Source organism: Solanum stenotomum, chromosome 12 (genome assembly GCF_019186545.1).
Source record: "Solanum stenotomum isolate F172 chromosome 12, ASM1918654v1, whole genome shotgun sequence".
NCBI classification, from domain to species: Eukaryota; Viridiplantae; Streptophyta; class Magnoliopsida; order Solanales; family Solanaceae; genus Solanum; species Solanum stenotomum.
The window spans coordinates 35,160,436-35,232,524 of NC_064293.1; the positions used below are offsets into that span (position 1 = coordinate 35,160,436).

The 72,089-nt window shown below is 32.2% G+C and overlaps 6 protein-coding genes across 8 annotated transcripts; 2 read left to right on the plus strand and 4 right to left on the minus strand.

Moving 5' to 3' along the window:
• Nucleotides 1-4,175: 4,175 nt before the first annotated feature.
• On the minus strand, nt 4,176-7,801 carry LOC125847857 (GDSL esterase/lipase At1g28580-like). Its single transcript, XM_049527569.1, has 5 exons — nt 7,538-7,801; nt 7,146-7,370; nt 5,551-5,699; nt 5,188-5,464; nt 4,176-4,474 (listed from the first exon to the last, which is right to left on the minus strand). The coding sequence occupies exons 1-5, from the start codon at nt 7,782-7,784 to the stop codon at nt 4,182-4,184; spliced, it is 1,191 nt and encodes a 396-aa protein (XP_049383526.1). The 5' UTR covers nt 7,785-7,801; the 3' UTR covers nt 4,176-4,181.
• Nucleotides 7,802-23,113: 15,312 nt separating this feature from the next.
• LOC125847855 (phospholipase A1-II 1-like) lies at nt 23,114-38,115 on the minus strand. 2 transcript variants are annotated; one of them, XM_049527568.1, is made up of 2 exons: nt 37,342-38,115; nt 23,114-24,033 (listed from the first exon to the last, which is right to left on the minus strand). In XM_049527568.1, exons 1-2 carry the CDS (start codon nt 37,954-37,956, stop codon nt 23,434-23,436), a joined length of 1,215 nt encoding a protein of 404 aa, XP_049383525.1. In that variant the 5' UTR covers nt 37,957-38,115; the 3' UTR covers nt 23,114-23,433. The 2 variants fall into 2 exon arrangements, with proteins under 2 accessions (XP_049383525.1, XP_049383524.1); XM_049527567.1 differs by lacking the exon at nt 23,114-24,033 and adding an exon at nt 36,599-37,256.
• Nucleotides 29,716-31,050, minus strand: LOC125847854 (phospholipase A1-II 1-like). The gene is made up of 2 exons (XM_049527566.1): nt 30,394-31,050; nt 29,716-30,320 (listed from the first exon to the last, which is right to left on the minus strand). Exons 1-2 carry the CDS (start codon nt 31,048-31,050, stop codon nt 29,727-29,729), a joined length of 1,251 nt encoding a protein of 416 aa, XP_049383523.1. The 3' UTR covers nt 29,716-29,726.
• An 889-nt stretch (nt 38,116-39,004) lies between the features above and the next one.
• On the minus strand, nt 39,005-45,957 carry LOC125848453 (factor of DNA methylation 1-like). The gene is made up of 6 exons (XM_049528315.1): nt 45,897-45,957; nt 43,620-44,815; nt 42,043-42,258; nt 41,382-41,610; nt 39,641-39,850; nt 39,005-39,441 (listed from the first exon to the last, which is right to left on the minus strand). The coding sequence occupies exons 2-6, from the start codon at nt 44,601-44,603 to the stop codon at nt 39,251-39,253; spliced, it is 1,830 nt and encodes a 609-aa protein (XP_049384272.1). The 5' UTR covers nt 44,604-44,815; nt 45,897-45,957; the 3' UTR covers nt 39,005-39,250.
• Nucleotides 45,958-47,982: 2,025 nt separating this feature from the next.
• Nucleotides 47,983-54,311, plus strand: LOC125849486 (uncharacterized protein At4g18490). Of its 2 annotated transcripts, XR_007444645.1 has the most exons (14): nt 47,983-48,110; nt 48,576-48,702; nt 49,015-49,200; nt 49,338-50,297; nt 50,463-50,651; nt 50,713-50,841; nt 50,986-51,087; nt 51,578-51,760; nt 51,850-52,024; nt 52,135-52,199; nt 52,280-52,319; nt 52,417-52,593; nt 53,481-53,765; nt 53,976-54,311. XR_007444645.1 is itself a non-coding variant. In XM_049529574.1 (13 exons), exons 1-13 carry the CDS (start codon nt 48,047-48,049, stop codon nt 53,652-53,654), a joined length of 2,571 nt encoding a protein of 856 aa, XP_049385531.1. In that variant the 5' UTR covers nt 47,983-48,046; the 3' UTR covers nt 53,655-53,892. The 2 variants fall into 2 exon arrangements, 1 of the variants encoding a protein (XP_049385531.1); XM_049529574.1 differs by lacking the exon at nt 53,976-54,311 and having other exon boundaries at nt 53,481-53,892.
• Nucleotides 54,312-56,987: 2,676 nt separating this feature from the next.
• Nucleotides 56,988-57,279, plus strand: LOC125849088 (CLAVATA3/ESR (CLE)-related protein 2). Its single transcript, XM_049529095.1, has one exon. The coding sequence runs from the start codon at nt 56,993-56,995 to the stop codon at nt 57,212-57,214; it is 222 nt and encodes a 73-aa protein (XP_049385052.1). The 5' UTR covers nt 56,988-56,992; the 3' UTR covers nt 57,215-57,279.
• Nucleotides 57,280-72,089: the final 14,810 nt, after the last annotated feature.

Below are 72,089 nucleotides of genomic sequence, written 5' to 3' on the forward strand. Positions count from 1 at the left end.
CAGTGTTTATATATTTTATTTCAAATTTGGGCTTGTAAAATTTTGTAAATAATATAATTTTATTTTATTTATAGATAAAAATATTATTTATATTCTAATTTGTTAATATATTTTTAGTTAGTTTATAGCTTTCAATGTTTATATATTTTATTTCAAATTTGGGCTTGTAAATTTTTGTAAATAATATAATTTTATTTTATATATAGATAAAAGTATTATTTATAATTTACTTTGTTAATATATTTTTAATTAGTTTATAGCTTTCAATGTTTATATATTTTATTTCAAATTTGGGATTGTAAAATTTTGTAACTATTATATATATAATTTTATTTTTATTATTTATAATCAACTTTGTTAATATATTTTTAGTTAGTTTATAGTTTTTAATGTTTATATATTTTATTTCAAATTTGGGCTTGTAAACTTTTGGAAATATTATATATATAATTTTATTTTATTTATAGATAAAAAAATATTACTTATAATCTACTTTGTTAATATATTTTTAGTCAGTTTATAGTTTTCAATGTTTATATATTTTATTTCAAATTTGGGCTTACAAAATTTGTAAATATTTTATTTTGTATTTAGATCCGAAGTTACAATTATATTGTTATAGTTTTTCAAATTCGAAGTTAACAATTTGTTTTGTAAATATTTTGTTTTGTATTCAGTTTGACTGTATCCTTTAATCTTATTAATTTAACATAATGAACGTTGATATTTCAAAAAAATATATTTTGTACTCATGTGAATTTTACCGTCTTTACGAAAATTTCTATTCATTTAACATTTCTTAAGTTTAGCTTATCACACAGGTAGTTGAAAATATATTTGATCTCTTTTTTCAAACACCGTTAAGTTGTAAAAAACCGAAAAAAACTTACAGAACCGACTAAATTGAAATCGAAAAAACCGACTTTACGTGGTTTGATTTGGTATTTAGATTTAATAAACCGACATAATTGGTTTAGATTTTTTTTAATGAAAAATCAAACCAAACTGACCTATGTACACCCCTAGACTCACAGAGGTGTAATTACACATGTCTTATTTGGATGTCACATTGTAATTACACATGTTGTGTTTGGATGCACAATTGATATCATAAAATTATATTAAATTTTAAAAATAAAAATTAATTATTTAAAATTTATACAAGACAAATAAGAAACTGTATAAATATATTAAATTAAATATTTAAGAGATATATTATTTTTTGAAAATATATTAATTAATAAACATATGTTCTTAACTAATATTATGAAAAAATAATTGATATATTTTCTCAAATTAATATATTTCAATTGAATTGATCCTAAAAACTAAAAGTATGAAGTTTCTATGAATATCGTGAAATGCATGTTTGATAAAAAGATTAATATATAAAATGTCATAAATTATTAAAATATTTGACAAAAAGATAATCTATCAAGTCTAATTTAAAAATAACTTGCAATGTGAATTCAATATGACTAAAACAAATGAAACTGAAAATATAACATAAGTTATACATTCAAAACAAAAAAATTATAACATAATACTCTTATCACAAATTTCAACATGGCATACACAAATATGATTTATTTTTATTTTTAAAAAAATAAAAACGTAAGTCTATAACCTTACTTAACAATAAATTCTATTTTAATTTAAAAATTAGATTACCAATAAAATTATGCTAATGAGAAAATAAGCATGTCTTAAAGAAATAGATAATACGAAAAAATTGCATAGAATCACATGAAGTAAGAAGAAAATGAAATATAATAATATAAAATATAAAATAAACTTTTAGAAATTTTTAGAATAATAAAATGACAAAATGGTCTGGTAGATCCTTATACTTGTACACGTTTGTATTATGGACCCTTCTACTTAACTATTTATCAACGGAACCCTTAAATTCAATCAAAAGAAGATTTTTAAACCTCTCCTACCATGTGTATAGTTCACTCTCCCTTAAATAGATGACATGTCAAATCCATGTCATATAAATAAATCACATGTCATATTAATTTTCATTAATTATTTTTTAAAAAAATTAACCAAAATTATTAAATAAAAGGTACTAATATAATAAAATTTTAATTTTTTTTCTTCAAACTAAAATTTGGGAGCCCACATGACCGTACATCTTCCTCCATTCCCATGCTGAAATGGCCAAATTTCACCGGAGAAAGTTGTCGCCGTCGCCGCCACTCCTCTTCCGGCAAAATCACATATTCTCTTTCCCTCACTTGTCTCCATCTCCGACAGACCCTCACCATTTTCCTTTCCTCCTTCTCCAACTCCACAAATCCAGCAACCCGCTGCTGCACCATCAACTCCGGTAGGTAAACCTCCTCGTCGCCTCCCGTTTTGTAGAAAAAGGAACCAGCGCCACCTCTCTCCCGCTGTCACTACACTCCGAATCAATGAACTCCGACAAACATTGTCACTCTCTCCTTCATCGGTGAATCAGTAGACTGAAGGATGTGTTGATGCCAATTTTGAGATCTGAATTAGATGAAAAAGGGTTGGGCAGGGTTGATAATGGTTGAAAAAGGGTTGAGTGGGTGAAGAAGAATGTTTTTTATATTATTTAGTTTTATTCTTGTATGATTTTAATATTTTTTTTAACTGAAATATGGTATTCACTTGCCTTCAACACGGGAATAGATACACTCTCATCAACTCAACTATCTTAATGCCATATTAGCATGGTCAATAGTCCAAAACTAAAGGGTGGTTTTTTTTCTTCAAAAAACATAAACGGTATATTAATTTTTTTAATCAAAATGAAAAATCGCTACTAAGGAAGCGATACCTTTGTAACTCCATTGACGGCGGTAAAATCTTCAATTAAAATAGCTACTCCAACAATGATTTTATCAAAAAAAAAAAAATTCTTTTGTAAAATCGCTGCCTCAATAGCGATTTCAGGTTTTTCAAAAAATTCTTTTTTTGACAAAATCACTGCTAGAGCAGCGATTTTAATTTTAAAAAAAAATTGATAAAAAAAAATTATATGATAATCATGTTGCTGAGACAGTGATTTTATAATTATTATTTTTTTTAAAAACGCTGCTGATCAGTAGTGATTTCAGGTTTTAAAAAAAAAAGACATAATCGCTGCAAGAAGCAGCGATTTTTTTTTTTTTTTTTAAACTGATAAAAAAAATGTATATGATAATCATGTTGCTGAGATAGTGATTTATATAAAAAGAAGATTTTTCTTTTAAAAACGCGGCTGAGCCAGCGATATTACAATTTTTTTTAATCTTTAAATAAACCTGAAATAGCTGCTGAGCCAGCGATTTTACAAAAAAAAAAGTTTTTTTTTACTCGCTGCTGGAGCAGCGATTTTAATCGGACTTACAAGATATCCTCCTTCAGTAGCGATTTTGCCTTTTTGATTAATTTTTTTATATATATATTGTTTATGTTTTTTTGGAGGAAAAAAGTTATCCTTTTGACTCTGGACTCCACATGAATATCTAAAAAATGTTTAGACAATAAATTTATCTTTTTTTAATGGCGGATTGAGAAGAATAAAGGAATGGTTCAACAACAAAATGGATCCTGGATTCTCGTGGATCACGAAGATGATAATTTTTAGTTCAAGCAAAACTGTTTCCCCTCAATCACATAAATAAAAAAATGTTTCATCTCATTTGCGTGAAAGGATAATAATGTGTTTGGACTTCATATAAAAGTAGAATGGAAACACAACCCTTCTATGTGTTTCTTTAATTTATTTTTGGTAACATTATAATTATGTTTTATTTCTTTAAGAGAAAAGGGTCAAATATGCCTCTAAACTATGCGAAAATGTCTAGATACACCCCCGTTTGAAGTTTGGCTCATTCGGGCCCTCGCTGTTCAACTTTTTACATATATATGCCCTTGTAGACGTTAGTTGTTTTGTTGGAAATAACCAACTCATTTTTCCTTTCATGAAATAACAAGTGAAATTGCCACCTCCCCTTTTAATTACCACATGCCATTTATTTATATTAAAAAAATGAATACACTCTTTTAAATAGAATATCCGACCTGTAAATTTATATTAAAAATGAATACACTATTTATTGCTGCTAATAGTTGTTTTTGTTGTAGTGTAAATAATTTCAAAATTGTCTAATAACTTCAACCAAACACAAGATAAAATATCATGCATTTTATTTTTAAAATTATTATACTTTATATCTCACACCAAACGAGTCAGAATCATAAAATTGGTTTACATTTGGATTGAAACGATCAGTGCATATTTTAGGGAGGGGAGGAAAAGTGAAAGTGCCTTTTAAAAGTCCAGTGGCAATCCATTTATATGCAACTTCTGTAAAATGCATTCCATCCCAACTAGCATACACTGAAGTGTCACTGCAAATATTTCTGGCAGCTGGATCCCCACATATTATAGAAAACATAAAGTTGTATGGCCCTCCCGCCCCACAACATGCAACTAAAGCTCCTTTTCTAAAACCTGTAATAATTCATTGATTTTTAAAAATGAATCATAAGATTAGCGCTTCATTCAATTTCAATATCATAAGGCATAAAACATAAAACATAACATGAGTATATATAATTGTTAGTATTATTATATGACAAATAACCCTTTGATTTTTAACAATATATATAGAAAGCTATGCCATTATATTTTCTCTTGATTTAATTTAGAGGTGGAAATTTTAGCTGTTTTACTTTAATATGTGGATTTGTGTGTATAGTTAATTTAGAGAGAGATACGTGAAAAATCCTTGAATATATGAAGACAATTATGTACACTCCAAAGTGAAAATACACCACTAAAAAATCACTATTTTCCTTCTGAAAAATGTTCAGCCACTGATATTCTGATTGAATTGATGAGAAAAAAAAAAAATAGTAAATGTTTCATACGGAAAAATTAGGAAGCTTTTCACTAGTTTGATGAGAATCTATTTCATATCATGCATTTTTTTTAGTGAACTTGTTCGATGGAAAATGAGTGGGAAAATCATATTTATCTATCACACAAATTTTGCACGAATTCATGGTGGGAAAAACATTTTTTTCTAGTAGTGACACAACTTTTAGGCATTTCAAGCTCAACTAATATTTAAGAGTAAAAAATTTACACGCATTTTTAATTAAAGATTCAAATGAAAAAATATAAATTGAAACGGAGGAGTGATAAATGCAATTAATAATTACCATGGCTCTTTGGAGAGGCATAAAATTGCATGGCTGCATTGTAGTAGTCAGCATAGATTATTGTAGCAGTAGGATAAAGGTCTCTTAGAAGATGAAGTTCCTTCTGAAGAAGCTCATTGTATTGCTGTGAGAATTTGTTAAGCCAATTTAAACAACCAGTTTTGGGATCATACTGTCCCTTATCTGAGTGCATAAATTTTGTGAGATAAGCTGTTGAACATCCAATCGGCAAATCCCCTGGAACTAACAGTGTGCTTGCGCCTAACTCGATTAATTCCTGCGTGCGCGCATCATCAATTAATAATTAAATTACGTACTATGGTTTATTATTTTGAAGTAAAGCAATATGAAGATTGTTTTGACCTGTATAGCTGAACTAATAGTCTTGATGACTGCTGGAACATATGATTCAACCTCTTCCTTGGTGCTATTTCCAAGAAAACCATAGTTGAAATCATTGCCTCCAATTTCTCCCATAAGTATCAATGAGTTTTGAAGAAATTCCTTGCATTCTTTGTGACAATCAAAAAGAGTTGGTGATAGACAAATGTTGAAGAAAAACTTGTCCAAATATATTCTATAACTTTTTTTTTTTTTTAAAAAAGGCTATAAATATTTCTGAACTATTCAATAGGTTAATTTATATTATCCTTCGTATTTTTTAAAAACAATTAATATGCCCTACTCGTTAGTCAGCTAGCTAAAAGATACCCACCAACTAACCATGCTCTGTTTATTTCTAAGATGTTTAACTTGACACGAAGCTTAAAAAAGTAATTTTTTGAAAATTTGTAATCTAAAAGAAGTTGTAGATATTTTGTGTGACTATAGATCATAGAATGACATTTTCAAGCATTATTATATATAGAAAATTGTGTTACTCTTTTTGGGACATACTAAAAAAAGTGTCATTTGAATAACGAAAAATGGTCAAAATTGTGTTGAAATATGCGATAGACCACTTATACTCTCCATTACATTTTGGGATAAAAAAATGCCCCCATCGTTCTCACAAGAGATAACAAATACCCTCAAGAGTTAACAATCCAAATTTTTAATGATGTCTCCGCCTAAGCAGTGCCAACCAGAATTCTGACTAAATTATGAGCCATTAATTTTGACCCGATGTATAACTCAAACTCTAACCACGATTATTTGCCTTCAGCTCTTTTGCTTCTTCTGACTGAAAAAACCAGATGCGAGAAAGTGCCCTCTGCTTGATATATGATCAAATGGCTCATAGAAACAGTTTATTAGTAGCTGTAGTTGTTCAACTTTAGTTATGTATTTAAGGCAAAAGCAAGTGCGGTTGTTGAATATGGGACCTATTGAATTGTGGACATGACATGACTACTTGACTTATTCTATTTTCTGTCACCTTATCTTTAAATCAAGTGATCTACCACTAAGTCATCCATTCTTGCGGTTCTTTATTTTAAAGGTGTTTTATGTTTCAAATCATCAGAACCAGAGGGACCTTGGTGTTGTTCTTCAACAAATTTATGGCCTCAATATTTGACTAATTGGTACCGCTTAGGTGGATTATAAATCGGGTCAGAATTAATGACTCATAATTTAATGAGAATCCTAGTTGACAGTTTAACAAAGGGTATAGATTAACTAGTCTATTTCACATAGTTCAAAAGCAATTTTGATTCTTTTGCCGTTTAAATTAAGACGGAGAGAGCAGTAGCCTTCCAACTAATGATTGCTCCAACTTGATGACAAGAGCAACAGAATGCTGGGTCTTGTTCACACCTTCTTCAGTGCAATTACACTTCAGGCAGCTAACATTTTCTAATTTCATTGCAGTTCAACTTAATTCTATTTTCTTTCTTAAATGTCAAGTCAAAATATACGTAAGGCGCAGAAGCATGGATGAGTCCGGGTCCAGGGCTTGTTATATTTTCTTAATTATTAAAGCAGGCTAATAAGAGGAAAATTCTAATATTACTAACCTGAAGGAAATTTGCAAAATGAAGACATCATATCTTTGAACCAATCCAGTTGAGTCCCCAAAGACACATTGTTACTGGACGTTACTCCCTTGTCCAACAAGTAGGCAGAATCAAGTGCTGTTGCCCCTCCCACTGCAAAATTCACACCTTGCCTGAATTTTACATTATTCCTTTCATCTTCTCCTTCCAAATATGGTGGCACTAATGGGAGCCCAAAACTCTCAGCTACAAATACAACAAGTGATCATAAAAAATAATATGGGACATTTAACATCTTTGCATATGTGTTTAGACTTATCAATTGAAGCCTGAATAATATAATATGAGAGCGCAATTAACAATGGACAAAAACTAGTATTTATCATACATGTAACAAATTTGTAGATACGTACCAATAAAATCTATAACAAGACGTCCATCAGAAAAGCGACCGGTAGGATGATGAAAGAAGGTTTCACCATAAGGTGGCAAGGAGAAATGGGAAGGAGGGATTTTGTTTAGAGTGATATGAAGTTTATTTCCAGTGTCAGCAAGCGAATCGCCGAAACTAATAATGGAGTCGAAACACCCCTCAATGTTTTGAAAATTATGGTTTAAGACCAAAAACAAGAAACTCCATTTAACCAATTTTAGAGCCATGACAAAGACAAACAAACGGTTTTTAATTTGCAACAAGAGAAAAAAACACATTCTTATAAGCGAAAATGTGACACAAATGACCCCTTATATTTAGTGCTACGTTTAAAGTAGTTCCTTAAATATCATCCAAGTGACTTTGGTCTTTTAATTTCAGTTTATTAAATATGAGCATTTTTTTGGTCTCTGTTAAATATTTATCAAATTTTTATTTATAAATTTACTTAACGTAAACTCATATTTGATGGTAAATTGTTTGCAATTAATTAGTGTTATTTTTTCTATGTTTGATCTTTGTTTTTTTATGTTCTGGTTTTAGAATAATTTATTTAAAAAATACAAAAAAGTTTTGATAAATCTTGTGGTTGTTTTGTTAAAATAAATGAATTTGAATTCATGATTTTTTTTTTATATATATATATATATATATTTTGTAACGACCCTATTAGTCGTTTTATGAATTTTAATCATTATTTTTATATTAACCCTTTTTAGTAACTTTTATAAATAATTTATGACTTATAAGAATGGGCGATATGATTTTCAGATTTAATAAAAGATTATTTTATTGCTAATAATAATAGAAAAGGAAAATAAATAAATAAAAAAATTAAAAGAGAAATAAAAGGGCAAATATTGCTGGCTGTTGTGAACACCGGCAGTTCGGGAAGAGGAAAAAAAAAAGAAAAAAAAAAGAAAGGGTTGGAATACTACCTGCGGTGGCCGACAACGAATTCAGGTGAGAAGTTCAAAATTTCGATTCTTTGAGTACGCAATATATTGCTAAATATATTAAGTTGTCCATTGTTCTTGAAGGAAAGGTAGTATTATATATTATTATATGTTGGTATTTAATGAATTGGATTTCTTTTTGTTTGCTGTAATATTGATTTTTCAAATTAATGTTAAGTATTATTATATGGGTTACTATTGACAGGTTATAGTAAGTAATCGTGAAGTAATTATAACCAATGATTGGAGGATGTTATATTATAAGATAAATGCCCTAACAACGTCTGCCTATTAGTTTCACGTTTAAGTATTGCTTCTCAAGTGAGTTTCGATTTCAGATTTTATATAATTACCATATTATGATTAAAGTTTTGATATATTGAGATATGTAATTAAGTAGTGGGTGTATTGTAGTATATGAAGATCATTAAGGAGATATTGAGACTAAACCCTAGGCTTGAAATTTGGAAAAGAACTTGAAAGAGTTGACATATTAGTTGGTATCAAGATTAGGATAACTTGATTATAAAATCGATGTGAGTTTTTGGGTCTAGGCTAGACCTGTAGTGATATGGGTGTTGTTAGTTTTGAAATCTTGTCGTGGTCATTTATTTGAATAAATTGCTTTGATTTGGAAGTTCAATGAAAGGGGAAGACTCAAGTCCCGGAGTGATTGTTCGACTATTTGAGGCAAGTGAATTTCTAAACCCTTGTTAAGTGTATGAAATTTGTGTATTTCCTTGTAATATGTGTTTGGGGGTAATGAGACTTAGTGATGGGTTGACTTGTCCACATTGATTAATTCTAATGATGAAAAATAGGTAATAAAAGGCAATGTGATTAATTATTTGTGTGTGATGTGTTGAGAATGGTTTAAAAGGCTTATTGAATCATTGTTGATGTTGTATCATTATTGTGTTGTGAATTATGCAATGTTATGAAAATAGTCATCTCCTCATTATTTGTGTGAACATGTCATTTGCATGGTTCTGAGACATGGTTGTGACAAGTGTTATGTGAATTGAGAAAAAATAAGAAATTAAAGAGGATGTATCATTTCGAAGGACGTATCGCGCGCCGTGGTTAATACTATATTTCGAGGAACGTATCACTCACCGCGATGATTACTATTATCGAGGGTCGTATCGCGCGTTGCGATGGATGCATGGACAGATATGTCCCCCATGGATCTTGACTGAGAGATAGCGGGGTGTGTATCACTAGGACAGACATACATCATTATACTTGACATTGCATTTCATTACATTGCACATCTTTATCATTGATGAACTTGATCATGTGTGTTGCTAATCTTGTGAGTGCCTTTTTGTGAAGTTGTGATTGATGAATAGTGAGTTTATTGTTGAGGATATATAATTGTTAAAGTGTTGTTGTTGAGCTGTGTGTTATGTAAACTGCGAACTGTTAGGTTGGGCTGGTTTTATGTATGTGATTGTTGTGATTGATGAATATTGAGCTTGTTGTTGAGGATATGTAATTGTTAGAGTGTTGTTGTTGAGTTGTGTGCTATATAAATTGTGAACTGTTAGGTTGGACTGGTTTTATGTAGGTTGTAGTTGTGGAAGTTCGGTTGGGGTGTAAGGAGTACCCATATTTTATCCCCTTAACTTGTGTTTAGAGGTTTACTTGTTGAGTACCGTGTGGTTTGGTACTCACTCCTTGCTACTACATTTGTTTTGTAGGTTATTAGCCCGAACCTTTGTGATATTTTCTCTTCTCCTTGTCCGAGGCTTCTTGGAGATTTGTGTTAGGGTTTTGCCCTGATTTTCTTACCATAATTTAAGATTTATTTTTTCTTAAAGAAAAAAAAAACATTACCATAAATGTTTTTACTTTTTTGAAAGGAAAATATAATATTATTTTATATTTGGTTTATTCTCTCCTTTTAGGACTCCTTTTCTAGTAGGAAAGGTTTTAGGACTCTATAAATATAGGTTTGTTTCTTCTAACACAAAAAACAATAACATCCACAATGTAGTCGTTTAAAACTTTTGTTTATGGGGAGATTTATTCTCTCTAAAGTTTTAATGTTTTCCTTTATATTAGTTTTGATATAATCATATTTTGATTTTTAGTATAAGTTGATTTATCAACCATATGATTTGCAAATTGCAAGCTTTCGCATGACGCCCTAATCACTCCTTCAGAACCTAACAAGTGGTATCAGAGCACATGGTTCAATGATCCAATGGTTCAACAAGATTGAAGAAATGTTCAAGTGGTTTCAAATCAATTTGCAACAAATTTGATGATAATGAAGATTTTTGTGTTATTACATGTGGAGAAAAATTTCAAATATATTTTCAACATATCCTGCTGCTTTATCCTTAAAAACAAAATCAACTTTCAACCCCAGCAAACTTATAATGCTCGGGCACCACTTTTAACTCATGTATTTACTTTTAACGCATGAGCTCCACTTTTAACTCATGCATATTACTTTTAACGCATTAACTCCACTTTTAACCCTGTTCATAACTTTTAACACAGGGCTTCAATTTTTAACCCATATCAATTTTAAATCATGGTAAGCAGCAGCGATACATGAAGATTTTGAAGAACAAGATTATCATGCAATGAAGAAGACAAATCAAGCTTTGTCAAGAAAATCCAGCCAAAAGGGGAGATTTGTTAGGGTTTTGCCCTGATTTTCTTACCATAATTTAAGATTTATTTTTCCTTAAAGAAAAAAAAAACATTACCATAAATGTTTTTACTTTTCTTGAAAGGAAAATATAATATTATTTTATATTTGGTTTATTCTCTCCTTTTAGGACTCCTTTTCTAGTAGGAAAGGTTTTAGGACTCTATAAATATAAGTTTGTTTCTTCTAACACAATAACAAGAAAATCCACAATGTAGTCAGTTAAGAGTCTTGTTTATGAGGAGATCTATTCTCTCTAAAGCTTCAATGTTTTTCTTTATATTAGTTTTGATATAATAATATTTTAATTTTTAGTATAAGTTTTTTGTTATCTGATTTATCAACTATATGATTTGTAAATTGTAAGCTTCCGCATGACGCCATAATCACCCCTTCAGAACCCAACAATTTGTGCGGTAGCTGTTTGTTATCTCAACAGACTTTCTTACTCCTATTTATGATCTTGTTCTATTCTAGAAACAAGGTCATTTGAGACTTGTGTTTTTTTTCTTTTGAATCAATTGTAATACTTTAGAGGCTTGTACACACGACAACTAGATTTTGGGGGTATTTTTGAGTTGATTATAAAATTTCTGCATTTTATTGTAATTGTTGAGTTTTAGGCTGACTTGTCTTGGTGGGATAAGACGAGTGTCATCAGGTCCATTTTTGGATCGTGATATATATATATATATATCACATTCTTATTAAGAGAAATTGACAGAATGGCCCCTTATCTTTAATTTGGTACTAGTTTTAAAATAGTTGTATAAGAAGTTTTGGTCTTGCCAAATATGAACATTTTTGGCGTCACTTAAATATTTATCAAACTTTAATAGTAATAAAGTTGAAGGGAATTGTGGAAATAGGAAATACTTGTGTGAACTCATATTTGAAAGTACAATTTTTGCAATTAGTGTTTTTTTTTTTTTTTTTTTTTTTTGTGTTTGGTTTAGTTCTAAAGTTCAGGTTTCTTGATTTTTGACGGAAATTTTATATGTATTTTTTGTTAAATCCTTTTTTTTTTAACCACAATTTGGATTCAAAGAGTTAAAGTTTGATAACTAACATACATATCAAAAGCGTTCATTTTTAGCTAACTTGAAGAATCCACATTATTCAGATGATAGTTGAAACTATTTAAAATCTACATCCAAAAATAAAGAACTATTTTTATCATTTTCTCATCTACCGCGACCTGTTACTTTCATCTCAGTTTATACTACTTACTTTTCTTTTTAGTTAGTATAGAAACATGACACATTTCTATATTAAGTAATAATTTAATTTTAAAATATACATCTTATCCTTGATAAAGTAATGGCAGAATGGTCTGATGAATCCTTTTACTTGTATCAGATTGTAAAGTGAACCCTTTAACTTGTGACTTTGTCAAGTGAACACTTAAATTTAATGAAACACAATATTTTTAACCCTTTTTTCATTTGGAAATGGTGCGTGTAATGCACCCAAGTACACATAGAGTCCACGTCATTTTTTAATTACAAGTCAGAAATTAAATATTAAAAAATAAATAATATATTTTTAAAAAGCTAATTTTCCTCACTAGTTGCACGTGCACCTCCTTTCACATCTCTTTCATTCTCATCTGTAAACCCTAGCCGCTCCCAAACTCCAAATCCACCGCCCACTCCCATCCTTTTCCATCCACCTTAAGCACAAAATATACACCTGCTGCCATAGCTATAGTTTGAGAAGTGGGTGTTCTCGTTTGGCAAGTTTATAAAAAAGATGAAATTTCTCTTCTTGACCCTTGCTTGCAAAGCTATAAATGAATTTTGCTTCCCCAAAACAATTCGAGATTCAAGAATCCATAGAAAATTGTTGTGAATACATAAATCTCCAGCAACCAAGAAAGCTGCTTGGAGCAGCCGTGGAGATTTTAGCAGTGACTATGACAATTTTCCTCCTGATCTCCAAGCTCCAGCAAAGAGTTGATCGAAATCGAGTAAATGGACCAGCATCAGAATGATTCCTTGAGCTACTGCAATCAATATATTCTTGTCATCTTCATGCAACAACCCAGGCGACGAGTCCAACAATGAGTTATTTGACTCGGTCGTCTTGATCTGAAGTTGAGTTATCAGATTCCTCAATTCAACTCGTATAATCTTGTTATTTGAGCTTTCATTTTATAGAGCAGTTTTCAATTTAAATCTTCAAATTAAAAGCTCAAATTATGTAACCCATTTTAAATTTGAAGACAAATAAATCAACCCAAAGAATCATTCAAACAAAAAAGTTCTTCTTTCTTCTTTCCAATTTGTAAGTTTGTTGTGGGATGTTTGAAGGAGAGTATTTTCTTTTAGAAATAGAGTGAGATTACAAAAAGAATTAATGGTGGAAAATATGGGCGGGACCTAATTTTTTCTCTTCAGAAAAAGAGAGAAGAAGAAGGATATTTTTTTTTTTTTGATTAATTGTGTCTTTTTAATGAAAAGCATTAATTTCACGCTCTTAACTCGCGTGTGCCTCACACATTTTTCCAACTCAGCAATTACTGCCACATAAGCTTGGTCAATGGTCAGAGGTGTTTAAAATGTTGTGTTTCATTAAGTTTAAGGGTTCACTTGACAAAGTCATAAATAAAAGGGTCCACTTTACAATCCGATATAAGTATGAGGACCTATGAGACCATTCTGCCTAAAGTCACACATATATCTATCACTTATTTTAAATCATAAATTTCAAAAATCTTCATTTCTTTTTTATATTCAGTATGAAGTTAAAATAACTCATATGAAATAAAACGTAGAAAGTAATAAATAAAGTTATTATCTCCGCCATAAATTTAAGCGACTTGGATAACATATCTGATGCAGCTGCTATTGTGATGTTACTGAGCATTTGTCGCCTTTCCTAGACCACAGTACCAACGTTTTCCTCATTTGCTATATTTGCCATAATAATGCTGCTATTTTACTAAGAAAAAAAAATGTAAATCATATACTCCCTCTATTTCATTAGTTGATCATTTTATTAAAAATAATTGTCTTATATTAGTTGTCCATCTTACTAAATCAAAAAAATATTAGTTGAATTTTTCCTATAGTGCCTTTGCAATTAATTATTTTTTTAATTGCTTACATTTGTTATAAAATTTCCAAGAAGTTTTTTAAGGGGTGAATTAGTAAAATTATCTTCTTATTTATGTTGGTATAATATACCACAAATATTATAAATTACAGTTGAAAACAAAATGACAAAAAATGAATAAATAATCTTTAGGCTGAGGCGCGGATATCTTCGCTCTCTTTAAGGAGATTCAAGCCCACTTCGGCATAATCTACACCGATCCAACAATATCACTCTTGACTTGTCCCCTCCAAGATACAACAATCCAACAATGTCGTACAACTAAAACAACTCCGGATTAGTTGAAGAGTCCAAAGCTCCACAAAAGAACACCTTCCTTCAACATATAAATACTCTCTTTTGTATTATGAGTTAGTGTGGTGAAAGAGAGCAGGGCGGCTCAACGCTATCGGAGGCCTAAAGCGAAATCTTAATTAGAGGCCTAAAATCTAAATAAACTTCACATGCATTTATTTAAAATTTATTTTTCTTACATTTTTAAATACAAAGTATTACTTAATATTTTTTTTATATATAAATGATTTATTCGATTTCTTTTTCAATTATTAGTTTTAAATAAGATTTTATCAATTCAACGCTAAAAAATATTATTTTACTCGGACAATCATTATATGAATTGTTAACATAGTTCTACAAGTAATAAGTTGACAAATTTCAAATAAATATAAGAGTTAGAACCATAGCTTTGATGAAGTTGATAATTTGGTTATCCCACATTTTACTATGGTTGTTGTAATGCTTAAAAATCTAAGAAGAAATGGAAAAATAATTTACAATTCACTTTGTTCAACACTTTTCAACTATTAATTGATATTTTTGATAGATTATTACTCTAACTTATCAACAATTTAAAGAAGAGAGTGTAAAAGGAGTTAAAAAGAATAAAATAATGTGAGTATTAGTGGAGAGAGTGTAAGAAAATAAAACTATATTTTCTAGATTTCTTCTATTTAAATGGGGTTGAAGAGAATAATTTTAAATATATACTTTTTATCATAAATAATTAATGTTTTTTCTATACAAAATTAACACATAATTTATTCTTGGTAAAAAATTGAGGCCCCCTAAAATTGGGGGCCTAAGGCCAATGCCTTATTTAAGTATGCATAGAGCCGGCCCTAAAAGAGAGAGTTGAGACAAAGAATAATATTCTAAGTCTTCAACTATATTCACTATGCCACAATGTGGTGTAGATTATGCTGCAGTGGGTTTGAATCCCCTTAAAGAGAGCGAGATGTCTGCGCCTCAACCTAAATATTATTTATTCATTTTTTGTCATTTTATTTTCAACTGTAATTTATATTATTTGTGGTATATTACACCAACAATTTTAAGGAGATTCATGTGTTTGTTATAGTTTGAAAAGTGCGGATATCAAGATATGGATCTCAACACAATTCCGCTCAACGTCGCTCTCTTCAAGAGATGGAAGAGAAGAGGTGTACGGTAAATTATTTTTCTACTTGCTAAATTCAAGTGGAGAAAAGGTAAAGAAAAAAAATTACCTAGTATTTTCATGAATGAAATGATACTACTTTTCATGAACAAATGATATTTAAATTCTTAAAATGGTGGGGGCTCATGAAATGAGAAAAGAAGTCATTGTGTAAAAAGTGTTTTTTGCATCTTTGAGAAATGCTCTAAAAAGGGTATTACAGGTGCATATATATATATTTATTGTGGAATAAATCACATGTTGTTGTTTGGCTATAATGAGATGATTTTAGCTCTAACATGAGAGTCATAAATAAATTATGAAAACATGTTAAGTAGACATTTAACATGAAATGTTTTGGGAGAGAAAAAAATTCATTCTTGGAAAGAAAAAATACCATAAAACATGTGATGAAATTTTCCTTGTCAAGTCACATAATGTTGAAAAAATTGTGAAATACAATCTTATTGGTTGTGTGGTCTTGCAACTCCTTTTGATTCAATTGTGAAAATGGTGTGCAAAGAAAGAAGGAATTTGATAGTCTAATAAAAATATGAGATATGTGACTAATTGCACTTTATATGATATTGTGTATAAAGTAGCATGTACAAGCAAATCAAGTAAATTTACTTGATACGAAATTTGGTGGCTTGTTTTATGAAAAAAATATATTATGCTATACTTAAAAGTTTTGTTGATGCAAATGAGAAAACTTGGTGCTATTTTTTGGAATGAGAAAAGCAAATTATTTTTGCTAATTCTATTAGGGAGGTAGAAGTACAAAAAATTAAACTTCAACTAGTGAAAACGTGAATTGATTTTACTATATCAAACACTTTATTTTGAGAAATTATTTTTTCTAATTTTGATTAATTGTGATAGCACCAATATAATGATAGAGTAAAAAAAAAATTGTTACTAAAATGGTATATTCAGGCTCAAGAGGAAAAAACACAATATTGTGAGATCATATCGATCACTGGTATACCATCAATATTAATTGTGTTAAAATTTGTGATAATCTTGCAGATTAATAATCTAAGGCCTTAGCAAGATAAAGAGTCTGAAGCACATCATGGGGATGAAATTGAAGCTAAAAATATATATAGACTAAGTTATATATAAGGAAACCCAACCTGGGGACTAGAGATCCAATAACCAAGTTCAATGGGAAGAACGAATCATATGATGACTTGTTGTGAAATGCACTATTATCAATTTTATTTAATCCCTATGATGTAAGTGCATTTATCCTATAATGATTTGTTGAGGTTGAATCTTTGAACTCTTAATGAAAGTATGTATCTCGTATGAGTGGGGTGTCAAATTATAGGAGCACTCTTGACAGATCTCACCTATTTGAGTGTGAAAGTAGGTCGTTTTCTATGAGAATGAACTTGTTCTCAAAAACACTCATGAAATCGGGATAGCACAAGACTGTAATATGCTGGCTATTAAAGCTTATGTCAACACCTTGATAGTTATGTGTAAGCAATGATACTATATTTCCCTAAAGCAGTCATAGTTCAAGTCTGAGACCACTACTGACTCTAGAGTAAAGGTTATTGTTTTATTAAATGAAGGTTCAATACAGAGCACACCTTCATTATGCACGATACTCTACCTTCAGCAAAATAGTGAAGTACTCTCTTAACTTAATATTAAAATGAGTGGGGGATTGTTGGTGATTGTGAGCATTTTAATATTATTAAAATTATTAAAGTGACTCATGTACCTTAATGGTGCATAAATCTTAATTTGCTGCATTGACTCTGTACGTGAGTAATGACAATATTTCATGACAATTACTCACATGAGTTAATATGGTAAAATGTGGCTATAATTTTTCGTAACTCTTGTAACCTCTAACTCATTATTCACCCATTATTCTATATTATTACGGTTGTAATTTATGTACTCTTTGGGCTATCCATTTGCCCAATTTACTATCAATTATCTTATTTTTTATTACAAGAAAAATTCCTCACTTATAAATAGTGTGGACTTACTTTGTGTTGTAGAAATGAGATAGAGTGTTAGCCAAATATGAGAAGTGTTGTATTGTGTATATAATGAGTTAGTGTGATGAAAGAGAGAGTTGAGACAGAGAATAATATTCTGAGTCTTATGATTTTTAATATGTGTGTAAAAAAGAAAGTGATTAATTAATATGAGACGGAAGAAATAACATAGTTAATTGAATGAATACTTGAGCATTAAGATGTGTATTAAAATAAGGATTTGATTGAAATTAATTATTTACTCATGTGTTTCATTTTATATAGCATCCTTTAATTTTCAATCCATCTAAAAGGAATATCACATTGCTATAATTAGAAATATTTTAACTTTAAAATTTCCCTTTTATCCTCAATGAAATAATTTACAACTACACAAATATCTAAATATTGTTTTAGACCAACCCTTCTATGTGTTTCTTTAATTTATTTTCTGTAACACAATAATTGTCTTTAATTTGTTATTGTCATTATAATATAATTGGACTTTAATTCCCCAGTATACCCGAGTTTGATGCTAACCTAAGGCCTGCAAATTTTGGCAAGGCAAGTACTGTAATAATCACTTCAACATGGGTCTTGACAGTATTCATTCAATCAAGAATTCTAATTAATCAAATGCATCCACTTTACTTAACATTCTATGCAAACAACTACCTTACATACAATACAAAAGAAGAATAGACAAACCTATCCTTGTTACATGAGGTGGAAGATGACCCACTGCTCTGCCTAATTTGACATTACTCAATCAATTCAAATCCCTTTTATTCAATATGAAAATGATGCGCGATTTAACATAAAATATGTGGTTCACATATGCTCATTACCAGCACATGATGGATAAGTGTCATCCTTCATTGATTTCTCTCGAAATTAAGTCTCATGATCGATGAGAATCCAAGATCCATCTTCTTGTTGAACCATTCTGTTGGAATACTGACCCCCAGATTTTCCTAAGGAACATGTATATTGTATCTGTTCCTTAGCAGATTACAACAGTTACGTTAGGTAAAGCAAATAAAGTAATGACACAATATTTTATCGCGGAAAACCCAGCTCATAAAGGGTAAAAACCACAATCTACACCTCGGTAGGATTTAACTTTACTTCATTAAACTCTGAGCTTCAACAAAAGATTACAAACCTATGTAAACTAAGGAATTATAAACTCTAATTCCTAGACGCCAACAACCAACTAGATCGTCAACCCACTTCAAGTTATGAATTCAGATTACAACTCTTGCAATCCTAGGAACTAACTCTAATTCCTAAACTCCAACACAAACCCCCCAAGGTTTATGTTCCCAAGTCTTTAAGTCGCCCCAACTTGAAGACTCTATTCCTATTCCCAATTTATACTTCACTGGATCTAGAAAGAATTAAAGATACAACTCGATAAAAACTCAATACAAGCAAACTTGACTTAAGAACTATAAAACATAAGCCTATGAATCAGATCTTCAATTCTTGTTTTCTTGCGTTGGCTACACTTCGGAATCAGAAATCACTCAAAAATGAACTCCCTCTATTTGATTGTATTCTGCTTGTAACTCTCTGTTTAAGTGCGCAAGTTTCTCCAAAGAAAATATTGCCCTATTTATAGATTTGGACTTGAATCCAAAACCTATTTCAACTTGGACTCCTACTCATACTCGACTTCCTCTTCTGCGTAGAACTTGGAAGCTCACGTGGTATGTTCATTTTTTGCTACTTCGTGTAGTTTTCCTATTTGATTAGGCTTTGATTTATTTCCTTCTTGAATCTTTATTCACACTACTTCCTTCTTTGCTTATGTTTCCTACTTTGATTATGCTTTCTACTTCGCTTAGGATTTCTTTAAGGAAACCTTTTTGCACTGCTTTCTTGTCGAATAAGCAACCCTTCCACCGCTTTATAACTTCAAATTCGCGTGGTTGACGTTCTTCTTATCCCAATCGAATTCGATCTGAAAGGAACATGTCGTTGCAACCGGTTCCTTTCATGTGTTCCTCTATTTGTCAATTATCAAAATCTTTCTCAATCTAACAAATCCCCCATTTTTGATGATGACAAACCATTGCTTCTTGTGTGAATAGATCAATCTGTCTTATGTCAGTTTCTTAAAACTCAATACACAAAGCAAACACATTAGAGGATCAAGTTAGACCAATTGGGTTATAAATATTACACAAGTATGCACTTCCGCCTTTTGACATCATAAAACACTGTGAAGGCATACACCACACTAAGAAGCAAATTCGAAACTCATGGCCACTGAGGCTATCACCTACACAAACTCTTAAAAATGAAGAACCCAGTTAGCTATAGCAAAGTATTTGCACAAACATAGAAGATAGACATGAACCAGAAACTCAGACCCAACATTAGCATTAATCAAAAATCATATACACCACAAATGTAATCAAAATTAATTATAGAATCAAGCACTTGTGATGAGGAAAAAGTTGGAAGGTCAAAGGCTAGAATTGCTAGGCAATATCACAAGATCGGGAATGAGAGGGTAAATAAAAGTCCTTTTTCAGCAGCAAAAAAAACATCTTTTGAATTAATAAAATTAGTAGTCTTCTCAATTTCAAAGGTAGCCTTGGTCTATGCAAGCTCGGCCTTGAGCTTTTGATTTTTCTTTAGCAGGCCTACATGTTCAAGATCATAGTTCATATGCAGCTGGTCCATGACATTCTGGTGAGTGACACATATGACTTCAATTTTAGCTTATTTTTTTCCGTTTTGTATCATCTTTAAGGAAATGGTTCAATCTTCGGAGAAACAATAATTCACTCATCTCTAACCCCTAAAAATCAGTAATCACCTTGCCTACGAGCATTGTCCGCTTCCCAAAGTTTACAACTCTAATTTCAATAGTCATCTTTAATTTCAATAGTGAGTAAGAGGAATAAATTTTCTTTAGCATCATTTGTAGAAGAACATGTTCTCCCAATCTGTTCCCTAGACGTGGTACTATCAGGTGCACCACCAATTATAATAATTTTTTACATCAACCCTAAATCTCAGTTTATATGGATCCCAATAAAAGAACTAGGTTCGACAAAAGGGTCTTCCATTGATTCCCCCTCACTAGATGCACTCAAGTTGAGCCTAACAATTGAACTTTGTTCAACTGTAGGGTCCCTAAAATATTTCCCCTCACAAGGTACATCCTCCAAAACATCCTCAGTAATTTTAGACACACCCAATAAAAATTCCCCCTAAAAACCAGCACAACCTACTTTCTACGCCACAATCTATATTTTACACGGCACCAAAGTAGAGGTGTCATCCACCAAAGTCATCTTAGCCATAACATCAGATAGACCATCACACTTAGAATCTCCAAGAATGTCATTAAGAAACATAAATTGTAATTAATCAAGCATAGACATGTTTCTTGAAGAACACTTTATTCCACAATTTTAGAAAAGAGGATTTCTTGGTTAAGAAGCTTATGGAAGAGAAGAGTGTGAGTTGTAGAGACACACTAGGATAAGGCTTTTTAAGAAAATGTTTGTTTAGTAGTATTGAGGACATGAATATATCTTTTGGGACAAGTGGAATGAACAGGTACATGTGCATTGATTATATATTTAATTATAAATAATTGTAGTGCACATACCTTAGATCTCTGGAAAATGCTGAATTTTTGCTCCAATTTTACTAAGTCTCTCTCTTGTGACAGATGCAAATACAATGTTATAATGCATGATTAGCTTGGCTTTAAAAGTGGTATAGAGATATACAACTAAATGTACAAGACTAAGCATAAAATTTATGATTAGAAGGCAGTATGCGCAATGTTCATTAGCCAATATAGATATGTGAACCCACGTTTAAAATATCATATAATAATACAATAATGATTGAGTCCACCTCTCTAAGTAAGGATAAAAATTTAAGTCTTATATCTATCTTGTCCTTTTGAGTAACACCTCCCCAAGAGGTTATTGTTATACTTTTGACGTTTCAACTAATTTTTCTTTTGTTTTTTTTCCTTTAATCTTTCAAAATTTTCAAGTGTCTTACATTGGAAGTTCCTAAAACTTTGCACTATAAGATTTTTATATAATTAAATCAAATGTGTATATTAAAATTTAAAACTAATAGTATTATATATTTTGGACCTATAATTTTTAAAATTTAATGGTTCATATTAAGAACCTAAAAGTCAAACTTATCAAATTTATATTTAAAATGCATTTTTTTCGTATTCGTGCACCTATCTTGATGAATTCCTGGATACGCTTTTCGTACTAGCACGACTGCAATATCTAGTACTCTTATAAGAAATACAACTAGCTGCATTGGGAGATCTAAAGTCTTGCCACGACTTGCCAGAATGGATATTTTCATTACAACTCTTTCAACAGTTGCGAAGAAATGACATGGTAGTAATTTAGTCGTTTTCTAATATTAAAACTAGAGCCGTCAAAATGGGCTTAGCCTAGGAGCCGGCCTAATCCAACCCGTTGTTGGGGGTAGGGATTGGATATAATTTTTCAAGTCCCTTTAAAATTAGAGTTTATAAGCCCAGTCCATATAAGTCCTTGACCCTTGAGGCTTGATCGGGGTCAGGCCGTGGTTGGCCATGAGCCAAAACTATTTATTTTAAGGTAAGTTATAGAAATTTCACTAGTGTATGGGCTAATTACTTAGATGCACGCTATGTTGTTATAGTACGAATCTTACCCGTTTTGTGTGTGTCCAGAGACATGTATCTCGAGATACATGGACTCAAAATTATGTGTAATTTGTTTTAGATATACTCTATGCAATTGGATTCGCGTGTATCTAGGATACATTGACAAATCATGCGCCCTCGTCTCCTCCCATCTCGCTCGCCACTTTCTTATCTTGCTCTCTTATGTGGGATGCATCACACCAGATAGATCTATCTCGCGTACCTAGTATCCTAGATATATGCTAATCACACTAGATTTTTCGCTAGTGTTATTTAAACAACACCATTGTTTGCCATATTTGATTTGGAAATCTTTTTTTTCTCGATGTCATAGAATTTTAAGTTTGAAAAGAAAAAAAATGAAAAAAAGGGCTAGCCCACTCCAGCCCGCGGCCCTTCTAGGGTTGGGTTGGGTTAAACATTTTCAGGCCCTTTCAAATGAAGGGACAACCCGCCTTAGCCCTTCAAATTCCTTGGCCCGCGAGACTTGGGCGGGGTGGAGCTGGACGGGCCCCTTTTGAGGGTATAAAAAGTAAAAAAAATTGTTCGTTCTTGATTTGTTAAAATGGACTAGTAAAAAAAAAAATTGAAGAAGTAATTATGGACAAAAAGAGTAGTTGTGATGCTTTGATTAAGACGTGACAATTTTAGTGAAAGTAACTTTCTAATATAATAATCAAAGGCATCCACTTTACTTAACATTCTATGCAAACAACTCACTTACATACACAATACAAAACAAGGATAGACAGACCTATCCTTATTACGTGAGGTGGAAGATGAAAATAATTTGACATCACTCAATCAATCTAAAACCCATTTATTTAATATGAAAATAATGCACGTACATTTTATTCAATAAAACACATGCTCATCCTCATGATCCATCGTTGTTTTCTCAATACGATCCTTCACCAAATATTTATTATCTTAAAAAGTCATTTTTTTCAATTTTCTTGAAAGTAACTTTCTAATATAATATAATTATTAGTTGAATAATTTTAGAGAAATCAAGTTTCATGATCGATGAGTATCCAAGATCCATCTTCTTGTTGAACCATTCCTTTATTCTTCTCGATCCACCATGAAGTTGGTACACCATATTCATCCTTCAAATAGTCGCCTTGCTTATTCACCAGTGCAATATCTCGATTTATCTCCAGCTTAAACTCTCCTTCTAGTCCATGTGTTCCAGCAATTCCATGCAGATAAACTTCCAGAGTATGACTAAATATGTCTTTCTTCAAGTATTCTGATTTTGTAGTATCAATTACAAGTTCGAAGCCAACATCTTCATACGCTCTCCATTCTGTTGCAGAACCCTCTACCTGTCCACGCTCCATCAGCTTCGGAATGGGATCAGAGACATTGGTAACCCGCAAGATACGAAGGTTTTTCAAGTTTTTATAAGCTTTCTTGAAATTGGCCTCTCCAACACGTGGGCAACCAAGTAAAAATGCACTCACTGGAAACTCCTTATTGATTCGGTTGACAACTATGTCAATTGCGCATAGTGTGCCCAATGATGAACCCAAGCTTTGCCCGGCAACACTGATGCTGATTTCCTCCTTACTGTATTGCTTCAACAACCTTTTAACTTCTTCAAGAACCTGCAGCCAGTTCATATTTGTTTTTATGGAGGCCCACCCTTATGAAGAGGTTCTTTTTGGAGTATCGACTTGTTCCTCTGTATTTTGAAACTTTCTCATTATTGAATGAGTCGCAGATGGCTTGAGGCATTTGGCCATAGTGAATGAGGTATCGTCGTAGATCATAATCCAAAGGGTCAAGTAAGCCTTCCCAGTTATTTTTTCCACTCAAAATCTCCCATCTTTCAGCTATGCTCTTGTCTTTGTTTCCGATCCCCTTTTTCCTTTTCAAACAGCAGCTGATTTTTCTACATACAACCTCCCATCCTTTGTTAATGCATGTCATCTTTCTTCTGATTCGTAACAAATATTTCTACTTACAACCTCCAAATTATAGTTTTTTCCTTTTTTAGATCTAAAGAAGAATGTCAATTTGATAAGTGGATATCATAAACAATAGCAGGTCTCAGTCTCGCCACGACTCCCCAAATATTAGTTTCTCATTACCCCCACCATACGCCTCTTTCAATCAATACGGTGTTGTTATTTCGTAATGTTTGATTGTTACCTTCAAAAATTTATTGTAGCGTATTATTAAATTTATTATCAAAATACAATAAAAGAGTGCTATATTTTGTGTAATGACTGATTTAGTTTAAGTGCATCTTTCCTCTTCTATTTCTTTATTCCTACTTTATATCATTTCTCTTTTACTTATTATTTATTTATTTTATTTTATTTTAACTCTATTTTTTTTTTATAATAGCTTTATTATGTAACCTACATTTCTCGCAAGTTAATCCTTCAAAATGTTAATATGTGACATTATGTTGTGACGGATAACAAGACAATCTATTTAAATATTGTATTTATTAAAATAATATAATATAATATATTATGAAAAAATATGTATCAACCTGCATCTAAACAAAGTGTTAAATACTCACTTTTCAATCTTTTAGAGAGTCAATTTAAATAATTGTCAAAACTATATTAGATTAGATTAATTTGATATTTTTTAAAATGAAAATTCAATGTGGCAACTTTTGAAGCAAGCAAAAACATGCTTGCTGGTGGTATTTTCATAATTTAAGTATTTTTAGCATTTATTGGCTTGATTTGTACAATTTATCCTTTCAGGGCCACTCCATTTTTATGAGGAAAATAGACTGACACATCACTTTGGTGTGAGCATATATGTCTGCCAAGGATTTGCTAATGTGGACCCTCTTTTCAATAGTTGTTTTAGGGGCTAACCCATCGGTGGCCTCCTAAACTTGGCACAACTTTCACTTAGACACCTCAATTGAAGGATTTTCATTTTAAACACTTCATGTCGTGTCTCATTGTGTCATTTTGACACTTTTTGCTGACTAAGCATAGTACGTGTGATACACGAATTTTGAGCGCGTCAGAGACTTTTTTTGTAAATATTTTGAATTTTTTTGTAAATATTTTCTTCTCCTTCTTCTTCCTTGCTTTCTCCCTTCCATCTTCTCCACCTTCTACCATCCTCCATCACCACACAACTTTTTAAAAAAATTCTACAATATTTTACTAGGTTACACTCTTTGATTCTTCCATCTTCTTTGAAAATCGAATTTGCATCTTGATTCATATTCAAAAACAAAATCGATTTCAAGGGAACAAAAAAAGAAATCAACTTCTTTCAAATGGAAAAACTGATTTATATTCTTACCTTCTCCATTGAAAATTAAATTGATTTCAAGGAATAAAAAAGAAATAAAGAACAACCTCCAATGAAAAAAAAAGAAATTTATTTTACATATCCTTCATTGTAAATCCCAAGCGTAGTAGCACAAGAAATCATCTTCTTTTAAATGTCATATAAAAACTTTTAGATTTGGTATGATTTCCCTTATTCTCCAAAACGTATATATTTTACTTTGTAAACTAACCTATGTTCTTGCCTTTTTGATGGAGAAGAACAGATGAAGGGGAAGGAGGCGCAAGAAGAAGAAGAAAAGAGGTGGGGGCATGGGTTTGGGATCTGGAAGAAAGAAAAAAAGAAAGTAAAATTGAGATTTTTAAAAATAAAATAAAATTTCCACGTGTCACATACCAATTCATTTATTTTTCCACATAAGAGGCGTCTGGATGTACACACTTAAAATGCAGTTTTGAAAATAATAAAAGTGTCAAAATGACACAATGAGGTTTGACATGAAGTGTTTAAAATGAAAATCCTTCAGTTGAGGTGTCCAAGTGAAATTTGGTGCCAAGTTTAGGGGGCCACCGATGGGTTAGCCCTTGTTTTAGTAAACTCATAAAAATCTCATTATATCATCTCAATTTTAATTTACTTATCTTATTTTTCTTTTTAATTTTTTATATATTTAAAAGTTAAGTAAGAAAATACTACAGATCATACTCTTCCTGTCTAATAATAGTTGACTACTATTGACTTGACACACATCTTAAGAAACAATAAATAATAAGGGTAATATTACTATTATCCTTTGACTTTATTAAATTTAATACTTTAAAAAATATGTTAAATAATAAATAATATTAATAGTAAGGTTAAAATAGATACTAAAGATAAATTATCTCTTGATTTTCTAATTATGACAAGTATCGTTGGACAACTATTTTTAGTATAGTGGACAACTATTGTTGGACGGAGGGAGTAATAATTATCAACTTATAACATTTACAAAATAAATTTTAAAAAATTGGCTGACTCTCAAGATTCTATCGGTGTCACATAAATTAAGCAGAGGTGTAGCTAGGATAAAGAGTTTAAGGGTTCTTAATTTCCTTTAGAACCGTCAATCAATTTTGTTTGGGGTTCACAAATTAATATACATATATATTTAATTAATTTTCTAGTACAAATACAGGGTCTACAGAAAAGCTATTGGGTTCGTCCGAACCCACGAACCTCCACCTAGCTCCGCCTCTAAAATTAAGACATGAATAGTAATACATATTATTTAATAATAACATAAAAAATATTATAAATCACAATAATTAACAATTTGAAATACTTAAAAATTGTATTTAAAAACTTGTTTGACCCTTTAAATTTCATCTATATCACATAAATTAAACGAACATTTATTTTGCTCGTACTAGCACCGACTCCTATATCTAGTACTCTTATAAGAAATACAACTAGCCGCATTGGAAGAACTAAGAGGGTGTTTGGATTGACTTAAAAGTTGGTCAAATCTATTTTTAAGCCGGTTTTAACTTTCGGAAGTGTTTGAGAAATATAAAAATAACTTAAAATAAGTTAGAAAGTGTTTGGTAAGGTTAAAAATAACTTAAAATAAGTTTAAAATGACTAAAAATAAATTAAAAATCAAAAGTAGGTGTCACACCCCTTTTTTGCGCACGGCGGAAATGGTTTTTCCAATTTAAGTGACGTTATTGATTTAGGGATTATTTTTATTTTTCAGAGTCGTCACTTGGAATTGAGTTATGGTGTTTCAAGTCACCTTTTTGTTTTTAATCCCTAATCAAAAGGAAATGACTCTTTAATTTCGGTCTGCGAACTAGAATTTCGGGTAAGGAATTCTGTTGACCGAAGGGAAGGTATTAGGCATCCCTCGAGTCCTGTGGTTCTAGCACGGTCGCTTTTATTGACTTATACTTACCTTTTTTATTTTTGGATATATTTTATATGCTATACGTTTGCTCATCTTTTTATTGAACTTTTATTTGGTCTCAACCTAGATGCGTAACCGTATTCTTTGTTTTGATATTTAATAATTTCGAAGCATAACTACTTTATTGTCTCAAGTGTGTCACCTAATATTCCACGTCTCACATCTCGATTTTTTTAAAATAAAATATTTATTAGAATAATTTTGACAAGGTGTGTCACCACATCCTTGAATTTCTTTTAAGTGTTTCAAAAAAAAAATGTGTAACCACATTCTTAGTTGAAACAAATGTTCTTTAATTAATAATAAAATCAAATTATATTATTGACGAAAATTAGAAAAATTAAAATACTATTAATTCGGGATGAAAGTAGTATATATTAAATAATATATTTTTAAAAATATTATATTACATTTAAAAATAATTATGAATATTGGAGATATAATTAATAGTCTTATATGAAAATAATATGTTAATATAAAATAATAGAAATAACAATAAAATAATAAAAAGAGAAAATGGTCAAAATCCCCCCAATCTATACCCGAAATCCCAACTACACACTCCAACTTCACGCGTTTTACAGGTAATAGGACACACTTGAAGTTGGAGTGTGTAGTTGGGATTTCGGGTATAGGTTGAGGGGTTTTAGACCATTTTCTCTAATAAAAAAGTGAAATAGAGAGTGTGAATACTATTTCTCCAAATTTGGAGAACTACTATTCACCTCTCTATAAATGGAGAATAGAGAGTCATTTAGAGAATGGTTGGAGAGTTCATTCTCTATTTTATTCTCCAAATATAGAGAATGAAGAGTAAAATAGAGGTGGGTTGGAGATAGTTTTAGGGTATCTCTAATCATATCCTCTATTTTACTCTCCAAAAATAGAGTTTTCTATTTTTTCAAACAATCAACTCCAACTCAATTATATATTAACTCTATAAAAAGGAATTTTTTTTCTCTCCTCAATATTATATTATTATTTCTATGTCATTCTTGTTTTCTAATTTCATAATATAATTTTTTTTTCAAATAATCACTTTGTATAATTTTCATGTGATATAAAATTTTATTTTTTTCAATTTTTTATTTAATTTAAAATTTTATTTTACCCTAAATTTATAAATAACATAAATTGTAAATAAAATTATATAATATACAAATTTGTGGAAATAATATGCAACCAAAATTGTTGTGATAAAATTATTATGTTATGTATTGTGCTATATCGTATTTAAATTGTTATTTTATGGATCGTATTTTTAAATTAAAATTTTCATCTTATCATTTATATTTTGTTCATTCATCATAGTGTCAATTAATAATATCAGATTATATTAAAGTGACGAAAATTTAAAAAATTAAAATATTATTAATTCGAGATGAAAATAGTATATATGAAATAATATATTTTAAAAAATATTATATTACATTTAAAAAGAATTACGTATATTAAATATTTAATTAATGGTCTTATATGAAAAATAATGTATTAATTATAAAATAATAGAAATAATAATAAAATAATCAAAAAATAAAACAAAGACTGTGAATAGTAGTTCTCCAAACCTCTCAATAAGTGGAGAATAAACAGTGAAATGGAGAGTGGTTGGAGAACCCATTCTCTATTTTACTCTCCAAATATAGAGAATGGAGAGTAAAATAAAAGTGGATTGGAGATAGTCTATATAGAACTCCGAAAAGAAAAATCATGATCACGTCCCCCTCCCTATATATCCAAGATCTACTTTCTTGAAAAAGAATTTAAAAATCATTATCACAAAAATAAGGAAGAAACAAATTATTGGATGACTATTATGATTGATATCTCTAAAGTTTATAACGACGTTAGATCCAATGACAATTAACTACTGTTGATAAAAACTTAACATTTTTTGTTAATGTGTATATTATTACCGCTAAAAACTATTTTTGTTATAATGTATACTTCAACAAGACATGCCAGAATTTATCAATTCATTGATATTATCACACATCACGATTTTTTTAATTTTTTTTTTTGTACATCGCGAGTTCTAATTCTAGTTAAGGTAGAAAAAAAAATGTCCTTGTAAAAGAATTAAAAATCATTATCTTCATCTTCATGATCCATGAGAATCCAAGATCCATTTTGTTGTTGAACCATCCCTTTGTTCTCCACAACCCACCATGAAATAGGTACACCATATTCATCTTTTAACGTGTCCATATGCTTGTTAACAAGTGAGACATCGCGTTCCACTTCTAGCTTGAACCCTTCTTTTGATCCTTGTGTTCCAGCAACTCCATGCAAGTAACATTCCAAGTTATGCCATGTCCAATAGTCTCCAGGACTTTTTAGATAGCCCGAATTTCTAGTGTCGATGCTTAATTCGACACCAACATCTGAGTAGCCAATAAATGGATAATGTGGAATTATATCTGGCATATTTCGGACTCTCAGAGCTCGAAGCTGATTTTCGAGTTCTGAGAAAGTCTTTTTGAAGTTTTCATCTCCCACTCTAGGACTTGCAAATAGAAATGCCGTGACTGGAAATCCCTTGTTAATTTTATTGAAAACTATATCTACTGCATTTAATGTCGCGATGGATGCCCCCATGCTATGCCCTGTTACTGTTATGGTAACCTCCTCCTTCTTATATTGTTCCACCAATCTTTGAACTTCTCCAAGTACCTAATTATAGAAAACATTAGATTATTAGTGTTAGTGACAGAACATATTACATTTTTTTTGTTACATCATTTACCTGATCTCTAGCACTGGCCTTATTGAATAGTGATCGTGGATCATTTGAAGTATACATAGAATACCAACCGTGATGAACTTTAGGATCCGATTTTTCACCAAATATTATTGGGGCTGAGACGCGAATAAATTCAAAATCATTAAACCATTCCATAGCGACAACAGTTGATCTCCAAGCAATCACTATATCCCTTCTTCCTAATACTACTTTCCCCTCATCGGTAGCCACAGCAACAAAACCAATCCAATTTGACTCTTTACTCCAAGCTTCTCCTGACAATGATTTTATGATGAATGCTTCTGGAACTTGTATAGATGATGTCGCGTATATATATTTAGTTACCTCATACTTGAATGGATTCGATATCTCAATCCCCACTTTAGAGAAGAGATTCTTCTTAGAATATCGGCAACATCCAGCATACTTTGATGACTTGTCGTTGTTGAAGGCATCTCGAATTGCTTGTACCATTTCTCCGTAGTGAATGAGGTACCGACGAAGATCATTGTCAAGTGGATCTAATAAGCCTTCCCAATTGTTATTCCCACTAAGAAGTCTCCATCTTTCTGCTATATTACTTATATTCTTGTTTTTATTTTGCATCTTTTCAATTGTTTCCCTTGGGTTTTTTCTTGGTTTGAAGCAGTTGAAGTACATTTTCCTCTTGTGAGTTAACTTGCATTTTTTTTTTCTGTGTACAAATTTGATATATTTTTTTTCCCTATATGTATGATGAGGCCATTTATAGGTAATGTAGTTACCAAATTGCATCATTCATTTATCATGAGAAGTTTTGCTGTTGCTTTTCATTCTTTCAATTCCACACTCAAGCTTACATTGCCTAATTAACAGAAATGTTATGGAAAGAAAGAATTAAAGGGACATGCTTGACATTTTCACAAGGCAAGAATTCCATCTGTTTTGTTTTGAACAATTCTCACTCATGTTGTTTGTGTGGAGAATATATATTGAATGTCACTATATGACATTCAAAAGTTCTTACTCAATAATCTCTATTTTGGTTTCCAAGAGAAGTCCATCAACACTAGTCATTTTAGTATTTTAGATTTTTTTAAAAAAATTCTTGGTGAAATGTTTAAGACCACTACATTAAATAAAATTTTATAACATTTGACATATTTTTAATTTAGAATCATAAGATTCAAACATCTTCTTTAATTTCTTAAACTTTGTATCAAATCAAAATAGGATAAACAAATTAAAATGAATGCTATATTATTTTGGTAAAAAGTCTAACTAGTCATTCCTTGCTTTGTACTTTGAAGAATAGTTGCTTATACTTGAGCACCAAATATTTATCTTGAATAACAAAGTCTGAAGTGGGAGGGCCCAAATCAATCCATTCAATTGAGTCCTCATACATCGGATTCATTGGTAACTTAACTGGCTAGCTCTCAGAATCACTACTTACTTATTTTTCAAACTAATCCATCTCAATTTATGTGATATGATTTAAATTTTAAGAGATAACTTTTTTATTTTGACATAAATTCAAACATATGTGTAATCATTTAAAATTTATTAAATATAAATTTATAAAATGATTCAGATTATATTAAATTCATTAATATATTAATCCAAATAAATATTATGGATTGATATAATTGAGTTAATTATTTAAATTCAATAAATATGAATTTAATTAAAGCCCGTTCAATAAAGCTCATATGCCATGTCACTTAAATCTAACTGGCCGAAGGGAATCCTATTCCAATCACAACTCCCCTATTTTAAAACTATAAATAGGGGTCCTCATAATTCAGAATAGAGAACCAATAATTCGAACAAGAAGCTAGAGAAAGCTCGTGGATCAAAAGCCGCGATTTATCTACAAGTTAAAGAATTCAAGTGTTCAAGTTCAAGATTTGAAGAAGTCAAGATCAAGTTAAAGAATGATCAAGATCAAGACCACCGGATTTAAGATCAAGCTCGAAGCCCTTGAATTCAACTAGAAAGTCATCAAGATAAAGATCAAGATCAAGTCCAAGTCCAAGTTCAAGATCAAGCTCAAGAGCCCTTGAATTTTATTTGAAAAGGTGAATTCAGAGAAATCATATAGATTGTACTCTTGAAATAATAAAACGATTGTTGCATAATTTTCCGTTCTTGATAATTATTTTCTCGACGCGAAATTTTATTGTCTACAAATTCTGGCACGCCCAGTGGGACAATCTCTACCTCTCATCTCAACTTTTCAAGCATCAAAGAATATCGAGTTGACTTCCATGAAGAACAACTCTCGATCAACTGCCTCTAAGGCCATTAGCTCCAAGTTCTCTACTGAAGTTGAAGGCATTCTAGCTGTTACCTTTGGAAGTTTCGGAGCTGTTACGAGAAGCAAGGCTGCTACACTAGGACAACAAACACTTCAAGTGTCATCCGCATCAACTCCAGTTTTTGGGTCTACGACTCCAAAAAGATCGAGTTTCTCCGTAAATGCTTTAGAAGGAGGAAGCAGCGTTACTGAAAAGATCAAGAAGACATTGGCTCTCCTTGAGCAATCTGGTTCCAAGAACTCTACTAAAAAGGAGAGCTATGATTCAACGAATGAATCACCTCCATATGCATCGCGTAATGTGAGTCCGCTGAAGATTAACTTACGCAGTGTCGCAAACAATGGTGGTTGTTGCTTCTTTATCTGAGGAACAACTCACAAATCTGACGAAGTTGGTTGAAGGATTGACAAAGCATGTACAACACCAAAAGTCTAGAATCAATAAGTTGATGGGTCGAATGGAAGGACTTTTAGATGGTGAAGCAAGTCATGCGCCCGAAAAATGCTTTGAAGTTCAAGAGATTGGAGATCCTGCAAAGAAAGCACCACTTGTTAATGAGATGTCAGTTTCTTCTGAAAGAATGATCTCACTCGATCACTTGAAGGAGTTCATTGAAGGCACTATCAAAGATAAGTATGAAGTCTCTAGCAAGTCTTCGCATATGTATGTCAAGTCATACACTGCAAGAATTGATAACTTAAAAATGCCTTCTGGTTATCAACCTCCCAAATTTCAACAATTTGAGGGTAGAGAAAATCCGAAGCAACATGTTGCACACTTTGTGAAGACATGTAATAATGTTGGAACATATGGAGACTATCTTGTCAAGCAGTTTGTCCGGTCTCTAAAAGGAAATGTCTTTGATTGGTACACCGATCTTGAGCCCAATTCTATTGATAGTTAGGAGCAACTAGAGCACGAGTTTCTCATTCGATTCTATAGCACGAGACATACTGTGAGCATGGTAGAACTTACGAATACTCGCCAAGGGAAGGATGAACCAACCATAGACTTCATAAATCGATGGAGGAACACGAGCCTAAATTGCAAATATAGGCTTAGTGAAGCTTCTGCAATAGAAATGTGTATCTAAGGGATGCACTGGGAGCTTCTTTATATCTTACAGGGAATAAAATTAAAATCCTTTGAAGATCTAGCTATTCGTGCTTATGATATGGAGTTGAGCATGTCCTCTGCCGGAAAGGATATGACGTTTGTCTATGACCCTCGTAAAGGAGACAAGTAGGAACCTAAGAGATGGAGCAAATTTGTGCCCAAGAACGACAACAAAGAGTCAATGAATGTTAATGTGTCGCCTGTGAAGTTCACTACGAAGGAAGGGAAGAAGCAAAGTGTGAGAACGAATTTCCAAGCGCGTTCAGACCAAAAATTGATCTTAAGGGAAATGCAAGAAAAGGAATACCCCTTCTTGGATTCTGACGTTTTTGATATTTTCGATGAGTTACTTGAATTAAAGCTCAATGAGTTGTCAGAGATGAAGCGACTTGATGAAGCTGGAAAAGTTTATGACCCAAATTATTGCAAGTATCATAGACTTGTGAGTCATACTCTTGAAAAATGTTTTGTCTTCAAGGATAGAGCGATGTGATTGGTTAGAGAAAAGAAGATTGTCATTGATGATAAGAAAACTAGTTCTAATCAAATCTCCATCACATTCGGCTCACTCGATCCGGTCCAAATATGTATCGCTGAAAAGCATGAAGAAGAGTCATTGGAGCTAGACAAATCTCAAGTTGATATAGATAGTGATAAAGACTGGATTCTTGTGACTAGGTGAAGACGCAACAAGTCAAGCTTACGAAAAGAATCATGTGAGCAACCGATTAGAAAGAAGATGGTGAAGAAGCTAGAGAAAGCTCGTGGATCAAAACCCGCAATTTCTCTACAAGTTCAAGAATTTGAGAATTCAAGTGTTCAAGTTCAATATTTGAAGAAGTCAAGATCAAGTTCAAGAGCGATCAAGATCAAGATCACCGGATTCAAGATCAAGCTCGAAGCCCTTGAATTCAACTTAGAAAATCAAGATCAAGATAAAGTTCAAGTAAAGATCAAGTTCAAGTCCAAGTCCAAGTCCAAGTCAAGAGCCCTTGAATTTTATTTGAAAAGGCTAATTCAGAGGAAACATAGAGATTGTAACACTCGCACTTGAAATAATAAAACGGTTGTTGCATAATTTTCCTTTCTTGATTATTGTTTTCTCGACGCGAAATTTTATTGTCTACAATATGATCTTAAAAAAAAATAAAAATTTAAAACATTTTAAAAATACATAAAAGTATTATAAGTTATAATAATTAATCATTATAAATATTTAAATAACGTACAAGTAAATTGGATAAAAAAAATTCTTGTTTGACCTTTGAAAAGTTAAAGTGTCACGATAAATAAGGGGCAGAAAGTATATTAGGATCCGTTTGCTATAAGATTTTTTCACCTTCTTCCAAAAAAATATTTCACTGAATTAAAAAATCAACTTTTGATCATGAAAATTTTCAAATTTAACTTCGAGTTACATATTAGGAATTGGAAAACAATTTTCATTTTTTCACGTTTATTTTATTTTTCTTTTAAATTTTTTACCCTCAATATCTTATTTTATAAAAAGCAACTCATTTAAATTTGGGAACTTTCGCAAATAGTCATTATAATAAACTTAATTATGTTTCATAGCTATAATTTACATATTTACGGGCTGTAGCTATAGTATAATTCACGAATTTGTATAATTCGCAGGTTTGTATAATTCGCGGGTACATTTGTATAATTCAGTTATTTTTGTATAAACTCGAAATAACGAATTTATACAATTACAAACATCAGAAGTGTAAACAGTTATACAAATTATATTAAACAAATTCCGAATTATACAAAAGTTATACAAATTATATTATACAAATTTTGAATTATACAAAACTAAAAAGTTGAGCCGCGTAATTATAGCTAAAAGTAGGTCGCAAATTATAATTAAGGCAAACTATAGCTATGTTAACTAATTAACTAGTATATATTTGCTTATATGCGTAATTTTCCCTTTAAAGTTATATTTCATATTTTTAGGAATAGTAACATCCAAATAACTAAATATTATTTGCAAAAATTATAATCAAACTCAACTCTAACTTCAAAAATTTCAAATAAAAAAAATATTACAATAGTATGTAATAGTTCATATATGAGATCTAATCTATACTATTATGTAACTATTAATTTGAGATATTATTCTTTTAGAATTTAATGGTATATTTCAGATGAATCGATAGAATTGGATGATATTTCTAGTTTTTGAAAATTGGAGGTATAAATTATATTTTAAAAAAATACATTCAAATTCTAAATAACTTTTACAAAAAAAAATATAATTAAACATAACTTCAATTTTCAAATTCTTTATAAAATAATCCTTTTTTCTTTAGTTTTCCTGGCCAAATGCCCCACTATATATTTTCAAGCAATTTCTTGTCACTATTTGTTTGTACAAAAAAGCTTAGCTGATTTTAACCAAACAAAAAAAAAGGTTAATGCATCTGTACTGCCACAAGAAAATAGAAGAAAAGATAAAGGGCTTATGACCCACTACTGACTAATTTGAAATCATGAACCTCAAATTAATTTTTTGATAGATTTATTATGATCGTTAATTAAATGGATAATGGATTCAATCCCTCTTAATCCGCACAAATTTGGTAAAATATGTGTGGTAGAAGACTTAATTTGATAAACCTTTTCCACATCTTTTTAGGATATCTTTTTATTGTATTTGGGGATTATCTGTTTATAAGTAAATAATTCATTTTTGAAAAGATGCATGTTATTTTAACATATCAAATCAAGCACGATAAATAATCTCAACTTATTTAATGTAATCATAACTAACATTAGTATTGCTAATGTCAGTATTACCAAAACACAATTCTCATTCATTCTACCAAATATTTCCTAATTGTGGTCATCCTCGTGATCCATAAGAATCCAAGATCCGTTTTCCTGTTGAACCATTCCTTTATTCTTCTGGATCCACCACGACACTGGCACACCATATTTATCCTTCAACACATCGTCTGCTTTATTCATAAGAGCAGTATCCCGATTTATCTCCAACTTGAACTCTCCTTCTGATCCATGTGTTCCAGCGATTCCGTGCAAATAAACCTCCAAAATATGACCATTTATCTCTTTCTTCAAGTAGTCTGATTTTGTAGTATCAATTGAAAGTTCAAAGCCAACATCTTCATACACTCTCCAATCTGTTTCAGAACCCTCCACCTGTCCACGATCTGGCAGCTTCGTAATGTAATCAGATGCATTGGTAATCCGCAAGATGTGCAAGTTTTTCAAATTTTGATAAGCTTTCTTGAAATTGGCCTCTCCAACTCGTGGGCTAGCAAATAAAAATGCAGTTACTGGAAACCCCTTATTGACTTGGCTGACAACTATGTCGATCGCGCATAGTGTGGCTAATGATGAACCCAAGCTGTGGCCTGTAACACTGATGCTAACTTCCTCCTCTTTGTGTTGATCCAACAACCTTTTAACTTCTTCAAGAACCTGTTCGAATGTACAAATACAAAAGGGAATTCTAATGAGTATCACCTGCAAAGTTGCTTAAGATATAACAAGAAAAAAGTCCTACCTGATCTCTAGCACTGGTTGTCCGATTGAAATTTGAAGCTTCATTAAGACAAGTATAAATTGAATAAAAACCTTTGTGTACAAGAATGTTATCCGCATTTTCTCCAAAGATTTCAATTGGTTGGACCAAGGACGATTCGAAATCATCATTCCATTCCGAGACAGTTATAGTCCCTCTCCAAGCAATTAAAATGTCTCTCCTCCCTAATTCAACTTTACCTTCATCAGTAGCAACAGCAACAAACCCAATCCAATTTGATACTTTGACCTTTTCAGTTTTACTTGAAGCTCCATAGAAATATTTGGTGATTTCATATTTGTTTTTATGGAGGCCCACCCTTATGAAGAGGTTCCTTTTGGAGTATCGACTTGTTCCTCTGTATTTTGAAACTTTCTCATTATTGAATGAGTCGTAGATGGCTTGAGGCATTTGGCCATAGTGGATAAGGTATCGTCGTAGATCATAATCCAAAGGGTCAAGTAATCCTTCCCAATTGTTCAAAATCTCCCATCTTTCAGCTATGCTCTTGTCTCTGTTTTCGATCCCCTTTTTCCTTTTCAAACAGCTACTGATTTTTCTACTTACAACCTCCCATCCTTTATTAATGCATGCCATCTTTCTTCTGATTCAGTGCTGGAGTTGTTTAGTTTTTACTTTCTTTTCAAGATCCCAGCTACTACTGAAGAACTTGGCAATTTCAATGGCAGATCTAAGCCTTGCACGACTCCCGAGAATTTACTATTTTCATTGCCCCAGTACTACCACAGATCTTTCAAACTAATACAGAGTACTTCCTCCGGTCCAATCTAATGAATTATTGGGGGTGACCCACATTCATTATAATATTACTTAATATTATTCGTTTGATTTTGTCAAATTCATTTTTTTTAAAAGAATGAGAGTTACTATTTGGATTTAAAAGTAGTAATTTCATTAAAAAGAACGGTAATTTTAATAATAATAATAATACATTTTTGAACTTTGAGAAATTCGTTAAAAGAAATTAATAGTTCATTTATATTGAACTAGAGGAAGTTGTGGTTAATATTAGAAAGAGAGGTTGGTCTTAATTAGAGACCCTCAACAAGAAATTTATGTGGAGCTCACAAGAGCAAATTAAAGAGGTGGCTTAATTTAATTTTTTTATACTACGTGAAGACACTTGACATATGAACTACTATTACTATAAAATAATTGTTGATCTAAGTTCATTTCTACTTTTCACAATAATATAATTAAATTCATTTTTTACTCTTCCACTTTAGCATAGAGAGAGACAATTTTTATTTTTTATTTTATCTTTAACATAAATTACTCGTTTCAAATCATTTCTAGAGTAATACTGATATTATAATAAAATATGTACTTGACTTATTATTTTTTTAAAAGTGTGTTAATCTATTGTGAACAAATAAAAATGAAAGGAGAGAGTACATTAACACCGTATAGCTCCTCTTTTGAAAACAAATGTACCACGCTTGAACACTTCATTGTCTTGTTGTTATGTTTTAGCCCTTCTTGAATGTTAGCAATATTCAAGTAAAGTGATTTTTGCATTGCAAAATAGTTGCAGTATAGTGATGAATGGTCACCATCCATTAAATTAACACAGGAAAATACATATACTTCGAATAGTGGGGAATCTTAGTAGCAACCAACCTGAATGGTGATGGTTTGATTCCCTACATTATAATCTCCTCCCCATTTTGAAGGAGGCGTGCTGCTGAGAGCCAGAGAACAAGAGTAAGCGATTTTGAAGTTCTATCATTAAAACGACACAAGCTAATAGCCTTTTGGGCAATCAATGATACAATGAGCTTCTGTGCAAAAAGAACCAAACATATACACCAAGGCATTCTTAAGGCAGAGCAGTCCTGCAAGTCCAAGGAGATGAATAGTGTAGAACTCATCAATATTTTCGGATTACGTCATACTCAGCTAAAGACAAATTGCAATCTTCATCATCATCTACATCAAATTCCATAGGTTCTGCAACTTTGATTTGCATCTTATTCTCTACAGCTAACCTCAAGAAACCTCGATAGATTTGGATTTTTGCACCATAAAGAAGTAGGATGCTGCCTGGCGTCATTAAGTCAACTACATGACAAAACCAGAGCTATCATAAGCACAAGCAATAGATATTATGCAAATAGCATTAACTTTTTGACCATCATTTACGGTTCCTTGATAGTGGAGAGCTAGATGGAGCAATCTTGGACCGGGGATACAAAAAGAAAGAAAAGATTGAGCTAGATGAAGGCAACTGAAAGAATAGAGAAAAAGAAGATGACATTACCTTGTTCATTACGAGTAGTGAATATGATAGTTCCGGTTTCATCTCCAACTAGACTCTCAGCTACACGTGTGATTCGGAAAGGAGAATATGAGTATGACGGTAGGGACTGATGCTCTTCGCTCTTGTCAACCACCACATCAGTATTTAGGACCTTAACAATTAGATTAATGCCCTCTGTCCCTGGCTTCAACTCATCCACCTTCACAAATCCTAGTAGAAAACTTGTGACTTATTACAAAAATGCATACTTTTCATATATCTTTATTACACCAATGCATACTTTTCATATGTTCCTTCTAGAGAGATGCATACTTCTCATATATTTCTATAGTATTTAACAAAGCTGATAGAAAATAAACTGCAGCAAAGATGAAAAGAAAAGACTCGCAAGTGTGGAAATTTTCTCTGTATTGATTCTCTTAATACTCAGTTACAAGAGTCCTTAAATAGAAAACATTATAGATAAAAAAAAAACACGTTTACTCTCCTAATAATTCTGAATATAAAAACTGACTCCACTACTCCTATAACCTAAAGACTAGGAAACAACTTAATGACTCCTAAACAAATGCAACAACCTAACTACTAAACCACGTCTGATAATGTTGCCAACAAAAGCCATACTATTTTCTTTCAAAGATATCAAGGAAGGCACCTAAAACCCACACATGCATTATTGTAGGCCAGTGGTTTTCCTACATGGAGGGAAAGGAGTTGATGAGCTTTTTGAACAAAAAAATGATAATGGTTGTGTTCACTGTTCAGGTCACTTATGCGAACCTCAACTCTCCACTGGTACCTCCATCTTTCCACCAGTACAATACCAGGTAACTTTGGCCACCAAACCTTAAACAAATTAGAAAAAATTACCCAACTTTTTTGTCTCTATAGAGACTAGAATCCTGGTCTCTAATGGTCTTTAATCAATAAAAAAACTAAACATGGTGCTGTTGATCTATTTCATACACAGTACTCCCCCCTGTAGACTGTAGTATCCCATTAAAACAACTACACCTCAGTCTTAAACAAGTTGGGGTCGGCTATATGAATTCTCACGCCTCACGGAACATGTTTCTCCATTTAAGCTCAACTCATGCCATCACCCTGTAGTATCTCATTTATAAAAATAAAATAAGACGGCCAACAAAATTCATATATAAATAGGGCAATCAAACAACAAACAAAATATGGCATTTTCATTAGGATAAGAATCTTTAACTCAATTTTTTCCTCCAACTTTATCTAAAGTGTAGATCGTGCTGGCCTAGAATTCTGCTCCTAGATAGGTTGAAATTTTATGATCAGAACAGATTTTGGCAATCATCTAAAAAAAAGTGATTTTAGTTTCTCATTCATAATGCAAGAGGCAGAGGGAAGAACATTCACTAAAACCCTTGTCCTTATCTGAAAAAAGAAAAGATGGAATAATTGCCCTCTTTGAACAATCTAACTCCCCCATTTATAATACAAAGCTTAGTACTTTTCTCTTATTTTGCTACCACATGGCTTCATTATAAAAAATCTGTTTTGATGTTCCTCTTGATCTTATCTGGCCACTAACAAGTAAATGGTCACTCAGAGCATATCATTATGAGTTTGATTGACCTCACTGAATAACATAGCATTATAGCACGGTATTTATAAGACTTAAACATGTCAAAGCAAGGTTGACTTGAACCTACAATTTGAAGGAGAATACAACAATTGAATAAATATATGAGTATGAGACACTAAAGCACACCTGTATCTTTGATCTTTGCCTCCATCAGTTTTTCTTCCATTAAACAAATGGCTTCTTCTAGCGTAGCTTTCCTACCTTCCTCGAAATTCCAAAGCTGATGCGTCGTAGTTCTTTCCTTCATGTTATACTCTTTGATTTCTTTCAAGGCTATAACAACAGCTAAATATACTTCATATCCCCACTCTTTCCTCAGTTGCTGGAGATGCTTTTCCTCTTGGTCTATTGTTTCCTGAAGCACAAATAATGGTTGTTAGACTTGAATTTGAAATCATGTAACTTAAAGTAGAAAGAGTTCAGTTGCAAATGTTTCGGAGGGGACATCAGATAAACAGTTGAGTTAGAATTCCACGGAAGGAGAGAAACACTTCAGAGGAATGAATTGTATCGATAACAAGATGTTTGCTAATTAGACCATAGAAACTAGAGAAATCAGTTTGAACATAATCATTTTGTTGCCCGTTTCACTAATTTATTATGAAAGGGGTGTGTTTATTGCATCAGTTGACTACATGAATTACTTGACTTTCCAGAACTTACTTTCTGAAATTAAGAAACCAAAAATTTTCATTTCATTTGACAAGCAACAACAAATTGAATATATCTCTACAAAAATTGAAGCTTAAACAGGTAAAAGGGAAGAAGAAAGGATTCAGATAGATACTGCTTGAACTTCCCCAGTTAAGATGACAGTTTTGAATGGATTCCATTTGGGGTTCTCCACATTTGCCTGCCATATAGAACACAATTCTGTCGCTTTTTCCTCGGCAACTTGATGAGAGAATTTCTGCTTGCATGCAGTGCGAAAAGGACAACTATCAATGGCACCAAATTTTTTTATGCCAATATCCACATCGTCATAGTTCAGCTCAGAAAGAACCTGAAAAAAAAGAAAACAACTCAGTCATTATCTGATAAATTCAGAATGTAAAAGTGAATGAATAAGGTGTTTCCATTTTGATTTACAAGTGCAAACCCTAGCAATTCATGTATTTGAAGAAATTACATCCAGAAAAGCTACACAAGCCAGAGAAGTGTTTCACTAACATAGTCATCAATAGAACCAATATTGGATAAACAGATAGACCCTTTGACTTTTAACACAATCTTACAGTGGTGACAGTTTATACATGTGTTTCTTGCAACACATTTTACCAGTGGTGACACTCACGTCATTGAATCTTTTCAACCACATCATCCATCTAAAGGGAGGAGTGGGCCACAGATGCAGAAAACAAAAAAATCCCACAGACAAGCAAATGGTGGTAAGGCAACAGGCCAATAAACAGGTATTTTGCAATGGTTAGTGCCTACAAGAGCCACACCATTCTCTACTCTTAAATACCTACAAAAAAATTGACCTGCAACTGCTAATACATCCTCATTTGAGATGAAGTGCATCTCGTTACAGAATGTTCATGTACTTACATGTAGAAAGTCAAAACAGGTAGAATTCCCAAATACATACTATACTATCAAAGCACATAAATGTAAGAATTCCATACAGATGCTTATATCAAACATCAGATGATTAAAACCTTATGTGCATATTTTAGGAGGTACCTCAGCCCATAGCCTCTAGAATTAATAGGCTAATAGCTAGGGTACTTCTTCCAACCATGAAATAAAAGTAGAAAATCAACCTAAATCCTAGGAAATGGATTCCTCAAAGTCATGCAATTTCCAGGTAAAACAAGAGAACCAAATTCTCAAATAGTAATATAATTGCTGGTAAGTCCCAAGAGGACTATCAGATAAACAGACAACAAAACTTGCAACATACTTGAGGAATCGCTGGTTATTTAGAATTTACTTTGTGCATAGTTCATACATGAGGAACATACTAAACCAAGTTTCAGTAAAACACAAAATTAGATGGTTCATGGGAAATGCATGAGGCTATATCCATTGTCAATGATGATTTAGGAGTTTCGACCTAGGGAACTTTTCAGAATGAAATCCTACACTGAATGCTTTCAAATTGCTTTCTAAGCAAACAGGTCTAGACTCCAATTTACATATATGCAGATTGAGGAGAAAGAGAAATAAAGAAATATAGGATAGAAAGTTGTTGGCTTAGATGCTGCAGATTTGCTTAATTCTGAGCATCAAAAGCATATTTCCTGGCAAAGAAACCATAGTAGTAACCTGATGTCGGATCTAATTAGCAGCTTTAAATGAATAATGCTTAAGGCATAGCTGTAGTAAAATTATGCTTAAAAAATGTCCAAAGACCCATACACTAATCATCTTTTTTCGAGCTTCTACTAGCTCAGTTGTCTCACTTTCCTTGCCCTTAAGCTGCTTAACTAAAGTTTCCCAATATTGTCTTTCCTCAGTGAGCTTTTGCATAGTTTTTGTCAACTCTTTCACCTTTTCCTTGGGTTCTTTATCTTCAACTTGGATCTCCCTTAAAGCTCTTATAGCTTGCTTATATGCTCTAACTTCCTTAGTTTCAAGCTCCTTCTCAAGCATAGCTATCTTACTCATTGCAGCGTCCTTCTCTATCTTATACTCAGCAATTGTATGCTTTTTATAATCCTCAAACTTGGTTCTTAGCTCCTCCTCCTTTTGAAGCTGAGCATTCATATACTTTCCAATTTTCTCTTCCTTAGTTTCTAGCTCGTTCTCAAAAAATGCTATCTTCTTGGCTGCGTCTTCTTTCTCCTTCTCTAGCTCCTCTATCTTACTTGATGCAGCTTGTTGCTCCATCTCAAGCATAGCTATCTTACTCATTGCAGCGTCCTTCTCTATCTTATGCTCAGCATTTGTATGCTTTTTGAAATCCTCAAACTTGGTTCTTAGCTCCTCCTCCTTTTGAAGCTGAGCATTCATATACTTTCCAAATTTCTCTTCCTTAGTTTCTAGCTCCTTCTCAAGAAAAGCTATCTTCTTGGCTGCGTCCTCTTTCTCCTTCTCAAGCTGCTCTATCTTACTTGATGTATCTTGTTTCTCCATCTCAAGCATAGCTATCTTACAGAATGCAGCTTTTCCCTCCTTCTCAAGCAAAGCTATCTTATTAACTGTACATTCTTTCTCCTTCTCAAGCAAAGCTACCTTATTAACTGTACGTTTTTTCTCCTTCTCAAGCTTGTATATCTTAATCAATGCAGCTTGTTTCTTCTTCTTTACTGCGACTATCTTACGAAGTGCAGCTTCTCCTTCCCTCTCAAGATGAGTTATCTTGCTCAATGCAGTTTCTATCTCCTTCTCAAGCTCAGCCATTTTACTTGATAGCGACTCATTCCCCTTCTGTGAATCAGATATTTTTTCATCAGAAGCTAAGTAATAACCTGCTAATAATATTCATATCAAGTGGATAAATATTAGGACCAGCAGCATTGACGCACCTCAAGACCTTCAACTTTTATTCCAATGCTGTTAACGGCTAATCCACGAGGGCAGACACGATTAAGGAAATCTAGCCGTGTGTAAGCCTGTAAGAGATGTAGAAAAATTTAGAGAAGATACTAACACCTCTGGCCAAAATTCTTTGTGCACATTTGACATTCAAAGGTTAAACCGACCATTGGTCAAAGCCATTTTCAGCATTAAATTGCATAATCTTTTCACAAACTATATAAAACAATAAACTACATAATAATTTCTACAAATAAAACTGCACAAATTTGTATAAAAATGTAATTGAGTAGAAGTGAACATGGACCAAAAATTCAGGATGGACAAAAGTAAGAATCCAATCAAGGACAACCCACTTATCAAACAAAGGAATACAACTTCACAACAAGTGAACTGAATAAAGGAATCCAACTTCACAACAATTGAGCCGAATAAAGGAATACAACTTCACAATAACGAACCTGAATAATTATTCTCTCCCAAGACACAAAAAAAAAAAACCACACACACACACAATGAGCTTAGCTAGTTAGTTTAACCAACCAAGCATAAAGTTAAAAAAATATAACTTTCTCTGATGGGAGGCTTACAGTTATTGAACAACTAAAACATAATATTTTAAATTAATGAGGCCTTTAGAAGAATATTGCTCCCTTTCCCAATTTATTCCACACTTCTCTTCCATCCAAAATGTCAAAGAGCAATACATTTCTTTAATAATCCAAGTTCATAAAACTAAAGAAAGTTTTGAACTTTCATTTGATAGTTCTCTCTCTCAAACAATTACTTTAAATAATTTTCTTGTTATCACTAATATAATATACCAACTTAATAAACAATTTAAACTCTATTTCCATTCAAAGACCATATCATTTTTACGACCACTATTAACATGAGATAGAAGGATTAGTACATAATATTAAAAATGTTCCATTTTTTATAACTAAGGCGTTTGGTCAGCTTGGGTGCAACTTGACTCTTGCAGTGTGTATGTCTTACCTCCTACCCAGTAAAGGTATAAGATAACTCAACCCTAGTATTTTCTTTTATGTACTTGATGGGATTTTGAACTTGTTGTCATCCCATTTCATTGCCCATTAAGTCACTTTTTTTTTTTTTTGTGTGTGTGTGTTTCCAGTTATTTTTATCAGCACTTACATGGGTGTTTGAATTTTCAGACGTTGTGATGGTCTCCATTGTTGGGTGACCTTCTCTTTGGTGTGTGAATCCGCAAAATGCAAAGTCTGATAACCTGAAATTAGAAATATGCAGAGAGCTGTAATCTGTATGTAAAGCTACCTTCTTCTTTAGTTTGCACTAACCAAATTTGAGCCACAAGAAGGGAAACTAAAATACTAAATGAAAGTTGACTGACCTTTGCAATAAACTCATCAAAAGCAACCTTCAACTATAATCTCAGCTTTTTCATCAGCAGGTGGAGTTGGGAAGACTGTCAAAGAAAGAAAAGGAGGGAACCTTTTGAATTTTGAAACCCAAACCCTAAACTTATTTCCAGATTAAATTAAAGAACATTCCTATTTATTTGTTCATTTTTTACTTAACACACATATTAAGAAAATAATAATTAATTTAGTTGATTTATTATTTAATCATGCTAATCCATAGAATTCCAAAATTAAATTATCATTAACTTTGTAAATAAATTGAGGATATAATACATAAAAAATATTATCATTTTTTTATTTGTCAAAAATAACAAATAAAAAGTTAAAATTGGACAAGTAAAAAAGATATAGGAGGAGAGACTACTATAAAATATATTTGAAGGATGAAACAAGAACAATACAGTACTAGTTCAAGTTTACAGACACACTACTATAAAATATATGATTATAAATAAAATAAAATTTGACACTTTAAATACAGTAATGACATCGTATAACAAAAAAGTGCAGTAGTATTTTTACATGAAATTTGACGGGAATGACAATGTATTTAGCGATAATCCATATAAGTAAATAATAAAATTGCTCTTTGAACCATTATATTTTTGATTAATTGATTCTGTCTAGGAAAAAAACAACTCATATTAACTGTTATTTTATTGATACAAATGTTTATAGTGGTTTTAGAATTACTGAGAAGATATCGAAAACATATTTTTGTGAGCTTATAAAAGAGGTGGACAGTATTTGCTAATAATTTTTTTCTAATTTTCCAGCTATACACATTTTCTGAAAGACAATTTAAATTCCTTCTTTGGCACATTCCGGAATAGAATTCCTTAATTATGTAATGCCAATAATACCCTTAATTGTCCATCTATATAAACCCAATTTGGGCGCGAAAGGATTATTATTTCGACCCCCGTATTCTCTGTAGTCTCTAATTCACTCCAAATTTACACGAACGCAAAGCGAAAGCAAGCGATCGCGATTCGGAACCAAAGCATTGAATTCACCGGGAAACGAAGTTGAAATCGTCTTTTTCAACCCGTCGTACGCATTCAACAGGTTTCGCAGATTCGTATTGTTTTTGCTTTTACTTCGATTCCGTCCGTATGTAGAAAACTGTGAAAATGTTTAATCGAGGAAATTTGGTGATTCATAATCAATTTTCGCATAATCTGAGCTGTGAATTTTTGTATCAATTTGTAAATTTGGTGAATTGTTGAAGAGATCAAGTCGTTCTTATTGAGACATTGATTTTAGTTGCATCATCAACAAATCCTCTAATTTCTGACAATTTTAGTTGGTGATTGATTTAAAATTCATCAATTTGTGTATGTTTTATGCTACAATATGAAATTTTAGAATAGTCGAGAGTTGTATGCGAAGATGATTAATCTACTTGAACAGCTCAGGAGAGAGGTGAATCCGAGCTATCTATGATTATATTGATTAGCTTTGGGGAGTAAAATAATTAAATAGAGTTTGCACAATGCTTCAATATTTGTTGCACTGCTGAAGCCTTGTCACCGGACCAGTTGGTATAGTTGGAAATTTTTTAAATCGCACTTGTCTTCTATTTTCCAGTTTATTCAATAGTATTTTCTTTTGCACTCATGAATTGATCATGTTATTTAGCTTCCTTAATTGCCAGGAAACTTAATTTCTGATCCTTGAATTCTATTATATTAGTATCTCTGAGATTGGAAAAGTGACATAAGACTACGAAAATAAATGTATGGTTCTCTTTTTATATCCTTTGCCACTGAGAAAGCGAACGGTCTCCACATTCAAATAGTTTCTGGAATATTTGTTTCTTGTTTGGTTGGATTTCGTAGCACTTTGTTATTCCTTTGACAGCCTGCAGCAGTTAAGTACAAAACCAATCTTTCTGTGAAGATGGCAGAAACACAGAAGGGAGCATCCTCGACTGTCAAAGCAAAAGACAACAATTCATTACTTGGTATTTACCATTTGTTTTGGGTTCCTACTAGGACTCTAACCTATTTGTACCATTAGAAACTGAAAAGTGCACTTCTTAAAACTTAAACAGATCTGATTTCAACATTAAATACATACTAAAATAGATAGCTTCCTTCAACAGTAATGTTATGTAATACCAAATCTGTTTTAGTCAATATTACAAGAGACAATCAAGATGAGATTCACACCGCTGATCCATCAGTACTTGGTGTACAAGAGACATTTCAGATAATTAGCTTTCTGAAAATGAGAATGCCACGAACAACAGATATTGGGTGACATCCTTCAAAATGGGAATGTTACATTGAAGCATAATTTTTGTAAAAGATAGTTATCAATAAGTTTTTGTTTATCCACATCTTGAGTAGTGCAGTTATTAAATCATTAGTAATTTGTTAATGTCCTCGTGTCTTGGATAATTACTGTTTACATTATGTTATGACAGATCTGGATATTGGAAATGACTTTCTTAAGTCGTTCAAATCAGTGTCTATGGGAGAAGACGATGCAATGGATTTCGACTTTGGGCCTATATCCAAAAACAAGAAAAAGACATTCAGCTTTGACAAAGAGTAAACCCTGCATAGCCTTGTTTCTATTTCTGATTGCATAATTAATTTATTCGCTAAGCTACTGTATCAAATACTCATATTCATGATTTTTATTTTACTTGTATATTACCTTTTTATTGTGTACTTGGATCTAAGGTTTCTGTCATTAACTTGCAAGTCTATTTGTCTGCCTCTCTTAACGGTGTTGTTCTATGCTATAATTTGCAGTATTTTTTGATAAACAATTTTCCAGACTTGATTCAGGACAAGCTAAAGAATGTAGAATAACGGAGAAATGATATATTGCTTACGTTGACATTGAACTTTCTTCAGGGATATGGATTTCACTCTTGATACTGACTTTGGGAAGATGTCGTCCTTCAACATTGACATGTCAGATCTTGATATATATCCCCCAAGTAAAAAGGATCAAAAATCAAAGGAGACATCAAAAGAAGAATCCACTGTTGCTGTCAACAAAAAGAAAGGAGATGGCTTCAATTTTTCATTTGATTTTGAGTATGTACTACCTTTGATGGTCCTTTATATTCTGCTCTGTATTTGTCTAAGGCGTAAATTATGCTTCAGTTCATCAAAACATGACTCAGTATTTCTATTGTAACTAAGTGGAGTATCCCCTCCTGTGTTTGGTTCAGGTTGGATAATTTCAGGTTTGGGTCAAGTCAGGAGAGTAATGGAAAAGCGAAGAACAACCAAGAAAAGGATTGTTTCAATTTTGGATCAAGCCAGGAGAGTAGAGAGAAGGCAAAGAACAACCAAGAAAAGGATTGCTTCAGTTTTGGATCGAGCCAGGAGAGTAGAGAAAAGGCAAAGAACAACAAAGAAAAGGATTGTTTTAGTTTTGGATCAAGCCAGGAGAGTAGAGAAAAGGCAAAGAACGACCAAGAAAAGGAATTTTCATCTTCTAAGAGAAGTGGTAATGAAGGCTCTGGAAGTCATCTGAATAAAGACATTGGTTCGTTAGAGGAGGGGACAGTTCAGAAACACACTGCATCAGAGGCCGGGATGACTTCAATTGTTGATTCTCATATTGACATAGATAAAAGTCATGGCACCACAAAACATAGTTTATCTTCAAACCATACTATGAGCAACAATGAAATTTTAAAATTGCAATCTGCTGGCTATGAAGTTTCACTGGAAAAAGCAAAAAGTTTGTTACAAGAAAAAATATCCACCAGCACTCGAGAAACAGTTTGCCAAGTAGAGGAGGGATCTTCTTTGATATCACAGAGTGAATCAAGGAGGAATAATTCTTCAAGTTTACAGGAACATGTTAATTCTGTGGCTGCGGATGTTAGTCTCTTAGGTGTAGGAACAGTTTCAAACAAAAAGGTGCTTTTGGACTCTGACACAAACTATGATAAGTCGGTTTTAGAAAATTCCTCTTTGGAGGATGTTGCAACCTCAATGAAAGATGCTAGTGAAAGGAGAAACTTTGACAGTGATAAGCATGTTTTGGAGACCAATAAGGACAGGACTGAGACACATTCCAACAGTATGTCAAATGCTACCGAAGAAAAAATGCGAGACATGAAATTCGGTAACAACATTCAGAGCCCAACTTCAGCGCCTTCTGCATCCTCGTTAAGCAAGTAGGTCAATATAGACCATCTCCTTTTATTCATTCAGCATTACTGTCCAGGATTTCTAACTTGGAAACTGTAGAGCTTAGCTACTGCATAGAATGGTGTAAAATAAGTATCTGTCATGCATTTTATGATACTGTGGTGCACTTGCTTTCTCTGAAATTGTCGCAGAATAGTAGCTGAAAAATTGACAGTAGAGAAAAGAAGAGAGACTGGTGTCATCAGGTCAAAGTTTTTTATGCCATCAATTAAACCTGCAGCACAGACGCAGACAACAACATCACTGACTGAGACAAAAGTTCCTGCATTTAGTAACAAAAGAATTAGCCCCATACCACAGAGTCGTCCAGCTGAAATAATGTAAGCCAATGGTATAAACTAGTCGAAATTTTGTAAGTGTATATGATATAATCTAATACAGATCTCAAGATAACAAAGATGATGACACTGGAAGCAAGGCTGGTTTTGCCTCAGACTCTAGATCTCTGCCAAAGATTAACCCTCTTCAAACAGGAAGTCAGGAGGGATGCCAAGTTTTAGGGACTTCTATGTAAGTTTTCGGTAACTTACTTTTTGTATCATGCTTAATTTCCAAGTTTCATTTTACTTTAGCGGACCGTAATTTCATGGTAACTGCAAAAATACTAACTTCTGTTGTTGATAATCCATCGTCATCGTAATAATAATAATTTAGCAAGGGCTCCCAGTCGGATGCTGCGAAAAACATAAGAACGTTGACCGGCAAATCTGCTCCCCAGAAAAGCAAAGCAAGCAGTAAAGATCTTCTAACTTTCAGGTTTTTCCCCTCTGATTGATGCTTCCAACCAGATATGCCATCGAATTCACCTTGTAAAATGTTTGACATGCATATAAGACTATTCCTCACCATGCATGGACTACTTAGCTGATTTTGTTTGTTAGTTTATTTGGCAACTATTGTTTCTGTTTGGACGCCTGCACTATAAAGAGTTAATAAATTTTTTATTTTTTTTATTTTTATAAAGAGTTAATATATTGATCTGATTTATTTGAATTTTTTCTCTTAAGCTAGTCATGCTTGTTGCATATGGAAATCATTTCACCCAAAATTGTTAGTAATACAAGATATTGTTTGGCAGTCTCAGTAGATTAGAAGTCGTCTTACTTGTTATGAATGATAATTCCATATTTCTAAGCCATATATACGACGCTCTGATATTGTGCTTGATTCCAGTCAAATGTCTCTCTTGATCAATGAAAATAGAAATATTTTCTAACCCAAAAATCTTTGGCATGTTTTCCCTCAGTTCTGGGGTAAATCCTCCTAGCAAAACTCAACAGATAGCTGCATCCACCCCATGCAGCATTGCCATTCCAAGGAACATAGCTCCAATTCCAACTGCAAAGAACACTCTCAGCCAAGGAGACAAAACACTTCCAATTAAAGCTGCCAGGAATCTTCTAGAGACATCTAGCTTAAAAATTTCATCGTACAATACTATTTTTCTTTCAAATTCTTCAAAAATACGCCTTCTCATATTTCTGCAAGCTGTCAATCAATCACATGCTCCACATGCAGAAAACTTGGTACAAATCCTGATACACCTCAGACAGTGTTGCAAAAAAATTTGAAGTCCTCAAAAACTGTGGACCATCATGGTGGGTTTAAAGCTATTTTACAAGCCAAAGATAATTCCAAGGAGACGCTGAAGCAAACACCTGTTAACTTGTCTATGAAGAGGAAAGTACCAGAGGTCTGTTTTCCTTTTCTCCACCACTTTCCCTTGCAAAAAGAGTAACTTTTCTGCATAGTTACACAACCACTATGGGACATCTTTGACATTTGTGGTAGCTTTTAATGCAGACAAATTCAGATTTCATGATCCTACTTCCGTCAAAGCGTCTTGCACAATCACCCAATGGAAGCAGGTTTTTCTATAAAATTAGTTAGTATTCCAACTTTTCATCAATGCTGAATGTAGGCATGATTACTCAACAAAATTCTACAGGGGATCCTCTGAAGGTACAGAAAGTATATGCAACAAACAGGTGATTGGTAGAAAAGGAACAGACATATATGTTTCACTATATTGGAATCTAGAAGCATGTCAACATTTTAAATATCTTCACCATTCTTCACTAATAGGTTAATGACCATGATCATTCTGTAAATGGTAATAAGACCATCGAATATGAAGATTGTCAAATCTCTTTACGTGATGTTCCTACGAGGATGAACACCAAAGAGTTAGGAAGCCCTTCTGCGATAGAAGATGAGGACAACATAAAGAAGGCTCAGACTTTGTCAAAGGATCTTGAAGATGTAAGGAGTGCTTCCCGCTATTTTTCATTCTTCCTTGTTTTCTATTTCTGGTTTAGTATAAGTATCTTTCAATTTTGAAAAAAAAGATAAATGCTTGTTCAGCCAGTATTTTTGTACTCTAAACAAATAACCAGACAACAAAAAGTTCATATTTTAAGCTTCTCTGAGAATTAGGTGCATGATACCACCTTCCCATTTTATATTGGCTGCATGAACAAGAAAAATTGCATTCTCTCTCAACTTGTTTTCTGTTGGTAATTTTGACATGTCCTTGTTGGTCCTAGAAATTGTTACAGTAGTTCCTTTAGGTTTATATCTTTGGATTTAAATTTTCTTAAAATCCTTAGCATTGTATCAATCGTAGCTACTGAGTTCCACCTTAGTGAAAAATTTCAGTATGCTTGAAAGCAGGGTCTCTTTTCACTGAACCTCAGTAGTCCAAGAAGCATCCATAAATTTGACAAAGAAAAAGAAGAGAGGAACTACAAGACATTTTTGACTTGTTATGTCTGATTTTGTTGGTGGGCTACTGTATCTCTTATATTGGTGGAACATAATAGTGTCCCCAAACCAATTGGTTGATGCAATAATTACTGTCCTAGGCTCCTAGCCTACTCTTTTTTTAATGCTTTCAAGTGGATAACTGAAAGTTCAAACATTACGGGGGTGCAAGAATTCTACAGTCTTCAACTTTGCTTCTTTTATTCTAACCAACAACAATTTGTTCTTCGGTGAGGCCAGGACCTGAGGCATGATATGGGAGACTGTCTTCAACTTAGCTCCTTTTCCTCTGAGCTAACAACAATTTGTTCTTCATTGAGGCTTGGACCTGAGGCATGGGACTGGAGACTGTCATGCTGGCTAATAATAGTTTATTGTGTTTGCAGATATGCAACATGCTGAGAAAAAAACAAGAGGACGCAAAGGAACTATTAGTTCGAGCTGTTGTGAACAACAATAAGCTGCTTCTGCTTAACCATCCCATTTATAAAGAGAAGATATCCTTATTACTGACCTACTGTCGCGCCACTTCCTTTTCACAATTTCAATTCTCTATTTAAAAATAAGTTGTGTATGCCTTCACCCCCTAGAACATACACAGGGTTCAGAAATTTGCTGCTGGATTGATGACGAGGAATCACCAAATAGAATCACAATAAGACAACATAGAGGTATTTTTCTCCTATGTGTGTTACACACCACGAAAAGGACTTGAGTAAAGATATTAAACACAAACCTTACTGCTTTGTTTGTCATCCCTGGTTCCAGTTCTGTAGATGCAAATTTCTCACTGTGTAAAGACCTCTTTGTTAATTATGTATGACTACTAAAGACCTTCTTTTCGTTAAGTATGGATGACTACTAACGCCATGTAGTTTCAGGCAGAGTCTGCTGCATGTTCAAATGCAGTCACGGAGAATCTTTTTTCTTTGTATTCCTCGAGTGAAGAAGCATTGACTACACAAATGTAAAAGAAGACTTTTGCTAATAACAAATTAAAGTGGTTACTCTCAGAGGCAGATCTTCCGCTGAAGGGAAATCAAACTTCTACTAAATTTCAAGTATCCCATATACATTTGGCATCTAATAATCTGTCCATGTACAGGTGTGGGCAGTCTGCTTATACTGAGAGCACCTGAAGATATTGAACCTCTTGTTATACTCCTTACACCATAATTTTGTGCTTCTTTACAGCTTCCCCCTCTTGGGCACCTTATAAAGCCGCAACAAATGAGATATTTCTGTCTTCTATTACTACCTATGTTATTCAATTTCAAATATAGGTCGATAGCGCAAGATCTGAAGTAACTCTTAACAGTATGAGCTAAAAGTTGAACTTATGACGAGTAACAGGTTAAAACACTGGGGAAGGAGATAAGAGTTCTAAATTCTAGGGCATACATTTTATGAAATTACTTAAAGTGGACTCAGAGCAATCTCTAGAAATTTTTATAAACCATCGAGTTTGCTTAGTATTTTTTTTTCCTCAAGTGACCAACTTGTCATACTGTGGAGCTCTAGGTGGCATATTTTGTTATTTTACAAAAATAAGAGGTAATATGTGGTAACAAATAAGGTATGACGTTGGGTCATACCTTTCTAAATCTTGTTGTAGGAAAAAGAGGTTTCCCTTTGCAAAGTTGAAGGAAACAAGAGTAGAGAAGACTAATGAAAAATCAATTATTATTAATCTTAGATTAGCACTCCCAAGACTAATATTACAGTAAGACCATAGTTCCTCTATGGACATCTCTTTTCCTGATTAAACCAGCATCATTAAAAAAAAAATAGAAGAAGAAAAATGCAACTTGACTCATATGCCTTCCTAGACGTTGCATCCTCCTCCCCTGATCATTGCTATGTAATGTGAAATTCTACTGTTTAATTACTCGAGTCAGGAAAAACGGCGGGGGGGTGGGGGGGGGATATAAGCAAAATGGAGACCCGTACGTTGGCCATAGGCTTGTTGTTGAGAGAATTATATGCCAACTCTCACTTTATTAGAGTATGATGTCAATCAGATAACTATAACACTGGTTGCAGTTAAAGCATTCTAAAAGTTGGTTTCTCATTGTTAGGTCAAAAGAGTGGAGGCAACTAATAGATTAGGTAAACATAATTTTCAATGCTAGGTCTTTTAAGTTAACTGGAGCCACAAGGACACTGTCCATCGTATCATGGAGCTGATAGGCTTTTCTGTATATTGAGGTGAATTTAAGGCGAGTTTTTAAGGTTCAATTGAACTCTATTGTTTTTAGCTTGAACTATGTATATATGCATATGTAAAAAAATATTTAAAATGTACAAATATAATGAGATCATTCTGAACTTTTTACTTTAGATCTTGGATTCACCTACATGACCATTTAATGCGTTAAGTAATTTTTTTAATTTTTGACTTAGGATTATAGGTTTTTTGCAAGAGAAACAGGTTTATCAGGAATGAGAATATATCTACTTTCTAATTTTATTGAAGTTTAACTTTGAGGGGTGCATAAATTAATGAACATCCTACTTTCTAGAGCATACTATAATAAAAGATTCTGACTGCGCAGTCTTATTTCATTTCAATTCCCCTGCTATGCTGAGTCTATGTTAGTTGAAGAAGGCAGCCATTATCTGCTGATAAGAGTGATCTTGGCTGCATTTAACTGTCGACCTGACATTCTTTAATCAGCATGCTTTATCAAAGTTAGACTTTTTTTTATTCTTTGGACATGAAATGGTAGAAAAAACAGTCTTAAATTTTGAACAAGAAAATTATCCGAATTTAGACAAGACATGGCACAACTTCATATTACCAAAAACATGACCTTAGATAGGAGGGTGTGGAGGTCACGTATAAGCATAGAAGGTTAGAAGGTAGTGAAGTGTTGTCTTGTTTTTCGAGGGCTTAGGCTTGTTGGTGTTTGTCGTAGTACTAGCCGTATTCTTGTAGTTCTTGCTTTTGATATCTATCATTATATGTTTATTTTGTTTTAGTTACTGCACTATTCTATTGTTGTTCTTCTTCCTTTCTACTACTTCTCTTATTAGTTGTTATTTTGTTTCACTGTTTTCTTCTTTTCTATACCTGATTTTCTGTACTTGAGTCGAGGGTTTTTCAAAACCAGTCTCTCTACCTCCACAAGGTAGTACTATGGCATGCATACACCTCTATCTACCCCAATTGTGAGATTTCACTGGGTATGTTGTTGTGAAATTATCTGAACACCTAATTCGGATAATATGGTACAAAGATCTTGAAATTTTCTTATCTAATCCACAACTTTACTATTGATGTTGAGATGCTGTTTTCATCTTAGTTCCTATTGGCTTTTGCATTAAAAAAAGCTCTCTTCTTTTTTCTGCTTGGCTCACTATATCTATATTAGTTTCATGTTTATCAGAAATGACCAATCCATTAGGTATATATCTGCTTATAAATTGGCTGTTGACGTATAATAAACCGTTCAGCCAATGAACTTAATTCTATCCCCATCAGCATCTATTCAAATTAGATGAATTCCCTGCTGTATATTCACTATTTTTATCAAAGTCATCCTCCATAATCCTTACATGTGGTCCTCACTAAATCTTTATGCATGGCCCAAAAAAAGCAAACTTATAACCTTTTAAGATAAGCTGGCACAAAGAGGGTTGACATTTTCCTAGGTATCTCTTGAGAAAGAATAAACTTATAATTTCATAAATGGACAATGCAGACCTCATGCCTTAACATTACTGGATACAAATAAAGACAAAAACTTTATGCTTCTTGAATCAGTTTCCTCTAACTAAAGGTCTACAAATGTATAAAAAAATTATCGAACATTACGAGTAGTCACAACAAGAAATGTATATAATGGGACTGATCTCTAGCTGTTCTGAAACACTCTGGCTAGTTACAAATTCTTGAATGATAAATACAATGTCTAAATTCAAGTATTTAGCTTGCATTATTTTGCTATTGCTTTCATCTGCATTACTCGAGGCTCGCCCCATAAGGTCTATTAGGATTGCCAGGGAAGCGTTGGAGGAACAATTCGAAAGAGAGAAGGCGAAATATGGCTCACACGAGTGGCCTCAGCGAGTGAGTCCAGGAGGACCTGACCCTCATCACCATTTTAAACACATCTAATCAGAAAGTTAATTGTCTTGCCAAGACTGAGTAAGAACTAGGGAAGTAGAAATCAACATTAATCGATCCTCCCTTCATCCTAGTGTCCAAATTCTATGTTACTCATACTCTTTAAAAATGTCATCGGGCATCTGTCAGATTCTCCAAAAGTAAATACATTTTTGGAGGATCTGACATGTGTGCGGCGGCATTCTTGAAGGACCTGAGTAACATAGTCTGATGGTTTTTGGACATTTCCCTTTTGTATTGCCTTTTACGTTAAATATACTAAACTCAGAATGATTTCTCTTTATTTTGCTGAATTAATGAATTCTGATCTTTGTGACTTGTACGTGGGTCTTTATTTTGGTCAGTTTAATATTCTTCAGCAGACTCTGAACTGTTGTCTAGTAGAAAAAATAATACATTCAAGAATTTAACTAACATCTGCTGATACTAACTTTTGAATTTGATCCAAGTAGGAATTCAAAATAAAACAAGGGAGTATCAAATTATCTGATGTTATATTACACTACTAGATACAAAAGTCCGGACAAGTCCGATCCCAATATATATTATTTTATTTATTTTAATTTTAAATTTTATTGTTAATTATTTTTATAATATTTTAAATATATTTTTTAAATAATATATGAGACACATGTGATATTTTAAGAGTCTTAATTTGCAAGCAGTCATAATAAACATAAAATGACTAAATTATCCTCGCAAATTTTATTTCCGGGAACCACACACGTCGACCGACACAGGTGTGCCTTATATATTAGTAGTGGATACACAAATAGTATAAAAAACTTTTGTTTTATTAGGCAACTTTAGGTAATAAAAAAATAAATAAACTTTAGGTGATTGCCACATAAAAAGTGAAATCTGTAACTGAAAAAATAACAAAGTAAATAACAGTAATAGTGTGACAATTTTTTTCTGGTGATTTCCACAAAATGTTAAAGGAATGAAAAAGGCTAATATCAGTAGTTAATAAGATACGTACTCTCCTGATAAGTGTTGATAATCATCTTTACTTTTTGAGCTTTTTTTAAGTGTGAGTTAAGACTTAAGTTAATAACCTAATTTTACATAGTACCAAAGCATGATTTATCTTATTCGATGTTAGGCTTCTAAATATTAAAATTTATCCACGCACTAGATGTCATAATTTCTTAATTATTTGATATTGGAAAAAGCTTTTCTTAAAAAACAAGTTACAGCTATCGAGGATCATTTCAACATTTTGTAACTAATTTGTCAGGGATTTTAGTCAAAATTATGACAATCACCGTAATTTGTTACAGAAAATTTTTAATAATACATTTTTTGTTTCAAAATTGTTGCAAATCAACTATAAATTTGATATCCGATCTTCTAATGTCAGTCCTAACAATTTTCATATATTTGAATCAATTCAAACCTCCAATAATCACTAGATCCACTTTGTATTCTTCTACAAACAAGCTTAATAAAACCCAATGATGATACTTTTCAATTGTCTTCGATCAAAACCAATCCAAATTAATAACGAATAAATAATAAATATTCAGTCTTTTAAAATGCCCGACCAATATATATTCTATTCTACTATATTAGAAGAGTGAGGGTATCAACATGTGTGCTTTAGGTCATAAATTCATTTTATTAAGGGCAATTTTGTCATTGTAACTAATAGTCCTATTCTCAATATTATGTTTATGTGTTACAGATGGCTTTGGTTGCCATCTCAGTGTTAGATGGCTTTCATGCCAAATTCCTCATTCCTATATTCTGTTCATCCCTTGTCCTCTCTCTTTGCATACCCAAAAACTACACTTTTGCCTTTTTTTTTATATGAATTGATGGAATATTATTCCCAAAAAAAATAATATGATGTGATGAAGACAATGAATTAGTACAATTAAAAGAAGAAGATGAACAAAAAAAATGCAACTTTGGGAATTTGTAATGAATTGGAAGTGCTGGAATTTTAATTAGGGAATGATGTGAACATTTCAAAAAAATCAAATGGTGCTTCTTAACCATTTGTATTGTTATTATTATTAATTGAACCTTGCATTTTCCATGGCTAAATAGCTTAACAAATTTAAAATTTTCAGGTATACAATTTGTTTTCCAATTCCATTAATTGTTTTTTTCTTAGATAGTGGACAACGAAAGTCACTTGTGAGCAGTAGTCATTGTTAGAAAAGTCGTGGGATTATTGTTTTTAGGGAAAGTTACTCAAATACATGTATTGTGTTTCCATATTTCTAATATTCCCTTCTATTTCTAAAAACCTCTAACCTTATTTCTCTCCTAATTCTAAATTATTTTATAATGTATCCGAGCTACAATTATGTATCTGGTTTATTTTACTTTTTCAGGAATTAATGTAATTACAAACTAAATATGGATAGATTGTAATTTCATATTAAAACTATGTGATTCCTAAAATTTATACTTGTTTTTATACTGTCTTTTAATTATGAGTATTCTTTAACTATTTCATATTTCGATCCTAATTTAATTTAGGATGAAGTTTAAAAAGAAAGACTTTTATTTGAATTTATGATTTAAAAGGGAAAAGATAGAAGTACCTCCCTAGACTATGACCCAAATCCCAGAGACACACCTTAACTAAACTAAGGTCATATTACCTCCCTGAACTCATTTTTTTTTTGTAATTTTGTACACCTTTTTATCTTATGTGGCATCCAAATATCTCTCACGTGCCTCAACCGTGTGGAGTCACGGGGTGTGCCACATAAGACAAAAGGTGTATAATATTATATATAAAATGAGTTCAAGGGGTAGTAGGACCTTAGTTTAATTAAGGTGTATCTCTGAGATTTCGGTCATAGTGTAGGAGGATACTTGTGCCTTCTCCCGATTTAAAATAAGTGATAGATATTTATGTCTTATAAATTATAATGAGTATTTTAAAGTTAAATTATTATTAAATATATAATTTGTCCTTTTTTAAAAATTAACTTAAAAAAAAGTAAGTGACATTATATATATATATAGTAGTCCTTAATTATTATGACAACTAGAAGGTCATGATCATGGAAAGTATTGCTTGCTTTACGTGCTCCTCTGATTTGAAGAGAGAGTTGAGGGGATGAAAGGCAAGGACATTTTTTTTATTTGTGTGTTAATTTAGTGTATAAATTATATACAAAATACCGGTTAACAATATCAGTGTTGTAGCTAGCTTGAGTTGAAAATTTGGCTACCTCATTCTTGGTGTCATTTTCCATTCCCACACAATAGTGTACCTTGTTAATCTTAATTTATGTGATGTATATATAAAGAATATGTTGTAAATATATATTTACTGAAAATGCTTTAGCTACTCAGATCATAAGTAATTGTTTCTTTCAAATTGACATTTAAAAAATGATTTTCATTTTTCACACAAATATATATCTAGATAAATATAAGACCCGTGCGTGCATGGGCATTATTCGTCTAGTATATATATATTTGCACAATTTTTCTAAACGAAAGTCAAAAATTAAACAACAGTCTTTCAAAAGGCCATCTTGTAAAAAGTCGTGGCCTTTCTTTCCCTTAAATTGGAGGACATATGGCCGGGGGTGGACTCTTTCGAAGCATCCAAGGGGCATAAATGATGGGATAAGTGACCATTTCCTCAAAGATCCTTTATATAAAGCTAAGACACTTCAGTTAATTTGTTGATACATATAATATTTTATTTGTGAGATCCTAAAATTTGAAGATCATTATGAAAGATTAGGCTTAATTAATTGATGATTAAGGATTAATTTCAGATGCACGCCAGAGCACTTTGCTTTCATCCTACTGGAAACTTATAAAGCAAGGGCATTACACATTAATACATTCCTTGCTGGGATATTACTTTTAAATTTTATTTTTGCTCTTATACTTATCTCTACAACATCCTCTTCTTTGAATATTTTGACATATTGCTTTACTCAATGAATTATTATTATTAGGTAATTTGTAATGACGTATGTTTGCAAAGTCATAATTTCTCTTAGATCGAAACGAAATAATCAAATTTGTGTAAAAGCAAACAGAGAAGATCTTAAATTCAAGGTAACGACTAATCTCAAAACATATTTTACTTAGATATTAGTATATGATTTTTATTCATGACGCTTGGGTAATAACTAAGATAAAGAGTTGATTACATTATAACAAAAATAGCTTTTATCTGTAATAAATATAAATATTAATAAAAAATGTTAAAACTTATCGATATTAATTAATTGTCATTAAATTCAATAGTGTTATAGATTTTAGAGACATTTACAAAGAGTATTAATTATCTCTAAAAAATAACAATATTTAACGATACATAAATTATTACTTACTATTATTAAAAATTAATTGTCGCTAGAAATCATAGTATCTTGCTAACGGCAAGTGGTGGTATCTGGTGTTAATTAAAAGCCGCAATGTTTCGATAAGTATCGTAGAAAGTAGTCAACATATATATCAACTATTAGTTGTCACTTATCAAGTGGGGCTTAAAAGCTCTTCACTTTTGTGCTTATTTAATCTCTTCTATGAAAACACCAACTAATTAGTTGATGTTACAATTGCGTTCAGACTATTTGATCTTCACTTTTGTGCTTATTTAATCTCTTCTATGAAAACACCAACTAATTAGTTGATGTTACAATTGCGTTCAGACTATTTGACTTGTATAAATTGACAATATTAGTACAGTAGTTGTCAAAAAAGCAGCAAATCAACCATATGATGTGATTGTGACATGGATTAGCACCATCTTTCACATACCGGAAATGCCACACATAATCTAATGTAATGTAAAACCATTCTTTTTTTCTTATTCTTATTATAATTTGACCAACGAGGTTATAAGATTTTTTAATTGATTTTATTTGGAATTTTGTGTTTGAACCATTGAGATTCTGGGCCACGACTTGAAGGTCGGTCACTATCCACCATTGACATTAAAGAACACACGATGTTAGGAATTTTTTTATGAACCAGCCCTCGGCCCAACGCCGATACCTACATGAATATCGCGTAACTAATTATTGAGCCGAGAAGAAGCTACATAACTGAAAGGCCTTCACAAAGGTTGATTTGGGACCCAGACCCAATTAACAACTAGTTTCCTAAAAAGGATGACGAATGAGAAAGAACGATTTATATCAATTGTTGAGAAAAATGTCTAGTCCTCTTATCCCCTTTCTCTGAGTTCCCTTCATTCTACTTGTGTTCTTTAATTTCCCTATTAGTTCTTAATTTCCTTTGTAATTCCAATTACGAGTTAGTGAAATAGATCTATTGGTTGTTTGAGTTTGAATTGCGTTGGACTTGTTATTGGGTTTATTACAAATTTTCACCCAACATTATACTAGAGCATCAATTCATGATCATTATATACACAATAGTCGTTCTGAATCTGATCATCATCTTCATTATTATTTTGAATCTCATTATTCTAAAAAAATTGTTTGGATGTATTAATTAGTCATAGGAATTAGATCAATATATCAACTAATTAAGCTCTCACTTTTTTGACAACATAAATTTTCTTATCCAAAGGATATATCGATATCAAGAACAACATAGTCAATTTCATAACCATGATCACCAAATAATTTAGGTGGATCATTAGATCATTTTCACAAAATCCAAAGCATCATTGTGCATTACATGAAAAATAAAAGACATCATATTCCAACCGCCCATGAAGTGTAAACGGACTAGCCACCTAATAGTAACCAAAAAAGAAGTGTTTTAATATTAGCCATAAAAGATAAGATACTTTAGAAGAAGGGGACAAGAATCTAGTTATTTTATTGTTTGTCTTTTGTCTTTCCACATAATGAAGATAATTCTTAGTACAATGTTGACTCACAAAAAGATTATAGTAAATCATGTATATATGTCATTTGGCCTCCATATCCACTTTGCTAATTTTAAATCTTCATTTCCTTGTCTTTCTTTGATGTCCTCAAGCACACCTGGTAGAAAACAAAAAGGCTTCATCATCGGATCCTTTATCTTTTAAGAATCGGTGACACAGACTTTTTACTAAAGGTTCAAAATATGAAAATTCAAACACACGAAGAAGCTTAAAAAGGTTTAATATTTTTGTATATACATAAAAGTAATTTTAACCATGTATATAAATAATGTAATTTTTTATTGAAAGGTCCTAACTAGCTCCTCCCCGATAAAAACCCCAAGAAAACTATTACTAGTTGGATAAGCACATTCTCAAGAAAAAATAAAATAATTAATTACCGACAATGTAATTGATTATTTAGGAACTTGAAAGAATGATAGTACTAATTAAGATATAAAAATAATCAAAAGGTCTCCTATGACCAAGAGATTCTTCATCATTTGTCTTTTTTGCGTTGCTATATGCGGAGCGGCGATTCGAATATAAAGAAAAAGATTTAAAATGCAAAGAACAATATGACAAGAAAAACTTTTAAGGCATACGTATATCTTTTGTCTTAAAGTAAACATTAATGGATTTATCTTTTTGCTATTACATCAGAGCTACAAGTTGGGACAACACTTATTACTCTTATGTGATCGAGGATACGATCTATTTTCATGCTCAGGAGTAATCCATCTTAGGCTATATGTGTGACGCTGATAACGGAAGGTGAGCTGAGCAAGTCACTGATTGTTAGATTTCTAGACCGATAATCTTTTTTTAAAAAACAAGTGCATATGACACTTTAAACAGATTTCACTTTAAAATTAAGAAAGAGGTGTTGGGTTATGAAGGTGATTAGGGCGTAATGTGGAAGCTTACAATTGCAAATCATAGAGACGGTAAATCAGATGACAAACAAAACTATTCTAAAAGATATAATATTATTATAGTTTGGTCAAATGACCTACATATTAAAAACTTATATTGGAAAAACATAAACATATTGGGAGAAAATCTCCCCATAAACTGAACTCTTAAAGGACTACATTGTGGATTCTGTTGTGTTTTTGATATGAGAAGAGGGGTCTTCAATTTATAGAGTTCTAAATTTTTCTTTCAAGGAAAGAATAAACCAAATATGGAGAAAAATATATTTTCCTTTCATGAAAAGTAAAATAAGTAATGTTTTATCTTTTCTTTTAGGAAAAAATAAACTTCAAATACGATAAAAAAATCAGGACAAAACCCTAACAAGAGGAAGTTAATGTATAATGCTATGTAAGACATTAAATTGTACGTGTGTTTTTTGGATTCGATATGCAACGTAGCGCAAGAGACAAATTCATTATGAGATCACGTTGGGGTAAAAAACAGAAAATATCAACTAGTTAAAAGAATTCAAGGACGTTGAATCGAATACAGATGCATTCACGAATGAGCAAACTTGTATCATTTATCTCTTATTATACTGAATTTGGTCAAATATGTCCTTGAACTATATGAATTAAACAAAATATATTTCATTAATAGCTTGGTCCAAAAATATTTTTGTCGTTAATAGTTTAGTCCAAAAATGTCTCGGTCGTTAATAGTATGACCCAAAAATGTCCTTATCACAAATAGTTTGGCCCAACAAGAGACATTTTTGGACCAGCTATTAATGAGCAATTTTATTTAATTTCACATAGATTTGGTAAATATACTTTTAATCCTTTTCCGCTTATTATAATTAATATCAAACACTCAGCACGCAGGCCCCTCTAATAATATTGGACTGGCCAGTTCTGTTTTTAGTAATGTACTATGTATTCTTAATGTTGATTATTTATGGGTGCTAGGTAATTATGTTGAGAACAATCCAAGAAATGATGACAAAGATATTAGTCATCCAAAACCAACGTGATATATAGTGGAAGCTTTGAAGGAAAAAAAGAAAGAGAACACTATATGAAATCAACAAAAGTTGCAAATGTAATCGAATGGAAAACTTTTAATGATTATGTAGTAATTTTCATGTAATCAGCTTAACTTGAGTGCAAAATATCATTAAACAAAACACAATATCTCAAATCATTATAAATTTCAGGATGGAAGATCCAAAATTCTTTTTGTATACCTTTAATATTGATTTGAAATAATAATATTTTTTGGACACTTCCCCTTTGGATTTTCCTTATATATTTGGATAATATTTCTTGATTTCTTACTAGACCAAACTTGCCACCTTTGCTAACTCTCTTATAAGTCTTTGAATTTTCTGATCAAACCAATATCTAGCTATGGCCAAATCCAATTTTATGCTGAGCTCAATTTTAGTCCTTGTACTACTAATGTTTTTTTCACAAGTAAGTTTTTCCGTTGCAAGAGCAGCTACAAGTTATCGTGGAGTTGAGAACATGAGGAAAAAGATAGATAGCAAACAAATATTAAGACAATTATTAGTGAATGATTTGGGAAAGAAAATGAAGCAAAATTATAGAAGGGTAATGATGAATAAAGATAGAGTTGCACCTGGAGGACCAGATCCTCAACATCATTATTAGCAGACAACCTCATGCACTGCAACAACAAACAAAAAGACGTTTAGCGGCAATTGAGTTGATGTTATTATATTGAGAGTCACTAAAATTTTTAGTAATATTTATATAGAGTGTTGGTTATAAATACTCATATTTGATTATTGCCGCTAAATTTTTTATTTGTTGTAGTTATGTAGTAAATTGTCATCAATATATGAATGAAAATATATAATTTTCTCTATGCTTGATATGGAAAATGTAACTCTTTTTCCTAAAATCTTTTTCTTTTGTAGTATATATATACTCTTAAATTGACTGCTATTTTCGTATTAGCTTGTGACAATATTAGACATGCATGCAGAGGCTATTCATCTGTCTGATTAATTAAAAAATGGTACGATCGAATAGTGGTATTTTAGAGCTTTTCGTTATAATGCAATTAACAAATCTAGTGTGTAAGGGTCTAGGTCGTTACTTAATGATGAACTTAATTGGAAGAACAATATACTAATATATTAATGTGTGTATATATATAAATAAAAGTTCTAGGCTTGACAAGTCTTGAGTGCATGAAAAAAAATCTCTCTGATATCTATAGCGTATGATTATATTTAGTATAACTTACCTAAATCCCATAGTGTTGTCACACCCCAAATCCGGATGTGATGGCACGTGTCCATTTCCCACCGGACACGTCAGCCTAACCCAACCACAACGATAGAGAAGTAGAAATACGAGAATAAAAGATAATAAATACGCGGAAGACTTTAATTAAGATTCAACACTACCCAGAATTTGGTTGTCACATGTACAAACCTCTAAATACAGAATTCGAATAAAAATATACAAGTCTCAGAGTATAGTTCTCGAATAGAACAAAACTGAAAGTAAAGATAACTCAAGGGCACGTCTGGAATGAATCGCTACCTCTCGATTATGTCCCGAAGCTCAATCTGCTAAAGAAAATACTAAGCCGAATCTGAGAGAGAGCTGTCAACCTACACAATTGTGTAGAAGCAAGGGTGAGTACCGAAAACCACAGGTACTCGCAAGTAACTCTAAACTAAGCAAAACTAGCAGCTACAAACAACTCCTTTCAATCCCAACCGAACCACCGAAACTTCAATCTAGCAGCAAACCAACCAACCTATACTAAACAGATCATATTCAACAGCCAGAACCAACAGTATATCCTCATCAACCTCAGATCAACAAATAAGAGCAAGTAGATCAAATTCCACATAAGAAGGGTAAACCGATACAATCCACACATCACAGACAAAGATAAGGCAAATGCGATGCAAAATGCAATAATGATGTCATGTAGTCGTGATGCATGTCTGTCCTACGATACACATCTGTTGACGTAATCAGTCCGCGCTGAATACTCAAATCAGAACCCATGGGGGCCACACATGGACCATGTATCACCGCCGGAACCAGATCCCATCGGCATCCAAATCGCTAGCCGGAGCTAGTCTCAACTGTGTCTCATATCCATCCATCCTCATATCAGTGTCTCAGAACTCATGCAACAGATAGTTCACACATGGGATGAATAATGAATATGCACATGTCATCAATCACAATCATATCACGATCACATCATAGTATTACACATCATCTGTCTCAATCACAACCATATCACGACCACATCATAGTATTACACATCACATGTCTCAATCACAATCATATCACGACCACATCATAGTATTACACATCATCTGTCTCAACATCAATGTTTGTATCAATCATAGCCTACTCATGCTCTTCTATCCCCTCAATATTAGTTATCACATGACTTATTCAACAAATTCAAGTCACATATAACACATTTAGCTCGTTTTATTCCCCATCTTTCATTTACAACAATTTCAATCAACAAATAAAACTCATCCTCAATCCCCATTACTCCCCCAACACAATTAGGAAAGTAGTCATGCGTAGTCCAAGAGTCTTACAAAGTTTGGAAGCCACTTGCCTTAAAACGAACTCCAAAAGTTACTTGACTTGAGTCTTTTCTTTTCGAGTATAATCCGGATCACGATAATCTATTCAAACAATTATTCACAATCACAATTCGAGTCCAATGACAACAAAATCAAGAAATTTAGGGAAAAGGGGCAAAACGGTCCAAAAGTCTCATACCGGAAAAAGATACCCAAATCTAGAAATTTTTTATGTAAAATGATCCTTAAAGTATTTGGAAGCTAATGGTGAAAACCAATTTGAAAACGGAGTTGAAATCAATTCACAAACTCAAAATCCACGTTCTTGAAGAAGCCTAAAATATTCGGATCCGAAACCCCGACTTAAAAATGAAATATCTCTTGAAAAACATCTTACCCATGCTTAGATAAGTTCAAATATGAAATTTCATCAAAAACGGAGTTAAGATCGACCTTGAAATTCTCAATTTGTCAAACTTTAACTTTACCGGGAAAGTCCAAATTGTACGCGGTTAATATGATGAAAATAATCGATGAATCAATAATTTTATGTTAAAATCAGTTTACCCATAACATAAGGATCGTAAATATACCTTTTTCATCAAAAATGGAGTCCAAATCGATAAAACCCCAATTTTTCCCAAGAGATTTACGGATAGGGAAAAAAAAACAGATAAAGAAATTATGAGAAAATGTCGAATTGAAGATTGAATACTAACCCTCATATTAATTCAAGAAGAAACCCGCAAGAATCACTCCATTCCGATCTCTAGAACTCCCGATATGCTCAAAATACCAAATGAACATAATCTGAGATTTTTATAACAGTACATGGCTGTTATGCACCAGAAAAACAGCAGTTAATCTTTCACTAAAAAGACCGTAATTTCCTCATACAATAGTGAAATGACCCGATTCTTTTTTGTAAATGTCTTAAATAATGATACGGACCTGCTCGTTCAATCGGAGCTCAATTTCATGCTCGTTTGCCCAGTCAAATATCATTTCTACTCGGTAAACAATTATTTCTTATTTGCGATAAAAGTCCAATCTCGGGTTAGTGAAAATGCACCAAAAATTGCAGATAAGTCCTATAATTCATGCTCGAAATTTCAGAACCTTCAGAATAATTTTTCGGCCTTTAAAACTAATAATGAACCCTTTAGTTGCCACAATTTGCTGAAATAGTGTCAAAGCATCCAAGAAGCTTAAAAGCTCACTCAAAACTCATTTGGCACTTCCCGAACACAAATCAAATATGCTACTAGCTTGAAAATGACATTTCGGACTCAATGAAATCGTCGAAATTTGAATTCGAGGTCTCCATGACCCGGTATCTGATAAGGCGTCAAGAAACTAACTTTAGGCTCAAAAACTCGAAACGCACTCGGGGCCTCTAAAAATTCAACCAAGACTCATTCTAGACTTAGAATCACCCCCTGAATCCAACGGTACCCTCGAAATTCCATTTCAAGCACCGGAACCTCGTTTGTTGACCAAAGTCAACTCTTGATCAAAATTTCACAATTTTTGCAACTTAGGACCTCAAATCTTCGTTTTAACTCCAAATTCAACTCCGTAAATTCTCATAGACCCGTTTCAACATTCTAAAACTGCTGGAATCGACGGAAATCCGATTCGAGTCTCGAAACTCCAAATGACTCGAAATAGCACTTTTAACCAAACTTTAACTCAACTTTCCAAAAACTCAACTTTTCATCAATTTTTCCTTCAAACCAACTTCGAAAATACAACAATTAGGACTCGGGGCAACTATCGGGAGGGGTAAAACGGTCATTTTATGAAAATTTCCAAAAATCACCTTTAGGGTCATTACAAGTGTAAAGAACTAAATTACTTTGTATCCCTACTCTTTTTTTTAATTTACAAAAATCCCTCAAAATCAGTGTTATCCGGATACATAGCAAACAAGTTGGATACATTAATTCCAATACATTAAAACAAATTCAGTTACACTTTTAAAGGAAAGGTAATCAATTTTAAATGAGAGTTTCCCATATCACGCTAATCAATTTATTGTCAATCTTTCTCAAATGGTAACTACTTCAATTAATTCAAAATTCAAATTTTCTTCTCTCAATTCTCTTCCAAATCCTCCTAGCTTCAAACAATTCAATCAGAAGCAAATCCTTCCAGAATCAACAAATTGTAAATTCATTTTTTTCTCTCTATTCATCGTCTTATGTTCATCGAATAATCATTCAAATCAGATTCAAATTTACCAAAAATTTGATAAGATACATAATGAATAATTGTTGGACAAATAATTTCTTTTATGAATCTCAAATTCACCATTGCAGTAGATCGATGAGATGAGGAAAACTTGAAAATCCGATATATAGTAGAAGGAAATCCTTCCGGAATCTAAGAAAGTGAGAATTTTCTTCCGGAATCTGAATCAAATCCTTTCGAAATCTGAGAAAGTAAGGTGAGGTATGAATGATACAAAAGTGATGAAATGGCTGTTGGTAAAAATATTGATTTGTGAATCTCAAACCATTGCAACTGAATTAAAGATCGATGAGTTAAGGAAAAATTTGGAGATCTGATACATCTTTGAGGTGAAGAATCAAGAGTTTGGATTTTCAATGTATCCGTTATGGATTGATACAACAAACATAAACTCTAAAGAGATCCATACCTTTGATGGATCATTCATACCTTTTATAATTTTGTGTAATCGTTTTCTGAATTTTATTTCCGAGATGGATAGATTTATCAATACATTACTATTTATGTAACTGGTAGTTGCTACGTATCAGATACAATTAGCGTAAATTAATTTGAATTTATGTATCATGTCTAAAAAATTGTGTATTTGTTCATGCAAGAATAGAATGTTGTGTATCATAGTGTTGAAACAAAAATATTATACATTAATTTAAGAAACAAAATTAACTAGATACATTAAAAATCTAGTTAATGTATCCCAAACTATAACCGTATGATAATTTAGTAATTTGAACACGATACATTGTACATAATGAAATTGTAATGTATCATACTATTGAAACGAAGACATTACACATTAATTTAAGAAACAAACACATCTAGATACATTAAAAATCTGAACACATATATATTAGAAAAATATGAACAAGAAAAAATCAGGAAAAAAAATCAAATTGATATGAAAATTGTAACTAATAAGATTGTAGAGAATCCTTTTGAAAATCAAATTCATATGAAAATTGTAACCGATAAGATTGTAGAGAATCCTTTTGAAAATTGTAACTAATAAGATTGTAGAGAATCCTTTTGAAAATCAAATTGATATAAAAATTGTAAATGATAAGATTGTAGAGTGAAATTAGGGAGAGACTAAAAGAGTGAAAAAGGAAAGGAAATCATGTGTTAAGGCTGAAATACTTATGTATCCGTTTGACTTGAGAATTGAAAAAAAATAAGGGATTTTGAAAATATTTTGAAATGGTAGGGAATGATGGAAATTATGGAAAATAAAGATGTGTATATAGGTAATTTATCCTTATATTTATATCCTTTTATTGTTCCAGTAATTAATGGCCATATTGCATATGGTATTGTCCATACGAATCAATAAATGGGTGGGTTATTGACCCGTCCAAAAGTTACTTGTTAAAATGGGCTAATATGCAGATTATAACTCTCAACCTTCCCATTTTTTACTAATAGTATTTTTCTGTTGTAAAACTTAAGAACAAAATAATAATATAAAGATGAAGACAAGAAGAATATAAGACAAGAGGAACAATATAAGATAACTTTCTTTCTTTCAAGTGTTCACCAAATCTTCAAGTGTATACAATATGAACCCTTATGCCTCTATTTATAGTGTAACATAGCGGCATACAAAAGGTTAGTCATAAACATGGCATTAACATGGATATAATGGAGGAGGTTTTGAAAGTGAAAGGTTACAAGAATAATGGTTATAAAGTTGGAGGTTATGGAGTTTATGGTTATCTTCATAATGGAGGAAAGTAATGGAGATAATGGGTGAGAGTAACTTCTTGGTGTAGTGGACATCCACACTATAATATTTTATAACACTCCCCCTTGGATGTCCATAGATAATATGCCTCGTTAAAACCTTACTAGGAAAAAACCCTGTGGGAAAAAAATCCTAGTGAAGGAAAAAGAGTACACATATTTTTTAATACACTTTGAATGTTGCCTCGTTAAAAACCTTACCAGAAAAACCTAATCGGGATAAAATCATGGTTAAGGAAAAGAGTACAACGCGTATTTTTTTCTCCCCTGATAAAAATTTTAATTGATATCTCAGAGACGATGCATTCGAATCTTATATCACAACTTCTCAAATATTGATGTTGGCAATCCTTAGTGAATAAGTTTACAAGATTATCACTTGAATGGGTCTTTGAATGTCTATCTCACCATTTTGTTGAAGATTATGTGTGAAAAAGACTTTTGGTGAAATATGTTTTGTCTGATCTCTTTTGATTGTATCCTCCCTTCAATTGAGCTATATATTATTTTCGTATATGGTGGCC

What these genes read in the sequence shown, in the direction of transcription:
- LOC125847855 (XM_049527567.1), bottom strand. Translation starts at nt 37,956, where the DNA reads ATGGCATGCATTAATAAAGGATGGGAGGTTGTAAGTAGAAAAATCAGT. An exon ending in CAACCAGTGCTAGAGATCAG is followed by an intron (nt 37,257 to 37,341) that starts GTAGGACTTTTT and finishes ACATTCGAACAG; the next exon opens with GTTCTTGAAGAAGTTAAAAG.
- LOC125847854 (XM_049527566.1), bottom strand. Translation starts at nt 31,050, where the DNA reads ATGTACTTCAACTGCTTCAAACCAAGAAAAAACCCAAGGGAAACAATT. An exon ending in AGGCCAGTGCTAGAGATCAG is followed by an intron (nt 30,321 to 30,393) that starts GTAAATGATGTA and finishes TTCTATAATTAG; the next exon opens with GTACTTGGAGAAGTTCAAAG.
- LOC125849486 (XM_049529574.1), top strand. Translation starts at nt 48,047, where the DNA reads ATGGCAGAAACACAGAAGGGAGCATCCTCGACTGTCAAAGCAAAAGAC. An exon ending in TCTGCATCCTCGTTAAGCAA is followed by an intron (nt 50,298 to 50,462) that starts GTAGGTCAATAT and finishes AAATTGTCGCAG; the next exon opens with AATAGTAGCTGAAAAATTGA. An exon ending in CAAGTTTTAGGGACTTCTAT is followed by an intron (nt 50,842 to 50,985) that starts GTAAGTTTTCGG and finishes ATAATAATTTAG; the next exon opens with CAAGGGCTCCCAGTCGGATG.
- LOC125848453 (XM_049528315.1), bottom strand. Translation starts at nt 44,603, where the DNA reads ATGGCTGAGCTTGAGAAGGAGATAGAAACTGCATTGAGCAAGATAACT. An exon ending in GGCAAAGATCAAAGATACAG is followed by an intron (nt 39,851 to 41,381) that starts GTGTGCTTTAGT and finishes GTTTTCTACTAG; the next exon opens with GATTTGTGAAGGTGGATGAG. An exon ending in CACTACTCGTAATGAACAAG is followed by an intron (nt 39,442 to 39,640) that starts GTAATGTCATCT and finishes TTTGTCATGTAG; the next exon opens with TTGACTTAATGACGCCAGGC.
- LOC125847857 (XM_049527569.1), bottom strand. Translation starts at nt 7,784, where the DNA reads ATGGCTCTAAAATTGGTTAAATGGAGTTTCTTGTTTTTGGTCTTAAAC. An exon ending in TCTTGTTATAGATTTTATTG is followed by an intron (nt 7,371 to 7,537) that starts GTACGTATCTAC and finishes TTGTATTTGTAG; the next exon opens with CTGAGAGTTTTGGGCTCCCA. An exon ending in ATTTTGCAAATTTCCTTCAG is followed by an intron (nt 5,700 to 7,145) that starts GTTAGTAATATT and finishes ATTGTCACAAAG; the next exon opens with AATGCAAGGAATTTCTTCAA.
- LOC125849088 (XM_049529095.1), top strand. Translation starts at nt 56,993, where the DNA reads ATGATAAATACAATGTCTAAATTCAAGTATTTAGCTTGCATTATTTTG.